The sequence below is a fragment of the Oryctolagus cuniculus genome, chromosome 1 (genome assembly GCF_051225735.1).
Source record: "Oryctolagus cuniculus isolate XC-2025 breed Fujian yellow rabbit chromosome 1, ASM5122573v1, whole genome shotgun sequence".
Classification (NCBI taxonomy): domain Eukaryota; kingdom Metazoa; phylum Chordata; class Mammalia; order Lagomorpha; family Leporidae; genus Oryctolagus; species Oryctolagus cuniculus.
The window spans coordinates 87,067,076-87,139,164 of NC_142867.1; the positions used below are offsets into that span (position 1 = coordinate 87,067,076).

Genomic DNA, 72,089 nt, shown 5'->3' on the forward strand with positions numbered 1-72,089 from the left:
AAGGTCAGCATCATTCTAAACAGTTACCAGGGTCTCATTAAGCCTTGCTGCTAGTGTTTCCAGTTTTCTTCCAGAAACACAGAGAAGTTGGGTTGGAAAATCCCTTTAGGATCAATCTGTCTTGGACACAGACTCCAAGGAAGAGATAATCTGTAGGCGTAAAAGGCTGTTTGTATCAAGAGCAGATTTGGTTGCTTATAATAGAAACTCAAATTAACGGCTTAAAGAAAATAGATTATTTTCAAGGCAGCCATCCAGGGAAAAAAGGGGCACCACACCCAGGCAGGGTCACGATGCTCCTCTCTTTCTGTTCCACCATTCTCGGCATGCACCACTGCATGTCTACGATGATCACGGAAGTTTCAGTACAAAAGCAGAAGAAAGGGAGAAACAGCAAAGTTCAAGTTCCTGCCCACTGCCTGTCCTAGGCAGCCTTCCAAATAATTTTCACTTACATCTTGTTGGCCACCCCAATATGCAAAAAAGGATAAATATATGCTTTTCACTTGAAGTAAAACAAAACTTCTTTCACAAAAGGACAAGGAAGAGAGGACAGACAGGCAAGTCTCTGAGCTGTTGCTAGTAACCAAGCTTCATCAGGCTTCTGAGGTTTTCAGAATACATCGGGGGTCTGAAGCCAGGGAACACAGCGTAGAATAAAGCATACCTCCCTACTGAATTTCTAATCTCTATATTCCTTTTCTAGGTAACTGAATACAACTGTCCTAGAAAATTAAGAAACCAAATATAATAAGCATCAATGAGAATCTAAAAGTCAGCTTTAAATAGGGAATTGCAGAAGATGTAAATCCTGTCTAACCACAGGAGGCATCTAGAAAAATTTCTGAACAGAGAATTAAATGAATGGAGAGAAATGGGCACATGTTCCTCCCTGTCAGGATATTTAATCCACCTGCCTTTGGTTTAACACCTGCTACAGATAGCCAGTACCTTCTGTTCCCAGCTTCAATTGCAGTGCTCTGTTCAATAAACATCCAAATCTCCCCTTTCATTTCCTTCACCTGGTCATTTAGTGGTTTCTATCAAAGAGGTCAATTGTGTACAGAGGCGAGTGCAAAGATGAATGTGCCATAACTGTTTCATATTATTATGAGTCAAATTAAGGATCAATTTTAAAGGACATTTTGCACTGAAATAAAAAAAGAAAATGATCCACATTTTCCCAGCCCCGCGTTGAGTTATATCAGACACAGTAGGAGAACATCTCAAACAACCCTTTCTTTCAGTCACACTAAGAAGATACAACATGTAAAACACAGACTGCTTGAAATAGGTCTCAACAAATCAAATAGGTCAGTGATGCAGTTAAAAGTGGCTGCAAGGAAAGGGGGAGGCTCAGAGAAAGTGTGTGGGGGGGTTAACCATTGCAGGTAGCCCAGTGTGACAAGCAGAGAAGTGTTTCATAAGAACACTCTTTATGCAACCTGGCAGCCAAGCCATCATTAGGCCAAATTGTGCCAGCAGGGAAACCTGAGAGTGAACGTGAATGACTGGGAATTGGTGCCTTGCTAACCAGCCCATGAAAGAGGCTATAAGTAGAACTTTGGTTAACTCAAATACTGGAGTAAAAAAAGTCAAATTAGTCATGAATAATAGAATATGTTTCATATATATATATAAAACATTATTAAACTGATGACAGTTTAATCAATTTTTAAATCATACCTAGGAATCCTATGATTCTGAGGGAGAATTTCAAGACAGTTGGGAGAAAAGATCTTGTTGAAGGACAAGGCACCATGCATCTCCGGGTAGTGTTATGTGGGGTGGAGCCACTCATGGTTAGGGCATCCAGCCAGGCAGCAGAATCGCTGTGGTCTCCACAAATGCCCAACGTGGGTCTCAGGAACTACATCAGCTGCCCCCCAAAAAAGGTTTTCAGGAACTACATGAGAATTCTAGTTGCTCTGGGGAACAGACTGTAAATGTTCTAACTTGATATTGAGGTGACATGGCCAGCCTTGCAAAAGATAGAAATTCCTCCCATTTCAAAGAAAACTGGGTATGCACAGAGTGTTAACATCAGTGATGTGGGAAGTATGCACCCAGCACAGTGTTGGGTGCATTCAGTATAAGGAACTTAAACGTGTCTGAGCACCCCCCTGTGCCCAGCACCATAGTCAATGCCATGACAACAATATGTGTGCTTAGGAGGGCATGCTTGAGCCAGTGCTTTGCATATCTTACCACAATTTCCATATAATACACTACCATTTTACGTTTTACAGATTGAAAAACCTGGGACTTGGCGTGGTTAAATAACATGCCTAAATAACTTATCAATTACGCTTTCATGTGCTTTCTTTCCATGACTCCCGACTGTAAATTTCTAGACAGCTTAAGACAATGGGTTTCATCTCTTTGCACCAAGTATTAGAAAAAAGAGCCCTTTGTATTGCTGCCACAAAAGGTGAACACGCTGAAGAAGTGAAGAAGTGATATAGAATCTTTTCGTTAACAATGAGACTTCACTTTCAAGCTTCCTCAGTTCCAGTTGTTGTGGGCAATGAACAGCCCACTTTTTAAAATACAGGTTCTTGCCTCCTGCAGCTATAGAAACACATACTAAGCAGAGGATGGTATCACGTGAACATAGAAACAAAGGGAGTAAGCGTGCATTCACCCGCGAGTTGGGCTGCCCCACAATGAGAACTAGCCCACGACAGTGCATCAGGAACTGCCCATACGTGAGAGAAAAACCAGAAACGGTTCCTCTAAACTGGAGGTCCGCCCGAGGTCGGAGGGGCTGTGCAAGCTCCGCGGTGGAGGACTGCACACAGAGCAGTACCTCTAAGCGGAGTCCACGGTGGAAAGAGAACTCTCTCCCGCCCTTCACCTCTTTTTATAAGGAAGAGGATGGTATCCGATATGCAGACAGGTCGGGGTCTTCGCAGAGGCCCTGGTCCCGGATGTGACAAGCGCATCCTGGGAAGGTGGGTGGAACAAACCGACAGTTAAAGAGATGGCACCGGGGCTGCCACTGTGGTTTCCAAGGCTAAGCCGCTGCCTGCAGAGTCAGCATCCCACCTGAGCGCTGATTCCAGTCCCGGCTGCTCAACTTCCGATCCGGCTCCCTGCTAATATGCTTGGGAAAGCAGCAGAAGATGGCCCAGGTGCTTGGGCTCCTGAACCCACTTGGGAGACCTGGAGGAAGTTCCTGGCTCCTGGCTTTGGCCTGGCCCAGCCTGGGGCCATGGTGGCTATTTGGGGAATGAACCAGCAGGTGGAAGATCTGTCTCTCTCTCCCTTCCCACTCTTTCTGTATCTCTGCCTTTCAAATAAATAAATACATCTTAAAAAATAAATTTAAAAAAGGAGATACCATCATTACTCAGGGATTGAAGAGTTCCAGCTCGCCTAAACTTGTGGTATAAAGTTTTATACCATATCACAGTCACCTTTTGATTAGAGCATTAGGTTCTAGTTGGGCCCAGAATAACTGATTCCATTTACCTGGCTTTCTCTTATAATAGCCACCTTCATGGATCTGAAAGCACACTGTAACTTAGAGAGCTTGTGGCCTTGAACTTTGAAACTCCATAAGCAAAGAGAGAGGGGCATAGTGGCACAGTGGGTTAATCCTCCGACTGTAGTGCTGGCATCCCATATGGGTGCCAGTTCTAGTCCTGGCTGCTCCTCTTCCGATCCAGCTCTCTGCTGTGGCCTGGGAAAGCAGTAGAAGATGGCCCAAATACTTGGGCCCCTGCACCCACATGGGAGACCTGGAAGAAGCTCCTGGCTCCTGGCTTCAGATCAGTGCAGCTCTGGCCATTGTGGCCATTTGGGGAGCGAACCAGCGAATGGAAGACCTTTCTCTCTGTTTCCCTCTCACTGTCTGTAACTCTACCTCTTAAATAAATAAAATATTTTAAAAAAGTGTGGGGCCAGGAATTGAATCCATCCTGCTCAACCGTTATCACTGTGCAGACTGAAATACATTTTAAGAGTGGCTGGCTGCCCTCTGCGTACAGAATAACCCTACTACCTAGGCTCATGTCAAGAAGCCTGGTGTGCTGACCTGGCCATTAGTTCACTCCACTCCCCATCCCCAACCCTCCCTCCCCTCCAGATTCATAGGCCCTAAAAGAAGCACCAAGCGGGTAGAAGGGCCTTAGTTCAGCCCACCTGCCTCACGGTCAGGCTGTCAGGAGACTGTCTGGAGTTCTGACGGTACAGCCACAAATCAGCAGACTTAGCTGATATGCTGGGGGACCTAAGTCCCAGTCCAGTGCCCCTATAGTCATCTTTATGAGCTGGCCACAGTGGGCAGGCACATCTCTCCTGGGACAATCACACATATTTATTGATGTGAACTGATCTCATTGCTCTTTAACTAACACACTGTTTCAATAACTCACTCAGTCCCAGTCATTTGCAGCTGCTCCCCAGAAATCAGGAGAAGGAAGCTACCCTCTTCTCAAGGCCGCTAGGAAGACATTGACATTGCAGAACAACTTCCTGAAAGGACCTCAAAGCTTTAATGTAATTAAAGCCACCTGCAGTTTACAGGTGGGAAAAAGCAGGCATCAATTAAGCAACTTGCCTGAAGCATGGAGTATGTCTGGGGGAAAGTGGAGAGCCTGCACCGAAGCAGTCTGAAATCCTACTTATGCAGACCCTTTCTTATTTGAGTGACAGAAGGTGTCTGGTCCTTGGATATTCACAGCATGCCAGCAGTAACTATTCCCCTATTCCTACAAAAAAATTCATCTTCAAAATAACCTATTGTATTTTTTTTTAACTAGAAAGGCCCAAGGTAACTTTCTTCACAGACTGTTTGATACTGTGTTGGGGTTGCAGAGTTCAGATGTGGAGTGTCTACTTTCAACAGCATTTGCATCATACACTGGGCCAACATTTTATCCATTGCATTACATTGTTCTACTCAGTGTAAACAATGATCTTCAATTTATATCCAATTTATCAGTCCAGTGTTCAGATTAAAATATGTGGACTCATCCTGACCTCCTGTCTTTCTCTCTCAGCCTTCATCCTACCAGTCATGAAATCCTTTCGGCTCAACTATCAAATTAAGTCCACAATCCTACCTCTCCCTACCACTGCTGTTACAACTGTTGTCTGAGCCAAGACTGACTCTCTCCTGGATTTCTGCACTGGCAACCTCAATGTCGCTCTCCAAGGCTATGCTTAACAAAGCTGTCAGAGTTGTTCTCTTCAAATATTAAACTAGATCGTCCTGCTCCTCTGCTCAAAAACTGCCTGTGCCTTCTTGTCTTCCTCAGAACAAAAGCCGAAGCCCACAAAACAGCCTCAAGGCTCCACAAGATGTGGCCCTCCTCATATCCCACAGCTTGCTTCCCTCTCTGAGTTTCACTTCTACTAACTCTTCTCTTGGTAATTGTTCCAGCCAACCAACAGCCTCTCTGGGAACCTGCCTTTTCCTGCCAAACATGCTTCAACCTCAGGGCCCTTGTATCATCTAGTTCATCTGTCTCCAGTGTTCTTCCTTCATATACAGCTGCATAATTACTGCTCTAATTTCATGCTTTTCTCTGCTCTCAGAGAAACTCTCCTCCCAATATAAAATCCACAAAAATCATGGACGAGTTTTTTTCCAAATAATAAAATTATATGAAGGGACTTCAAATGAAATGAAAAACTAAGTCTATTTTGCAAAAAATTTCAAATCCATACAAATGAGAGGTCTTCAAAACATTCATGGAAAATGTCCATTATGAAAAAACTGCATGGATTTCAAAAGATTTTATGCACCAGAACAAACATCACTTAAATCCATTTTCCATTAGCATTTTGAAGTACCCTCACATATATCTGCTCTCAAAACAGAAGGTGAACTCTCAACACAACAAAAAGTTGGAAAGCAGTGAGTTTAATTAGAGCCAGAAACTGTAGCCTAGGATGCAAGAAGTCCCATAAAGTACATTGCTGTAGAAAGTGGGGTGGCAAGATGAGAGGATTAACAAGGCAGTTACCTAAAGAAAGAACATTCCAAACACAAGAGAAGTTGGTTCAAAGGCCCTGAGTGTGCTCGGAGGGAATAGAAAGTGGCTTCACCCTTACAGGCAGTGGGAGTATCGAAGATTGTTAACATACCTAAACCTGTATCCTGCTTTGGTCTTGCCAGACAGCATGAGGGACCCATATCAGTGGTACCCAGACTCTGACATGACCAATGTCAAGGGGAAGAAGGAATGGGAGAAGTCTAGTCAATACATTTGCTAAGAACAAGTTTATAGGACTGGTTGAAAAGCATGGTTAGAGCAAAAGGACAAAAGTTAAATTTCAGGATTCTCCAGAAGAAACTGGAAGATCAAGATTGGGCGTAGTAGGTTTATTGTTTGACTCCTTACTACTGGCGTGGGGCACTTGGAAGTCCAGGAAAAGTGAGCTGGTGGTCAGGAAGAACGAGACAGTTTCGATGTGAAGGCTGCTGGGGGCTGCCCTCTGGTTCATGTCTGCCCCTGTGAACAAGAAGAGTATCTGCCAAGTGGGAGGACTTCTCAGGAGAAGAAACACAGAGTATGTGCTGTACAGAGGGGACAGGCCCTGGTTCCTAGCAGGGGCGTGAGGAGGTGAGAAGGGAGGTGAGGAGGTGAGAAGACTATGGAGATACAATTTCAGAAGGGTCCCAAAGGGCCCTCCTGGTCCTGCTCCACTGAGACTGGGTCCCATTAGTGTGGTGGAGGCAAAGCAAGCAAGAGAGGGGAGGGAAATTTCCCTTCCTTAAATAAGTGAAAATTCATTAATTACTTGTATTTGTGTTGAAAATTTGTGGCATAAGACACAGTTAAAGCAAATCAAATAATGCCTTTTTTATAGTCTTGTATTTACCACATATTTTTAACATACAATAATTGTACATGTGAGAGAACTTCAAAAAGTTCATGGAGAATAGAATTAAAAGATGTTTATTTTGATGGAAAACAAATAAAACCCATGCACTCTTTTTTCCTAACATGCATTTTTGCATGAACTTTTCTGGAATATTCATTGTGTTTATGAGGTACAGTGTCATAAATCAATACTTGTATTGGAAAGCTTTGAACTCCTCTTTTCTAGTTCTTTATAAAATATATAATTCATTAGGAACTATAGTCACTGTACTGTATTGTAGAACATTCAAATTATAACATTTAACATTTTTACTTATTTTGAGAGGCAGAGAAGCCAAACTGACTTTCTGTCATCTGGTTCACTCCTGTCCACTGAAGCCAGGAGTCCATAACTCATTCCAGGTCTCCCACATGTGTCACAGGAATGCAAGTATTTGAGATATTACCTGCTGCTTCCCAGTGTTCACACTGGCAAGAAGCTGAACCTAGGAATGGAGCTGGACTCAAACCCAGGCACTGAAATATGGCATCCCAGTCAGCAGCTTAACTGCTAGGCCAGATGCCTGAGTCTTTTTTAAAAATATTATGTATTTATTTATTTTATTTGAGAGAAAGAGACACAGAGAGGGAGAGCGAATATAACACCATTTTTAAATAGTTACAAATGATAACATATTACTGGAAGTCAACTAGAGGGGAAATTAAATCTTACCAACATCAACTTACAAACATGTAGTAGATAAATGTTTATAAAATATTTTAACTATAAAAACAAATCCGAAACTGCTATGAAAGTGAAACCTGCTTATATTACTATTTAATAACACTTTTTCACCCACACTGTTTCTGTTAATAAATCCCTGGCCTCTGGCCCTCAGCTGAGTGGTTTTCGTAGACACTCTTCTGGAAAATGTCATAAAGTGACTTTGCCGCCCAATAATTACATGCGGCAGATTATTTGTAGGTCAATGTTAGCATAGAACACCTAATAAAATCACCCCTTTTTCAACTCTTGACCTATGGAATCACCATCTCCTTTTTAAAAAATCGCTGTTAGTTTGACAGCCTGGGGATATCAGGTCCTTGCTTGCCATGTGGCCCTTCGTTCATTCGCTCACTTATTCAATGCCGGTCACTGCGCCTGACTCTGTAGATAAAATAGTAAGACACAGCCCACATCGTCAGGAAACTTGCTGTCTGGTGGAGGAGGGAAGCAATTTGGGCAATTCCTGGACAGAGTGGTAAATATCATGATCGAAACTTGTACTGGTGTTCATTTGAGGCATCCTGACGACCTTGGAAGCATGAAGGCAGGGGGCCCTGTGTACAATGAACCAAACTCAACCTGGATTCAAATAGAGATGGGTAGGGCATTTAAAGAAGAGGGAGTGGGTTGCACAGGGGCTTAGTGACCAACACAACAAGGTCTACATGGAGAACTTCTCTAAATCTTGAGGACGCAGCCTTTCTGAGTCGTCCCCTTAGAAGGAGTCAGGGAGCTTTCCTTGGTGTGAAGACTCCACTTCCTCGTGGATGCACAAAAAACCCATGGTTGACTTCCACAGACCGGCTTCTCTCCCCTTTCTCTCATAAGGAAGACAAATTTCTCTACAGCCCAGGAGTCATATGCAGTATTGATGAATGCTGAGCAAACTCCGAAGATGTGACTAATCTATCTGTGATGAGCATGAGGCAAGACGTCTCTCATCTCCACAGCAGAGAAAGTCAGACACCCATCAGGCACTAGAAAGATGCTGCTGTTAGTGGTTCTAGAATAAGCACAATAGCTATTTAGAATGGTCTCCAAACAAGAAGAGGCACCCATTTGAGACTGCTCAGGTCTTTTTACATAAAATTGTGTTGTATTTGCATACAATCTTTGCACATTTTCCCATATACTTTAAATCATCTCTAAATTACTTTAAATGTTTAACAGAATGTAAATTGCATGTAAATAGTTACACTATATTGTTTAGAGAACAGTGACAACAAAAAGTTTGCACATATTCAGTACAGACACAATTTTTAAGAAATATTTTCGATACGTAATTGGTTAATCTGCAGTTTCAGAACCCAGGGATATGGAGAGCTGACTGTACATGCTCATCAGTTTATTAAGTTCCCTACTGGTTAAAGTTTTGATGACATCTGTTGAAGAGTACAAATATCATTGGGGTGAGATGGTTCATTAAGCAAGATGAGGTTATCTTAGCATGCATTCATTGGTACCAGGCAGGATTTGTTGAAACAGACAAAATTTTATGAAAAGAAGATAATTCAAAAACCTGTGAAGCTTGGGGTAGAGCAGATAAGAGATAGCAACAAGAGGTGATTTATGCCCTTTTAGGGAAGAGTTCTGCATGAGAACAGAAGACTATTAAAAGTAACAGGGAACAACTTTTCCAACTTCACAAATTTGCATAGGGCAACTTTCTATACTGAAAAAACAAAAAGAACACATTTTGTCATCTTTTGGCTAGTACCATACATAAATATTCCTTTTCAAGAAAAATGGGACCGACTCAGAAGTGATAAAGGCTTGGTATTAGATGGGCTATGGGGCAGTGAGCAACAGTAAAGCCTATTTGTAACTTAGCAGTGATGAGATAGATACCAGGCACCAGTATGCTTTGCTACTTCCTGTGTAGGAGAATCTGTTATCTGGCATCATACTTCATTCCCTTTCACCTACTCCTCCTCCAGTATATCAGTTTACTATTACTGCATAACAGCTTACTACAAAGTTAGTGACTTAAAACAACACCCATGTATTATCTCACGGTGTCCATGGGGTCAGTAGTTGGAGCCTGGCCTGACTGTGCTCTCTGTTCAAGATCTGGCAGGGCTGCACAGTTGAGATGTCAATCGGGCCAGCTGTCTTCTGGAGTTCAACTTGAGAAGAGCTCACTTCCAACAACATTCAGGTTGTTGGTAGAACTGATTTCCTTGTGGCTCTGTGACTCAGTGCACCGGCTGTTTGCTGGCTGTATGCTAGCCTGACCTCAGGTCCCAGGGTTTCCCTGCAACTCCTGGAGAGCACTTGTAGTTTCTGCCTGTGCACTTCTTCAGTATGACTACTTATTTCATCAGGTCAGCAAAGAGCACCTCCTGCTCGAGTCTGCTAAGATGGAGTCTCATTTAACATAAGGTAACTCTGAGAGTGACACTTATCACCTTTCCCATAGACTATCACCTAGAAGTGAGTCACAGGAGAAAGTGTCTTCCCTCCACACTCAAGGGGAGAACATTACGCATGCTGTGGATACCTGGGGCCTGGAATTATGGGGCCACTCTAAGGTCTGTCCAGCATACCAATCTCTGGGATTAATCCCAACATGCTGCCCTAAATTGCATTTTTATTCTCTGTCACTAGGGAAAATTGTTCAGATCTGAAAGACATTGTCATCCCTGAGTCTATACATAACATCAAGCATAAATTTTAATTGCTTATCTTCAAATCCGAAGGCATTTAGATCTGAAGTTCTCCCCACTTCAGCAGCTCTCTCCTCAATACCTGGGAGTAATAATTTGAGCAGGAATCTGCATCTCATTCTGAATCTTGGTTTGCTTGTTATTCCTCCTCTTCTTTCTATCCCACAGCATCTATATTTATAGCAGCTCCTTTCTCGGGTAAACAATTTCACCACAATTTTTGGCTTCTTGTTTTCCTTTCTCAACAGAGTGCATGACGCACTGCACTGCACCTTCTTAGGGGTCTGTTTTTACTTGTGGCCTTTGAAGTATTATATTACTGCCAAGTTTCACCTACTCAGGCCCCTTGCATTCTTCATTTGTCCAATAATACTATTTTTTTTCTTAGAGTATTTGCTTTTGTCTTCCTGCAGCTCATCTACCTCTGGGGAAATTATCAGCTGTGAGTTAGACAGCACAGTCTATGACATGGTCTCACTGAGGAATGTTTTTCACATTGTCCATTGAAAAGGTACCAGGCTTAGAAAAGCACCTCCGATGGCAGCTTAAGCCCCAAACAGCTGCTGGTGCATTCTAATGAATACTGTGTGCTACTGGGATTGCATAGCACTTCTGCATTTCTCACATACTGAGCAGGGATCTAACCTTCCTACTCCTGCATTCCCCCTTCTTCCCCTTCAAGCACTCACTTGAACTCTTTTTTTTTTTTTTTTTCATTTTGTCCATAGTGTTTGTTTTTGCCAAATGTCTTGGGTCCCACGGATCAGACTTATTCAAGTCCCTACCAGGAAACAAGTACTCTAATCCATTACCTGGTGGCATCTTTCAAATAAGATCAATCCTGTATGCTGCAAAGGGACCAATTAGAAAACTATTTCCCTTTCCCTAAAGGAATTTGTCATGGCTCAGAGCAAAACCAGCTTCCAGTAGTTTCTGTCCCCCAGCATTTCTGCAGCAGGAAGAGTCAATTGTCCCTCAGAATCTATGGCTCACTCTCCACATACACAGATTTGACAAAATCCAGTTTTTCAGGGAAAAAATGATTTTAGTTAAGCTCAGAAAATCTCAAATGTTTTCAACCTGAAGTTTCTAGTTTTCAACCACTGTTTTTATATCCTGCAGCTCAGCCTAAGCCACAGAGTCTTTGCAAGTTGTGTTGCTTCTGAAAGGCTGATTTCTTTTTTAGGCCACTAGATCTTTTGTGGATGTGACTTTATGGTGTTCTGCCAGAATTCATCAGTAATTATGAGTGTACTAGAAAATACAAAGGCAAGAATATACCTTGTTCAGGTGTCCTGCCGTAAAAGACAGGGCTTGATGGGTTTGTTGTCAATGAGTAGTGTTCACGCATTCGTCATGTGTTACTTTTATAGACACACAGCTAATAAACATACAATGATATATGGTATCTTATATAATATATAGGTTTTATTTTTACTATACAGAATACTTATGCTTTACTCTATTCACTGGATATTTAATTATATATACAAAGTATTATCTATACCAACAAGAAAAACAATTCCATTTTAATTATCTTTCTACCTATTAATATATAGAGAACAGATTTTGCGAATTTCATAGATACAATTCTAAGGATATAACAATACTTTCTTCCCTCCATCTCTCCCTTCTCCTTTTATTTTTAAAAATTTCTTTTAATTTTTATGATAACATACTTTTGATTCACTTTATAATCACAGGTTTAATGCTCCTATAAATAAAGAGTTCGACAGTAAGAAATAGACCATTATACTAAAAAAATAGACCACTGCTACTCTGGAGCACAGACAAGTTTTATGAACAAAAAGCAAATCTCAATATGCTAATTTCACTCATATACATCAACTTTTTTTTGTACTCTGTATATTAGCTTAAAAAGATCAGAGAAAACATATATTTGTCTTTGTGGGTCTGGCTTATTTCATCAATGGCCTCTAGTTGCACCCATTTTGTCACAAAATATAGGATTTCATTATTTTTTATGGCTGAGTAGTAATCTATCATGTATGCATACCACATTTTCTCTATCCAGTCATCAGCTGATGGACATCTGGATTGACTCCATATCTTAGCTATTGCGAATTGAGCTGCTAAAAACATAGAGTACAGATAACTCTTTCATATGCCAACTTCATTTCCTTTGGGTATATTCCCAGGAGTGGGATGGCTGGATCATATGATAGATCTGTTTTCAGATTTCTGAGGCATCTTAATAAATATGATTCCAACCTATCGACCTTCCTTTGTCTCTACCAGTCCTACTCCTCAGAGGTAACTAATTTTTGACTATTTTTATTTTTTAAGTCCTTCAATAGTTATCCAAAATAATACACTCACATTGATTTTTCTGTTGCTGTAGACTGTAGAAATTTAGTTCTTAGTTTTACACTATGAGGATTTAGCTATTGGTTTTCCTTAGTCCTCTCTCTAGAAAGTTTGAAGATATTCTCTTAGTCTTTGGTGTCAAAAAAATTCAGTATAATGTGTTGAGGGGTATCTGTCTGTGTTTATTATACTGGATACTGTGTAGACTCTTCATATTTAAAGATATCCTCCTACCACCCCTGGGAAATTCCTCTTTGGTATTTTGTTTTTGATAATATCTGTTCTCTGTTTGTAGAATTCCTGTTAATGAAATATCAGATCTCCTAGGATTGACTTTGAATGTCATTTACTTGCTTGCTCTAATCTTCTTCCTAATTTCCTTTTGTCCTATTTTTAGGAGTTTTCCTCAACTTGGCCTTACACCTCATATACCGTGAATATTCATTTGTAACATCATATTTTCAATTTTCATAATCTATTTTTGTTCTCCATTCATACGTTTTCTAAAAATACAACACCCTCTTCTTGTTTCATACATGCCACATATTCTTGGGTATTTCCAAGCATACTAAATTAGTTTTGTTCTGTAAGTTCTCTTCTATTCCCCAAGTTCTCTCTTCCTTCTGGGGACAGCTGCTGTGTTCATCTGTCTTGAGGTTTCTCTTTTTTGTTGTCAGCTTTCCTCCAATATCTGGTGAGTTTTAGCTGTCTCTCCAGATATCAGAAACAGCAATAAGCAGGCTTCCAGAGGCTCTATGCCTACCTGGAGGGTGTGTCCATTGACAGCCTTTTTGCAAGCTGAAAGCCTGAAGATTGAAAGACCCCAGTAATTAATGAGGAGGACTTTGCCCTGGGTTGCCAATGCTCCTAGCAACTACCCTTGTCCTCTCCCAGTTTCTTCTATTCCACTGGAGAAGAATGTTCCAGTTATTTTGCTTATGGGTAAGGCCCTGGATTTATATTTCATTTAGAGTTGAGGCAGATGGGTATCTGTGGCCAACTGTCTTTCTCCCCTCTACTGTATCAACTAATATCCTTTCTTCTGAATTCTACAAGTTTGTTGAAATCTCCCTGATCTCTGTTAGTTTTGTTGTATGAGGTTTCTAAAAAATAAGCTTTGTGTGTGTGTGTGTGTGTGTGTTTGGGGGGTATAAACACATATGGCCATTTCATGATCCAGAATGAAAATCATATGCATCTCCATTCGTCTCTTTTGGAGACCCAGGTAAACCTAATGACTACAAGGTTCTTTCACTCAGATGAGATCAACACAGCTTCAAAAGATTGAACTCACACTGGAATAAGTTATTTCTAAGATTATTGTGAACATCTATGTCCCTACAAATGAGGGTCATAGTTTTCCCCTTTACATGGATATTATTAGAATTTAAGGATAACATAAATGTATGAATTTCCCCGGTACAATGCCCAGATCATAGAAGGGTCTAAGTTAATATCTTTTTTTTTTAATTTTCCCTTGTGACATGGTGAATATGAGTGTTAGGTGAAAACAACAAATTGCATTATTTGATATTATTTTGCCCCTGCTCCTAGTTGCAGCTGAGGACCTCATCTGCACCTAGGATAGATTCGGACAAAGCACACTGCTAGTAATCTGAATGTTGGGGTTGCTGATTCCTTTTAGATTACTAAAAGTTGTAGACTACAGAAAATAGTTCACTGGTGGGGGGGGTATTGTCATTTGCTTGCTATTATTTTTTGCCTCTACTACTTGAATTCTGGCTAGTTAATGGAAAGAAAGTCTTTTTCTAAATTTTGTGCAGCTAATGGGTTTTGCAATCACTGGTTTCAGAAATTTCTTTTAATAGACCTGAACTAATTGCTTCATTTGGAAGAAGTCAGTTTCCAGAGAGCCCAAGTGATGAAAGAAGGAGCAATGATCCCGTGGTGCCAGAGGTAACTCCAGCCCGGAGGACACCATACTCAGAAACAGCTCATGAATCAAGAATGAACTTCATACTGTAAATAAGCCCAGAAACATTCTGCCGAGCCAGGTCTTAGTTGACACATGCTCTGGGCATCGTCAGCTAGTTAGGTCTTGCAGAAATATGAGGAGCATGGCCCAGCAGAGGCCTTTCAAATGATTCATTTGTTCCGAAAGCTGTCTTTGACTGAAGTTCTGCAGAGTGAGGAAGCAGAGCATTGGGTCAGGATGAGCTTAGAGGTACACAACCGTACTCAACCCTGAACTTCTCCTTAGCTTGTACTTCCTCAGGCTAATTACATCATCCCCTCTAAGCCTTCGTTTCCTCATCTGTAAGAAGGAGGTAGTAATTCTTACTTCATGGGGTTGTGGCAGGGATCGAGTTGTGAAGGGCATAGCAGTGTGCTTGGCAGACAGTGGCTTCTCAGCATGTATTAGTTGTTCTCCTTTGCTCCATACCTTCCCAGCTTCTCCTGCTAGGAAACAGGACGGTGATTACCACAATAAGCAGGGCAGTCTGTGTAAACACCAAGGAACCCAGGCACTGTTTGGCTGGATCCTGGCCTTTAGAAACTTGTACTCCCCACGACTGGGTGACTCATGAAAATAATGGACCTTGGAAGACAAGGAGCACAAATTTAGAACAACTGGGAGAACTGGAAAGTGGATTAAAGCTATTTACCAAACAGTGGCATTGTGCAATCCATGATATTTTTGTTTTAAATTCTGAACAAATATATCGGACCTAAAATTTTGTTTACAGCGTTAGGAATTCTTAATTACTTTACTTGGACTTCACAGAAATAGCAGCTCTCTCTTTTTCTTTTACTTGAGGTTGAAGATTTTTCTTGAAGCTGAGGAAATGAAGAGAGAGAGAACAGACATTCTCTGCATATTTGATCCATAGGGCATTTACCCTTTCTGTAGCTCATAGCCTAAAACCAAAAAAAATCATTATAAAAACTAGAAGAAAACAAAAGGATAGCAAATTTGTGAGCAAGAATCTTTAAGCCTACTTAGTGAAGGCTAGGGGAGTAGAACAGATGGGAAATAGTATTTCAAAATGGTCCCTTTCATTTGGCTTCTGCATTGGAAAGGAACCTAAACAAATACAAACACTAGAATTCTCAGGGCACAAGAACTGTGAGGGGCTTAACTTAGGCATTTTCCCAACCCTTTCTAGGATGTTGGGGAAGAAATCATCAGAGCAAAGGCCTACCACCCAAGAGGGCATTTTTCCACACTTTCTAATAGGTCCCCAAAGCTGTTTAAGTCAGATAGTGGAGCAGGATGGTACCCAAGTATTTTTGAACCATTCTCTGCCTTCTTGGCAAAGAAAGTGGGCAATTTTAAAAAAGCAGTCCACTGGAAGCTCTGAATGGGTGTACTGATATATTTTAGAGGTTTCCAACTCACAATGCACTCAAGGCTCATAAAAGACTTACCTACTCATTGATCAGAGGAGGTGGTAGTCTCTCCCACTCTCAGTATTCCAAGTGGAAACCATTTCTCTTCTCCTGAAAATTAGAAAATCTGCTGCTATAGATTAATTAATTGGTCTCATGATATTGCTCCATGTGGCAAATCTAAATCTTAACAAGAGTCAGATAACCATTTTCTAATCATAGTTAGCATAGTTTGAATGACTACATTAAGTTTTTACTTGAGATGCAGCTCTGATGTGTGGTAGAACAGAAGAGGGATTTTGCTGAATAGAGAAATGCTGGCTGTTTCCTTATATATTGTAGTACCTCTTTCTATCCTTAGCCTTATTTTCCAGTTGAATTATGAAGCATGATTCAGACAGAGGCAGTTTAGCAATACGGTCAAGTCAGACATTCCTGGATTCAAATTCTAAGCTCATTTATTTGCTATGCCTTGAATAAGTTAATTAAATCTGTTGAGCCTTGGTTTCTTCATCTTTACAATGGAATAATAAGAGCTATGTCATAGGATTATTATGATAATTTAATGAAAACATGTATGTCAAGTCTTTGAGGTACAGTCTTAAATATAGTAAATACTCAAAAAATACTGGTATCATCATCATCATCACTATCATCTTTTGGTTCTAGTAGGAATGGTCTCTGAGCAGAAACTGTTTGTTACTGGTTAGTTGCTGCCTACCCAGATTTAGCTCTCTTGGATCCTGGAGTTTTGTTTGTCCTTCCTTTAGTTACAAGAAATAAACCACATAACCTCTACCACCCTATTTGGCCTTGGGGATAGGAGCAGGCTGGAAGGGAGATGTGCGCATTTCTAGGATTTCTACTGGGTCTTAAACACATCTCTGAAATTCTATCTGTGCCTTATTTCAGATCCTAAAGCCGGTTTAAAACGTTATAAATAGCCACAGGAAATTGTAGATGAATTTGGATGTGCCTAGACATCTGGGGTGCTTTTCAAGAGGTAATAACTATCCTCCTCTGTCTGTTTTAAAACGTTTGATGTGCAGGTTTCAAGGGAGACAAATGACAAGGAACAAAATTTTTGTCCTGCTTTCACATTCTACGGAATCCCTTGGGACTTTTTCTTACTCAGCATGTGAAACTGACCCCAGGATACAATATTTGTGAACAGCTCTGTGCAAACAACAAGCCTTGGTTTCTTTCCCTCCTTCCAATTCCCCATGGAATTTTCAGAGATGAACAGAGTCTTTTCATGCTGAGAGCAAGCAGGAATAAATCAGTACCTACTTGCCTTTTCACTCCCTGCCCTCCCTGCCACTTTCACAATCTTCATTTAAGGATTTGTGGAATGAACAAGACACATCTTGATTTGTTTGTGGTGTGCAGAAGTTGAAAAGAGCCAGAAGGAAAAGAGAACCATTTGCACACCTCAGGAGGTTTGGGAAATAAATTTTAATCAGAGAAATTCATTCAAAGGCACATCTTTCCAGTATACAAGTATGTAAAATAAACGATTTTTTTTTTAAATCACATTGCCCTTCCAGGAGGCTCCTGGAGACTTCTGTGAGACCATTGAGAGTCAGTCTGGCAATGAGAAAGCAAGAGCCAAGGAACTCCGAATGCCTATGTGAGTCACCCTTTGCATGAATGATGTGTAACTCAGCTGATAATTTAAGACCTGACTCAGGTAACTTACATATGACTGACTTGATTCCCCCTTTCTGTGTTCTGTGGAAAGCCCAATGCCTTCCCAAGAGTGCTACAAATTCCCAGGGGACATACAAGTTCAGGACCACTTTGGAGCCAAGCAGCTGACACTGAATTGCAGTTCAGTTCTTAAATGCTATGCTAACCTCATGCAGAACTAGGTGTGGAGGATAACTTCTCTCCCTGATTTTCACACAAATCTACTCATCTGGATCTTTTTGAAAGTTTGCAGCAGAGAGATACATACGAAGCACCACAAACAACTTAAGTGTGCTAAATAGCCTTATCTGCCCTTAAAGATGCCTTTAGAGACCCTTCAACTTAAGCACCAGGTTATCACCATGCTGCTGGACTTGCTCCTGCTCCATCTCCTACCTTGGTCATTTCCAGTGGGCAATTTATTGTGCCCCGCCCCCCGCCTTTCTGCCTCTCCTTTTGATTGTCTCTTGCTTTTGTGTGTCCACAGGGAACCACACTTTCAACTTTTCAACCCCAGTGACTTAGTAAGGTGTTTTCCTATGGTACAGTGGTTCCTCCCCAGGGGAGAATTCTAGGACAGCTGCTAGAATAATAGTTGTTTGGAAGCTTAACAAACATGTTTCAGAGGTGTATAAAAGTTCACTGAAAAGTGACTACAATCTAAAATCAATTTGAGGATAGCTCACCATTTAGAGCACTGATATGGGTAGAAAATACCTGTCAGTTTAAAAGCATGTGTTGTGATTCTGCCATTAGATCTTTTTTAAAAAGATTTTATCTATTTGGAAGTCAGAGTTACAGAGAGAGAGAGAGGGAGAGACAGAGAGAGAAAGAGAGAGAGATGTCTTCCATCCTATGGTTTACTCCCCAATTGGCCAAAACAGCCGGAGCTGTGCTGATCCAAAGCCAGGATCCAGGAGCTTCTTCTGGGTCTTCCATGTGGGTGCAGAGACCCAAGGACTTGGGTTATTTTCTACTGCTTTCCCAGGCCATAGCAGAAAGCTGGGTTGGAAGTGGAGCAGCCGGGACTCGAACTGGTGCCCATATGGGATGTGAGCACTGCAGGCAGTGGCTTTACCCGCTGTGCCACAGCACCGGCCCCTGCCATTAGATCTTGTAATGACTTTTCCATAAATATCCTTCTAGGAAAGGAACCTCACAGAATATTTTTCTTTGATTGTTTTTTTAAAAAATAATTACTTATTTATTTATCTATTTATTTGAATGGCAGAGTGACATAGAGAGAGGGAACAACAGAAAGAGAAAAGGGGAGAGAGAGTTAAAGAGAGACAGGGAGAGTGTGTGTGTTTGACCTCACAGTTTACTCCTCCAATGCTCACAATAGCCCAAGCTGGGGCAGAGTGAAGCCTGAATGCACAGGCACTGTGAACATCTCTTGTTTTGACTTTCCAAACTATTTTAATAAAATAACCCCGATTTGTTCTTCCTTCTGCTTGGCACCAGGCTGGACAGAAAGAGCTCTGTGAGATTTCTTTTCATAGTGAGAAGGGTTATGACCAAGCTATTTATTAGCTTCCAAAGGAAGATATACACCACATGCTTTTAAGTCACATTCTGTTGTCCACTGATGTCTTGTTCCCACATGGAATGCATATGTACACACTCACACCCATCACATTCAGAAGAACCCAGGCTTTCAGAGGGAGAAGGGAGAGGATGGATAGCAGACACAAGAAAATGGAGGAAGAGCTCTTCTATTCCCAAATCGACCTCTTCAATTTCAGTCTGCCTCCTGCCATGCCTTTAACACAAGATAAAAGTCCTCTATTTTGCAATTTAATACAAGACTTAAAGTGTGATCCCAGAGGAGCAGCACAGTTAGTGTATTTTCATAATGATGCAAATTAACATTGGATCTCTTTTTCCTGAGAGCTATTTTTTTATGAGTAAAAGAAACTCCAAGGGCATTGAAGTAAGAGGAGTTGAAAAAGTGAAAAAGAGAGAACGTTGATTGAACCCCTGCCATTTACCCAGCAGTTTCTGGTATTTCTTTCTGGTATACACTACTTACCTCGTATATATTGTATAACCAGCAAACACTCTGAAGGATAAGATTGCCTTTTGCACTGTAGCACATCTGCCCAACCTTAGTCATCCCAACATGTTCTCTAACTAATGCATAATTCAGTAAACCTCTATGGACACACACACACACACACACACACAATGTGCTTAGCATCTGGTGTGGATCAGTGGGAACTGAAAAGCCGCAGCACCCCTCAACACACTCTCACACACATATGCACTGTCTCTATTCTGATGTATGCAGAAAAAGCCAATCTTTTACACCTGAAAAAGCAAAAGGCACTTTGATTGCATGGCTAGGTGGGAGAACAGCAGGGCTGAGTATGAAGGGGATACAGTTGTGCTCACTTTCTTCCTCCATACAAGACAGAATCGTGTGTGTGTGTGTGTGTGTGTGTTCACATGTGTATTTTCAATGTATGAAGAGGCCTTGACATGGGTGGACAATACTGGTCAGTTTAAAAGCCTGTGCTGTGATTCTGCCATTACATCTTGTAATGAGCTTTCCATAAACATCCTTCTAGGAAAGGAATCTCACAGAATATTTTTCTTTGATTGCTTTTTAAAAAATAATTATTTATTTATTTATTTATTTATCTATTTGAAAGGCAGAGTGACACACAGAGAGAGAACAACAGACAGAGAGAGAGAGAGAGAGAGGGAGAGAGAGAGAGAGAGAGAGGAAGAGAGGGAGAGAGGGAGAGTGTTTGATCTCACAGTTTACTCCTCCAATGCTCACAACAGCCCAAGCTGGGCCAGAGTGAAGCCTGGAGCCAGGAACTCCATCCAGATCTCCCATGTGGGTGGCAGGGACCCAGGTACTGTTTTTTCATTTTTTTTTGTTTAAGATTTGTTTTGTTTCTTATGCCATGTATGAAGAACATTATTAAAACAGTGTACAAAAACTAAACCAAGGAGTCGTTATTCACTTTGCCAACTGATTCAATATAAGCGGCCCCACTCCAAAGGCAGCTTTCTTGGGTTCACTGAGGATAGTTTGGGGCCTCCCATGGAGAAGAGTCAGAAGAAGAAACTGGACTTAACTGTTCAAGAGGAATTTCTTCATGCAGCTGAACTCACACACAGAGGTGTCAGGCTCTGAGTGACAAAACTGACACAGAATTTGGAAGTACATTTTTTCATCTCAGCCCATCACTACACTGGTCCCCAGGTACAGTCAACTACAAAAACGCTCCGACCCTCTGAGGACTGGGAGCCTTGAGCAATGACATTCTTGAGGTGAGCCTGGGATGTAGGAAACTTTTCCTGCTGCTTTTGAAGCAGTCTACAGGGAACAGAGAACACCGGAGCTGGAGAGGGAGGGTTGAGTTGACAAGTGGCAATGACAGACGCCTTGAAGGATGTGGCAAAAGCTCCTCCAGGGACTCTCAGACATTTCTCGGGGCTAGGGAAAGAACTCTGTACAGGTTGGCTGGGATTCTGCTGAAGCTCAGACAAGAGCTCTTAGGCTTGCAGAAATTTGGGCTGTGCAGGCTTCCTTACCATGGCAAGGTAAGGTGGTTCCTCCAGGGGAAGAAATATCCACCAGCAGTCCAACTGCAGGGTATAACTGATTTTCCCTAGGTCATAATGGTCATGGAAAAACAGGTTCCTACTGGGCCCACAGTAATTATTACAGGTTTAGCTCCAATCCCAAGGGTTTTGTTACTTCAATTGCAAAACTCTCTTAACCTCAGTGTGTCTGGTGTTAGTTTTTTTCTTGATGATAAGGGCGATTAGGAGAGAGGAGTGACCCTAGACCCACAGGGCTCAGTGTCTCCTGGTGCTGCCACATGGAAAACTCCCATCCTCCACGCCTTGTGACGTGTTTGTGAAACAGCTCTTCCCAATTATACTAACATCTGACATCCCCCTTGGTCCCCACCCCATTGATCTCAGAAAGGAGCCATAGGGGCTGGGCCAGGAGACAAATACTTAGGAGAAAATACTGCCTTGTTCTTAGAATTATCCCTCTTCTCACCCCTAGGGCTTCAGAGTCAGTTTGTCAACTTGCCTTTTCCCTTGGGCTAAATTCTCTCCAAGTTTCTAATGGAAATATTGTTGGCAGTGCCATCCTTCTAACCTGCCAAATATATTTTGACATGTCTTAATCTCATCAGACATAATTAGGTCAAGATTAAGGAGATGAGTTAAGTTAGATACAACCTAACTAATATCAAAGGGTTTGTCTGTCAGTTCCAAAGGCTCACACCATGCTTTCTCTCTAGGGTCCTCAGGACCCTCATTCCGTGTCTGTCTTGTCTGAAAAGTTCTTAAGGTGGGTATGCAGATCGTGTTTGCCTGCATCTGTTCTTTCATACAGGACATTATAATACAAGATAGTGACGTCACCAGTATAAACAAAGGCCAGGGGTAGCAGCAAAGTAGGAGCAAATCATTCCAGCTTGGAGAACCAGAGAAGATTTCATGGAAGCCGTCAATATATCAATTCAGGCCTTTTAAGAATGGGCAGACTTTTAACAGATAAAATAGTAAAGGTGTTCATTCATTGCCCCTTCCATTCACAGATATCTTTATGTGCCTGGCTCTGTTCTAGGCAGCCAAAACACACAGGGATAGGGATCATTCCTGCCTTCAAAGAGCATGCAGATGTAAGCAAGGCACAGAGCCCCAGAAGGTACATGGCAAGCTCAACGGTAAGATCTAGGGCCCACTTTATACTGAGGCAAGACGGAGAGCACAGGAGAGGAGACGGTAGCGGGAGCACAGAGGATGTTAATGCCACACTAAGAGGTGGAAGGTGTATTCTGGAGACTCATAAATCGTTAGGACTCTGGAGTTTTAAAAGGTCATGATTAAGTTATATTTTAGCTTACAGTTTTCCGATAGCTTCCTATCTCCTGAAGCATTTAAACGGCTCCTTGTTACTCATGACCAAGGTCTGGTTCCTACGTAGATTTTCAGCCTTATTCTAAACTACTCTCCTTTTCCCTGCTGCCTGTGGACCTTACTGGTCTCTTATTATCACACCACCACAGGGCCTTTGTACAGGTGGTTTCACCTTCTAGGAAAACCCTTCCTGTTTTGCTTAACGAACTCCTCCTCCTTCAGACCCTGACTGAGTCATTACTTTCTGACCTTCCCTCCCCATCTAACTTGCTTTGAGCTAACCCTCTGGTACACGCACATGCATATCTGTGACCCTTGCTTCCTCCCTGTCTCCCTCACAGCCTATCATCCAGGGCAGGGGTTCTGTTTTATTCATCATTTTCTGTCTGGTGCTTGGTGCAGCACCTGGCACATTGTAGTCATGCAATCAGTATTTACCAAAAGTAAAGAGAAATTGAATGTCTTTTTTTTTTTTTTTTCCTGTAACATTGTCAGGGATGGTTGTGGCTGAAGGCACAACCTGGTGACTTCACAGTTAGCCATTTAGTTGTAAATTAGTAATAATCTCTAATCTCTCCTTGTGGCAGCATTGGGGTCATCAGAGTGATGGGTCTTCCTCTAACAGCTGATTAGGCTGAACTCAGGTGCTGATTAATTCCTCTCTCCAGGAGTCATCACACTCTAGCTTCTGGGTGTGAAAAGGTCCTCTTGTTTTCCATTGGTTAATTAAGTGCAATGGCTAGTCACAGATCAGAAAGATGACAGTATCAAAATGAGTGAGAATGTGCCGAGTGGGAATGCAGTGAATTTTAGCTGTGTGTGAAGAAAGGGCTTAACATTTAAATTACAGAAAATCGACAGCCCCAGGAAAATTGCATTTATCAACTCTGAAATTCTGAATGGTTAGAATAAGTGCGCTGATGAATCTGTGCTTCTCTCTTCTTGCTGATTACATGAGAGGAAATGGGCTTGATCTGTAGAGAGAGAAATTTGAGCAAATTATTTCTCAACAAATTTCCAGAGATGGCTTATAAGGTCTTTTTTCATGGGATGAAGGGTAAAGTTGAAGCAGGGATTTTCACTGCTCTGTTGTTGAGCATCCTCCTGCGTCTGGATAGTGTGGGTGGAGGAAGGGGGCACAGAGTTCCCCTACCCATTAGGATTATGCTGCCACGCAGGGATCCAAAGCTCTAGAATGACCACCCTGCAAGAGGTTTCTTGTTTTAATCTGGTAATGTTTTGCAAACCCCATGAATCATCACGTATGCCATGCTTGAAAGATTTTGACAAGTTTTATGAGTCTACCTAGTGCTATTTATTTTTGTTCTCTTTCATTCCTTCTCTGCAGGGAGGAGCACTTTCAAGGGCATCCTTCACAGAATTGGACAGGAGCCACAGTGGCAAATCTAACTCCATCATCCTGGGGCAAGGAGTAGCATGCGTTGCTCTTGCCAACTCCCTGGTATGGCATTACATGACTGATAGAAGCAGCTATTTGCACAACTAGAAACCAGAGCAGATTCCAGGAACTGGAGGTGAGTAGGCAACATGCTATTTTTGAATCTAAGTAACCCCTGAGGGATGTCCCAGATCCACGTTTGCTGGGGACCTACCTGTTACAGTCTAAGATGCATCCACAGGCTCTGCCCAACATGACTGCAGTACGGCACCGTGCCTGAATTATCCTCCATGAGAACTTCTGCTTTGGGACATTGCACTGTCCATGGAAGTGGTAGCAAAATAGTGCTACAGAGATCATTTTAGTAATTCATTTAATTGACTTCAGTTTCTAAATCCAGCTATCCAGTACAATAGCCACCAGTCACACGTGGCCAAATTAAACTGTGACTCGTGACTACAAATCACCACAGCACACTTAATTTCAATCCTATGAAATTCTGGTTGGTATTAAGTCACTCCCCCTCAAAAAAATTAAGGAAACCATGGTCAGTAAGTTTAAGAAACTGGGCTTAAGCCAATTCATATAGTTTTCTATTGTGCAATTTGTAAGCACTTTTAACGTATCACTGATCACTATGTCCTTCTTAGTATAATGTGGGGGCAATTCCACAATGATACATAGCCACAGCACACATTCTGTTTGTTCCAACAGGGTGACTCAAGGAACACACCACCTGAGAAATGACTCTCTATGTGAAAAGGACCCAGAAAGAATGTGTCAGGCAGAGAGAACTGGGATCTATGTCATTTGTGAGATATGCTTCCCAAAAGCATGGACTGTGACCATCAGGGAGTTAAGCTTAGCTGCCTTGCCATGAATTGTCTCATGCTGTTGGCATCCCTCTGACTTTCTATCACATTTTCCCTACACCAACCTTCATGTCACTTTCTGTTCTGTAAAAAAATGAAGGGGTCCTGGCCGGCGCCGCGGCTCACTAGGCTAATCCTCCACCTTGCAGTGACAGCACACCGGGTTCTAGTCCCGGTAGGGGCGCAGGATTCTGTCCCGGTTGGCCCTCTTCCAGGCCACCTCTCTGCTGTGGCCAGGGAGTGCAGTGGAGGATGGCCCAAATGCTTGGGCCCTGCACCCCATGGGAGACCAGGATAAGTACCTGGCTCCTGCCATCGGATCAGTGTGGTGCGCTGGCCACAGCACGCCGACTGCGGCGGCCATTGGAGGGTGAACCAATGGCAAAGGAAGACCTTTCTCTCTCTGTTTCTCTCTCTCATTGTCCACTCTGCCTGTCCAAAAAAAAAAGAAGGGGTTCTATTGGAGGAGCTACATGATGCATTCCAGGTTTAAAAGTCTATGGGTCATCCATACTAACTTAAATCCTTGAAATTTCCTACTTTTTTAAGTACTTCCAAATCACAGGTGAATGGTGCCTGAAGTTGAAAACTAAGCTGAGTCAATATCCATTGTATCACAGCCTTCAGCTATCTGAGGCCCCTAACTACAGGGAAGGAAAGCACACCCTCCAGAGTATATGAAACTGGGGAATGCACATGGTACCTAACCAAGAAGGGGCGTGAAGAACCCTGAAGAAAAGGCAGTGTCATTGCTTATAAGTAAGTACAATGGACTGCAAGAGCTTTGGATGATGGGAGTTTTTCCTGATGATAACTGCAGGCCTCTGAAGACAGGGAGATGACATAGTCACTGATAAGCCGGGAATAGACCGGCTCACCATGACTGGTAAAAGGTATCTATGTGTAATGGAAAGTAACATGACTAGAATTAGTCAGACCAATGGGGGAGATCATACCAATTATCTGAGCGAGAGATGGTGGCCCAAGACTAGACCCACGTTTTTGGCTTGGACAACAAGGTAGATGGTGGTATTCATTTTAGGGAATAGAAGAATTAAAGGATGACCAGGTTTAGGGCCAAGATAATAACGATGCCTTTCAGTTGGGACACATGAACTGTGAGATAGTTGTGACAATGTCTGAGAGGTGATGTGTAGTAGGAGATTAGAAATACAGACCTGGATCTCAACCAGAAGAACATGACTAGAGATTGTCAGTAGTAAAGGAGGAATGGCTAACATAAGAGGCCGTATGTGGTGACAGCTGAGAGAGGGATCTGGAGCTCCACAACTTCCTTGTGGTGTAACTTTCAGCAAACTACTTTACTTGTCCACATCTCAGCTTCATCACTGGCAAAATGGGGGGAACTAGATTTTACCAATAGAGTCACCATGAGGATTAAATAAGATAATATATAAAAACATATAGATAAAAGAATATGTGGAATTCTTTTTAAAAAATTTATAAAATTTATATAAGGGGAACAAATTTCATAGATACAGATTTAAGACCATAATGATACTTACCACCTTAACTTCTTCCCCTCTCTCACTCCCATCCTTCCTCTTCTCTCCTTCTTACTCTTTTATTTTAATTCTTATAATGGCACACTTTCAGTTTACTTTATAATCATAAGCTTAATCCTCCACTAAATAAAGAATTCAACAAGTAGTAAGTAGAAAAACCACTGTTCCTCAAGTGTACAAAGGCTATAAATAAACAATAATAATAATATCTAAAAAATCTCCAAATGTCAATTTTGCTCAATTTACATTACATTTTGTACTCTATACATTGGTTACCACAAATTAGCAATATTGATGTGACTATTTTCTCCTTTACAAGGTGAGAAAACTAAAATGAATGACCAATGTATAACTGCTGGAATCCAAAGTGGCAGTGTCAAGACTTAAACCTAATTCTTCCAATATCCTTCCCATTTTTCACTGCAGCTGAAAACTTTAACCACTCAATGCATCAAACCCTTATTTGTGAAATGAGAACAGTCCACAGTGATACCATCTGAAACATACCGATCTCATGTGAAATGAGAATAACAATAATATACACTGTTTAAGGTTTTTATACTATTTATAGAACATTTAGAAAAGTGCCTGAGATACTACAAGTGCTACAGAATGCTTGTTATTAGCAATAGAATAATGAATAATGATAATAGCAATCACAAAATTTTGCCTGTAATCTGCTACTTGGTAGAATAAAAATGTCTCCTTTTAGAATCAACCAGCTGGAATGGAGGTAGGTTTTAAGGGTGTGTCAAGCATTCCCTTTGCAATAGGAGGAAGAAGAATCCTAGGAACTTTGTGTACCAGCTGAGTAAAACTGGCAAGGCGAAATTACTAATTATTCTTCGGCCTGGGTACGTGCACTTGGGAAGGGTGGATAGAGGAGAAAGATTTTAAATCTCCTGATCTCTGGAGACAGTTGCCACATCTGGTATCAACTGAAACATGCCCTCATAAGGAATAAATACCTCTACAAAACAAAGCATGGAAGATAGGCAAATGGGAGAAAAATGAGCCCAGGGATACAGAAAAAGCAGAGGTCAAAATAAATCTGATTCCTGGCTCCCTGCTCTCTGATCTATTCATGTAGCTTCAGGATTTGTTTGTGATTGTTTGTGTAGTTGAGAATCTCTGGGGCTTTTCAATTGTTTTGTATTTCAAAGTCCAACCCAGCAGGATGCAAGTTTTATGCCTCTATTCCCATTTTATCAGGAAAGAACAGAGTGAAAACTTTTTAATCTCCCCCCTGCCCCACTCTCAACATGGCTGAGATGATTTAATGCCTCATAAGAGAAGTAATTTTGTGATAATGACACAAAGGCAGCAATTAAAAAATATTGCTTGTTTCAGGGTCTATAAATTGGCTGTTGGTAATTGACAACAGAATGTGTTTTCTAATCCACTGAAATGATATCTTATTGCAAGCTGGCATGGTAATTACTGTATTTGTACAGTACCAGAGGAGTTCCAGCCTGAGTTTGACAGGGAGTTGATTAAATCACCCAGGTGTAATTGAAGGTTTTGATTGCATTGCCTCTAAGCTGATCAGCATCAGTAATAGCCTGGCTGTCTGCTGTCATGTGCTTTCAGAGCGGTTGGTGTATCAGTCCTTTCCATCTCCCTCCTTGTCCCCTGTCTCTGTTGTGCTGGTGTCAACAAAGAGCCAAGAGAGCTTCTCCGTGCAGAAAAAAAAAAAATAGGAGTAGACAGCAGATCCCTCATGCTGGACCTGAGTGACATCATTGGAAACAAAAAGCAACCTGTTTCTCACTGCCTGCTCTATCTCTGTAGGTGACAGGGGCATGCACTACAGCACTCACAAGATGCAACACATGGACATATGTCTGTGTTACGTAAGAAAAGGGCTTTAGCTCATTATTTGTTCATTTGGTGATTTCAAGTGTTTTAAAATATTTACTCTTGTCTTTTGCAACAAAATGGATGCAACTGGAAACTACCGTAGTTAGCGAAATAAGGCAGTTCCAAAAGACAAATATTCTATGTTTTACCAGATCTGTGGTAACTAATAGAGTATAAAAATACAATGTATGTAAGCCAAATTGACATTTTGAGATTTGATTATTGTTTAGAGCCCCTATCTGTTCTGTTGAGGAACAGTGTTTTTTTTTTTTCTTCTTACTATTTGTTAAATTCTCTACTTAATGGAGAATTAAGCTTATGATTATAAAATAAACTAAAAGTATGTCATGGTAAAAATTAAAAGAAAGAATAAGAAAGGAAGGAGGAGGGAGGGTAAGGTGGGAATATTGCTATGCTCCTAAATCTGTATATATGAAATACATGAAATATGTTCACCTTATATAAATAAAAATTTGAAACAATTAAAAATGAATTACTTGGCCGGCGCCGCGGCTCACTAGGCTAATCCTCCGCCTAGCGGCGCTGGCACACCCGGTTCTAGTCCCGGTCGGGGCGCCGGATTCTGTCCCGGTTGGCCCTCTTCCAGGCCAGCCCTCTGCTGTGGCCAGGGAGTGCAGTGGAGGATGGCCCAGGTGCTTGGGCCCTGCACCCCATGGGAGACCAGGATAAGCACCTGGCTCCTGGCTCCTGCCATCGGATCAGCGCAGTGCGCCGGCCGCAGCGCGCTGGCCGCGGCGGCCATTGGAGGGTGAACCAACGGCAAAGGAAGACCTTTCTCTCTGTCTCTCTCTCTCACTGTCCACTCTGCCTGTCAAAAAAAAAAAAATGAATTACTTACCAAGGGGAGAAGTTTTACTGGTAGTTGTGCAGCATTTTGGTCAATTATCAAAAGAGATGTGCTATGATGAACCTTTAAATATGTTAGTATTAGTCCACTTCTTTATGTGGTATTTTCTGAGTGACCTTTTTGCCTAAAGCACATTTCAGAAAAGAAATTAAGATACATAAATTAATTCCAACACAAAGATGAAATTGTATATTATTTATGTATTTTGAAAACTAAATGGTATAGAAGAAAAAGAAATAGGAGAGTACTTGAAGAATTCATGGAAAGTGGAATTAAAGGTAAATTTATTTTGGTGTAGAACATTGGAAACTCAAGCATAGATTTTTCATCATATACATTTCCATGAACTCTCTGAATTACCCTTATCTTCAACATACTACAAACATATACTGGCCTTCATTTACTATCATCTGTGGGTGATAATGAGATGAACAAGGTTTCTTCTAGAAATTCACAGTCTAGTCAAGAAAGCAGTAACAATAATAACAGGATGATTGCTAATCCTTCTATTGTTTACTTTGCCTGCATTATTCTGAACTTCTGAGGTAGACACAATATTTTTTTGTCATTTCACAAATAAAATGGTTTAGGACGTTAAATAACATCTCCTATGAAGAACTGGAAACTGGTTGATTCAGTCTGACTACAGGCCTTTCACAATAACCTGGCAAAGTAATTGTTGCCTCCATTTATAAATAAGAAAGCTGAAGTATAGAGATTAAGCAAGTTGTCCAAGTTCAGCCTTTAAAAAGTAGTCGAGTGTAACTGTCATCCTAAGCGGAAGGAAATAAATGTTTTAGCATGTCTGAGAAGCATTTTGTGAGCACCAAGGTGGAAGTCATTCAGACTGGTTTGTTGAGGGCAGCCTTCATAAAGGATACAACTTTTGAGTTGAGATTTGAGAGCAAGAGGCTGAGGTTGGACTGGCTTCTCACTGGGTGGTGGTGTGTGTGTGGGGGGGTGTTAAAAACCAACTAATGTGCTACCTATCATCTAGCCCACAAAAAACAAAACACACACCCACACAAACTGAACACAAAGGAGATAATTTTAATAAAAGGAAAGAAAATTTATTGACACAATCGGAAATTTTGGAGTATCTGTGGAATTTGTTAATGTATTCTCCAGCCCAATACCCTCCTGTTGGTGTGGAAGAGCGAGAACTGGCTATAAAATCCGGATCTCTTCCTCAAATTAGCTAAGTCTTGTGAAAGGCCTCAGAGCCAGCCCCAGCTTTGTTTCTGGGATGGATGGAATCTTGCAAGAAGAACCTCCCTTCAAAATTCTGTCCATATTTTGGCTTCAAAGAAAAATTGAGCGCAGAGGTGTCCATGCTCAGATGAACATTCAGCTGTGAAGACCAGGAAAGGTTGGAAGAACTTAATGGGGTTGAGCTGGGATTTGGAGGTTTTGAGTAAACATTCCAATATGTCTGAATGGTGCTCTAGAGGAACACTACAGAAAGGAGAAGATGTAGGTGGCATCTTCTTTTCTAGGATGGCATCATAGGATAGATCTGCCTGTAACTGGTCTCTAGAAGCCAACAATGTCCATTTAGTTACCTGAACTTATTTCCTGAAAATCTAAACCAGTGAAGATTTTTAACATTATCTTCTGTAGTCAGTACTTGGCTCCATTTTTAGGGATGAAAGAATGTTCTGGAATTCAACAGGAGAGAAATATAGCTCTCTGAGAGTTAAACACAGATGGCCTTTGATTCCTACGCAAACTCTGTGGCAAGGGCCAGTTCAAGAACATACATTTGGAATCTTGCCATTTTCTGTGCTAATGTAAACCAAGTCATTTTAAAATTCCTTTGCAGATGTGCAGGGTAGGTACTAGAGTGAGGCAAATGACCCAGCTTTGGGCACGAAGTATAAGGGAACAACTTAAATTCAAATCTAGATGAATTATCCCCAGAAATTCCTGATCCAAAGAAATAAATACAGGATCAATAATAGAGATGTTTCTTTTTGGCTCAGGTCCAATACAGCTTGTTAGGGCACTGCAGAGATGTGAAGCAGAGAAGGTGCCTGATGTACAGCTAATGAAGAGAGGAAGCAGAGGCCTCAACAGTGGTTCAGATCCCAACATAGAGCCTAGTTTTCAGGGTGGGTCTTTGGCTAAGCAATTTAGCCACTGCTTGGCATGCCTGCATCCCATATTGGAATGCCTGCATTTAACTACTGGCTCTGCTCCTGATTCAAGATTTCTGCTCTTGCATACAGTGGAAGGCAGCAGGTGCTAGCTCAAGTAGTTGAGTCTCTGTCACTCCTGTGAGAGATGTGGATGGAGTTCTTCACTCTAGATTTGGTTGACCCAGTCCATTGTGGGCATCTGGGGAGTAAACCAGTGAATGGGAACTACCTCTCTCTCTCTCTTTCCCTTTCAAATAAAAGACTATTTAAAAACAATAATCCTAGATTTCTAGAGACCTGATGGACTAAGTCTTCATTAATAACAAGAATATTGTTCTGTTGTCCAAGTAATTGGAAATATTCTAGGATATGTCATGCCCAGGACTCACCCCAACTGTTAGGTGCTCCTATTGTTGTCTGTAATTGTGTGTCAGCAGCCAGTCAGAACAGAAATATGTAGTCATAGAACAGGTGGACAAACAGAAGTATGGACCAATTCAGTGACTAGTTACTTCTTATTGCTGAATAAATAAATGGATGAACGGGGATAAATGGAATAGGACAGAGATGAAGAGCATTCCAGAAAACTCCCACAGCATGACTATTGCTCTATACTAGTGTGCATGCCTGCAATGAGATCACACTCTGTATTTACTGATCTTAAAATAGTGAAGAAGCTATTATAGGATAGCAATTATCACATTTATTCAGTATCTACCATACTTAGCTCTATAGTGGACATTTGAATTTGTTTTGCCATTTTTTTCAAAGATTTTGTTTGTTTATTTGAAAGTCAAAATTAGAGAGAAAGAGAGAGAGAGAGACAGAGAGACAGAGAGAGACACACAGAGAGAGATACCTTCCATCTGCTGGTTCACTCCCCAGATGGCTGAAAAACTAGGAGCCAGGAGTTTCTTCCAGGTCTCCCACGTGGGTGACAGGGGCCCAAACACTTGGGCCATATTCGCTGCTTTTTCTGGGACATTAGCAGTGAGTTGGATCAGAAATGAAGCATCTGGGACATGAACCAGCACCCATAGATAGGCAGTGGCATTACCTGCTACGCCACATTGTCAGTCCTTTGTTTTGCCATTTTTCAAGCTCATTTGCTCATCTGGAAAAGTCGAGACCATTAAATCTACCCTCTGGTTCTGGTGAAAATTTGAAAGTAAATATTGTAATTTTTATTATTTCAAATTATATTGAAACGGGGTATAGAAGAAATGAAAAATACAGTCTTTTCTTAGCACCTTAACCTGAAATTAAATGCGAGATAATCCTATATTTCTGTACATTTTATTTATATAAAACAAATAATTCAATAACATTCACATAGATATTTAATGTGTAAGAAAGTGAAAGAGAAAAAAATGTTATATTCATTTAATTTTTAAAGGAAACACAAATGCTTTTTGGATCTATTTAAGAATAAATATATGGTATTTTTCATGTGCATCTATTAATTATGTGCATTAACTTACTTAAGTTTAACTGTCAGTCAGGGGCCAGTTGAAAACAAGGTAATGTTTATGTCTGTGAGCTCTCCATGGATAATCATGATAGAGTTAAAAAAAAAACTCTATATATTCTTCTATTCTCTAGATACTCTCCACATTGCATTGCAACATTTATCCATGATTCAATCAAAGGTTAAACATAACCACATTAGTTATTTCTGGAAACGCAAGCAAAAGAATTAAAACATCTCAATTCCATGACATTGTTCCTCCTGTGGCACACAATGAGAACTATATCCCAGGAAAATGAGCAGAACTTACTGTTGCCCCGCTTCTCAGAAACAGACTCAGATGGGGAAAGTCATTGACAAAGGCTCGTAGCAAGTCAGCAGTACCAGGTTTTGAAACTGGTTCTTCAAATGTCAAATTCCATGAATTTTCCAGTATCATTTCATGAATGGTCTCTTTCCTCACTTCCAAATAGTTTCTCCATTGCCCATCTCATCCCACTGTTCTGCTCACTTCTATCTCTATCAATGGTATTTTTTTCTTTTTTTTTAACTTTTATTTAATGAATATAAATTTCCAAAGTACAGCTTATGGATTACAATGGCTCCCCCCCCCATAACTTCCCTCCCACCCGCAACCCTCCCGTTTCCCTCTCCCTCACCCATTCCATTCACATAAAGATTCATTTTCAATTCTCTTTATATACAGATGATCAGTTTAGCATATATTAAGGAAAGATTTCAACAGTTTGCACCCACATAGAAACACCAAGTGTATACAAAGGCTGTTGATTTTTGTGCATTCATTTTATACCCTGCTACTTTGCCAAAATCTTCTATGAGTTCCAATAATCTCTTAGTAGAGTTCTTTGGGTCCCCTAAATAAAGAATCATATCATCTGCAAAGAGGGATAGTTTGAGTTCTTCCTTCCCAATTTGTATCCCTTTAATTTCTTTTTCTTGCCTAATAGCTCTGGCTAGAACTTCCAGAACTATATTGAATAGCAGTGGTGAGAGTGGGCATCCCTGTCTGGTACCAGATCTCAGTGGAAATGCTTCCAACTTTTCCCCATTCAATAGGATGTTGGCTGTGGGTTTTTCATAGATTGCTTTGATTGTATTGAGGAATGTTCCTTCCAAACCCAGTTTGCTTAGAGTTTTTATCATGAAAGGGTGTTGTATTTTATCAAATGTTTTATCGGCATCTATTGAGATAATCATATGGTTTTTCTTCTGCAGTCTGTTAATGTGGTGTATCACATTGATTGTTTTGCGCACATTGAACCATCCCTGCATACCAGGGATAAATCCCACTTGGTCTGGGTGGATGATCTTTCTGTTGTGTTGTTGCATTCTATTGGCCAGAATTTTATTGAGGATTTTTGCATCTATGTTCATCAGGGATATTGGTCTGTAATTCTCTTTCAATGCTGCATCTTTTTCCGCTTAGGAATTAAGGTGATGCTGGCTTCATAGAAAGAATTTGGGAGGACTCCCTCTTTTTCGATTGCTCTGAATAGTTTGAAAAGAATTGGAGTCAGTTCTTCTTTAAATGTCTGATAGAATTCAGCAGTGAATCATTCTGGTCCTGGGCTTTTCTTTGTTAGGAGGGCCTTTATTACTGTTTCAATTTCTGTCTCCGTTATGGGTCTGTTTAGGTTTTCTATGTCTTTCTGGTTCAATTTAGGTAGATTGCATGTGTCTAGGAATCTATCCATTTCTAATAGGTTTCCCTGTTTGCTGGCATACAAGTCCTTGTAGTAATTTCTGATGATTCTTTTTATTTCTGTGGTGTCTGTTGTTATGTTTCCTTTTTCATCTCTGATTTTATTGATTTGGGTCTTTTCTCTCTGCTCATCCTTTAATTCTTCTATTCCCTAAAATGAATACCACCATCTACCTTGTTGTCCAAGCCAAAAACGTGGGTCTAATCTTGGGCCACCATCTCTCGCTCAGATAATTGGTATTATCTCCCCCATTGGTCTGACTAATTCTAGTCATGTTACTTTCCATTACACATAGATACCTTTTACCAGTCATGGTGAGCCGGTCTATTCCCGGCTTATCAGTGACTATGTCATCTCCCTGTCTTCAAAGGCCTGCAGTTATCATCAGGAAAAACTCCCATCATCCAAAGCTCTTGCAGTCTATTGTACTTACTTATAAGCAATGACACTGCCTTTTCTTCAGGGTTCTTCACGCCCCTTCTTGGTTAGGTACCATGTGCTTTCCCAGGTTTCATATACTCTGGAGGGTGTGCTTTCCTTCCCTGTAGTTAGGGGCCTCAGAGAGCTGAAGGCTGTGATACAATGGATATTGACTCAGCTTAGTTTTCAACTTCAGGCACCATTCACCTGTGATTTGGAAGTACTTAAAAAAGTAGGAAATTTCAAGGATTTAAGTTAGTATGGATGACCCATAGACTTTTAAACCTGGAATGCATCATGTAGCTCCTCCAATAGAACCCCTTCATTTTTTTACAGAACAGAAAGTGACATGAAGGTTGGTGTAGGGAAAATGTGATAGAAAGTCAGTGGGATGCCAACAGCATGAGACAATTCATGGCAAGGCAGCTAAGCTTAACTCCCTGATGGTCACAGTCCATGCTTTTGGGAAGCATATCTCACAAATGACATAGATCCCAGTTCTCTCTGCCTGACACATTCTTTCTGGGTCCTTTTCACATAGAGAGTCATTTCTCAGGTGGTGTGTTCCTTGAGTCACCCTGTTGGAACAAACAGAATGTGTGCTGTGGCTATGTATCATTGTGGAATTGCCCCCACATTATACTAAGAAGGACATAGTGATCAGTGATACGTTAAAAGTGCTTACGAATTGCACAATAGAAAACAATTTGAATTGGCTTAAGCCCAGTTTCTTAAACTTACTGACCATGGTTTCCTAAAAAATACTGTTTGACTACTAGTTATAGCATTAAATCACAATGTACAGCACATTAAGGACAGAGATCCTACATGAGGAGTAAGTGCACAGTGACTCCTGTTGTTGACTTAACACATTGACACTCTTATTTATGGCATCAGTAATCACCCTAGGCTCTTGTCATGAGTCGCCAAGGCTATGGAAGCCTTTTGGGTTCACCAACTCTGATCATATTTAGACAAGGTCATATTCAAAGTGGAGGTTCTCTCCTCCCTTCAGAGAAAGGTACCTCCTTCTTTGATGACCTGTTCTTTTCACTGGGATCTCACTCGCGGAGATTTTTCATGCAGGGTTTTTTTTTTTTTTTCCCAGAGTGTTTTGGCTTTCCATGCCTGTAATACTCTCATCAAAAACAATAAAATACCTTGGAATAAACTTAACCAAGGACGTTAAAGATCTCTACGATGAAAATTACAAAACCTTAAAGAAAGAAATAGAAGAGGATACCAAAAAATGGAAAAATCTTCCATGCTCATGGATTGGAAGAATCAATATCATCAAAATGTCCATTCTCCCAAAAGCAATTTACAGATTCAATGTGATACCAATCAAGATACCGAAGACCTTCTTCTCAGATCTGGAAAAAATGATGCTGAAATTTGTATGGAGACACAGGAGATCTCGAATAGCTAAAGCAATCTTGTACAACAAAAACAAAGCCGGAGGCATCACAATACCAGTTTTCAGGACATACTAAAGGGCAGTTGTTATCAAAACAGCATGGTACTGGTACAGAAACAAATGGATAGACCAATGGAACAGAATAGAAACACCAGAAATCAATCCAAACATCTACAGCCAACTAATATTTGATCAAGGATCCAAAACCAATCCCTGGAGTAAGGACAGTCTATTCAATAAATGGTGCTGGGAAAACTGGATTTCCACATGCAGAATCATGAAGCAAGACCCCTACCTTTCACCTTACACAAAAATTCACTCAACATGGATTAAAGACTTAAATCTACGACCCGACACCATCAAATTACTAGACAGCACTGGAAAAACCCTGCAAGATATAGGTACAGGCAAAGACTTCTTGGAAAATACCCCAGAAGCACAGGCAGTCAAAACCAAAATTAACATTTGGGATTGCATCAAATTGAGAAGTTTCTGTACTGCAAAAGAAACAGTCAGGAAAGTGAAGAGGCAACTGACAGAATGGGAAAAAATATTTGCAAACTATGCAACAGATAAAGGGTTGATAACCAGAAAGAAATCAAGAAACTCCACAACATCAAAACAAACAACCCACTTAAGAGATGGGCCAAGGACCTCAATAGACATTTTTCAAAAGAGGAAATCCAAATAGCCAACAGACACATGAAAAAATGTTCAAGATCACTAGCAATCAAGGAAATGCAAATCAAAACCACAATGAGGTTTCCCCTCACCCCAGTTAGAATGGCTCACATTCAGAAATCTACCAACAATAGATGCTGGAGAGGATGTGGGGAAAAAAGGACACTAACCCACTGTTGGTGGGAATGCAAACTGGTGAAGCCACTATGGAAGTCAGTCTGGAGATTCCTCAGAAATCTGAATATAACCCTACCATTCAACCCAGCCATTCCACTCCTTGGAATTTACCCAAAGGAAATTAAATTGGCAAACAAAAAAGCTGTCTGCACCTTAATGTTTATTGCAGCTCAATTCACAATGGCTAAGACCTGGAACCAACCCAAATGCCCATCAACAGTAGACTGGATAAAGAAATTATGGGACATGTACTCTATAGAATACTATACAGCAGTCAAAAACAACGAAATCCGGTCATTTGCAACAAGATGGAGTAATTTGGAAAACATCATGCTGAGTGAATTAAGCAAGTCCCAAAGGGACAAATATCGTATGTTCTCCCTGATCAGCGACAACTAACTGAGCACCAAAGGGGAAACTTGTTGAAGTGAAATGGACACTATGAGAAACAGTGACCTGATCAGCTCTTGTCCTGACTGTTGATGTACAATGTAATACTTTATCCATTATAGTATTTTTTTTGTCCTAGTTCTATTGGTTGAACTCTGTAATTAACACACAATTATTCTTAGGTGTTTAAATTTTAACTGAAAAGTGATCCCTGTTAGGAATCTGGAAAACATTATGCTGAGTGAAATAAGCCAGTCCCAAAGGGACAAATACCATATGTTCTCCCTGATCGGTGACAACTAACTGAGCACCAAAAAGGAAACCTGTTAAAATGAAATGAACACTATGAGAAATGGTGACTTGATCAGCCCTTGCCCTGACTATTGATGAACAACTTAACATGTTATCCCTCTTATTATTTTTTTTTGTTTATTTGTTCTACTTAATACTTTTGGTTGAATACTGTAATCAATACACAATTCTTCTTAAGTGCTGAAACTTAACTGAAAAGTGATCCCTGTTAAATATAAGAGTGGGAGTAAGAGAGGGAAGAGATGTGCAATTCAGGACATGCTCAAGCTGACTTACCTCAAATGGTAGAGTTAGAAACATACCAGGGGATTCGAATTCAATCCCATCAAGGTGGCATGTACCAATGCCATCTCACTAGTCCCAATGATCAATGTCTGTTCACAATTGATCATAATGATAGGACTAAGAGCCAAAGGGAGCACATAAACAAGAATAGTGTCTGCAAATACTAGCTGATAGAATCAAAAAGGGAGAGAATGATCCAACATGGGAAGCGAGATACACAGCAGACCCATAGAATGGCGGATGTCCTAAACAGCACTCTGGCCTCAGAATCAGCCCTTAAGGCATGCGAATCTGGCTGAAAAGCCCATGAGAGTATCACAGGTATTTTTTCAAAGGCATTAATTATCTCCTAATTTTCTTTTCTTTTTTTTTTTTTTTTTTTTTTTTTTTTTTTTTTTTTTTTTTTTTTTTTTACAGGCAGAGTGGACAGTGAGAGAGAGAGACAGAGAGAAAGGTCTTCCTTTTGCCATTGGTTCACCCTCCAATGGCCGCCAAGGCCGGAGCACTGCGGCAGGCGCACTGCACTGATCCAATGGCAGGAGCCAGGTGCTTCTCCTGGTCTCCCATGGGGTGCAGGGCCCAAGTACTTGGGCCATCCTCCACTGCACTCCCTGGCCACAGCAGAGAGCTGGCCTGGAAGAGGGGCAACTGGGACAGAATCCGGTGCCCCAACCGGGACTAGAATCCAGTGTGCCGGCACTGCAAGGTGGAGGATTAGCCTATTGAGCCACAGCGCCGGCCCCTAATTTTCAAATGCAATTACCTCCATATATCTTTATTTAACTTGCCAACTATTTAGCATCCTACTGTGCACTGTTATGTTCCTTAAAACTATTTTTCATTGGCCTCAATTGTGAACAAAACTACTCATCCAGTTTTCCAAATCATGAACCTAGGCAGTTTCACTGTCCTTTATGACTCCTTTTTTCTGTCTTTGTCCTTCAAATACTCATACCTACACACCAGTTTCTTGGCTACCAATACTATAAAAAATAACTAAATATCCTTCAAATCACTATTCTTGATCTCAACTGCTTCAGCCTTTGTGCTTCTCATGTTGACTGGAATCTATGCAATAGCTATCAACATGTCCAATTTGTCTTTCTCCATGCTCCCAACCATTCTGTTCTCTAGAACTCAAAACATGACCCCATGTGGGAGTCAAGCAATAGGAGAAGGTTGTATTATTGTATAGCAGCATTTCCAACAAATCTTAAATAGATCAACAACATTTAGATCTACATAACCACAGAAGCTCTTTTAAATTTTCTTTATTTTTTATTTACTTGAAAGGCAGGGAGAGAGAGAGAGAGAGGGCGGGAGGAGGAGGGAGAGAGAGAAAGAGAGAGAGAGAGATTTCATCTGCTGGTTCACTCCTCAGCCAAATCAGGACAGTCAAATCCAGGAGCCAGGAACTTAATGCAGGTCTCCCACATGGGTGGCAGGTACCCAAATACTTGGTTCATCACCTGCTGCTCCCGGGGTGTGTATTAGTAGGAAACTGAATCAGTGGCCAGAGTCAGGACTCCACCCCAGACACTCTGAAATGGGATGTGGATATCGCAAGTAGTGTCTCCCCACTGCACCAAATACCTGACCCATATTACACTCTATCTGCTGAACCCTCTCCCTCCATTTTTCCTCCCTCAATCCCTTTACACTCTACTAAGAGTTCCAAAGGGAGGTAAACTATGAACACAGAGAGTTTAGGTCGGATGTGAAAGACAGTTGAGGGCTACAGACACAGCACAGAGTGGTAGAAACAGCAATGGACTTGGGTCCCATCTGGACCACTTCCTAACCATGTGACTTTGGGCCTGTCCCTGAATCTCTCTGAACTTCAGTTTTGAAGTAGGGTGATAATTAATGATACCTGTCTATGATGTCATGAGGTTTTAAATAAAGATTAAGTATGATAAATATAAAAGGACTTTGTCAACTACATATTACATATACCAGGTATTTTATTATAAGGTTATGAATGGAAAGAAATTTGGAAAATTTACTTCCAGGGAAAGTGAAGAGAAAAAATAACAGCAATGAAATAAAGAAGATGGAAAAAGACACAGAGTAAGATGCAGAATTTCTTAATACAAATGATTTCACTAAAAATAAGAGAAATACAGCCTAGAGTTTACAAGCATGTTTCAATTTTCTTGAGTTATAATTTAGTTCTGCAGTTATGAGTTGGGTCCTTCAGACATGTTAATAATGCCAAAAATAATTCATAATAGCAATATTCCCCATTCTTTATCATGTGCTAGACACTGCTCTAAGTGTTTACATAAATTACTTCTGAGTTTCAATTTCTTCATGCTTAAAATGGAGCCAGCAATTACTGTGTCTTCCTTATAAGATTACTGTGAAAATTAAGTGAATTAGCATGACATTTGTCATGTAGATAGAACTAAAAACATTGTTATTGTTAGCTATGGAAGTACTAAAGGTGAAATCATGTATGTGTGTATATGTACTTTCCCTTATTCCTCCTAGTAAGTATAGTTTAAAACTCTGGAAAACATATACAAAACAAACATAAGAAGACCCAAACGTGGATCAAAGAGGGATGGCTAGCTAGGGACTTTGGATTGGTTTTATGTGATGATGGGTTCTTGGATTTTCTTTTTGCTTTATATATCTCTGGCATAAAACTCAGAGGCCAGTAACATGGAAATACCAATGGGAGGCAGCAACAAAACTGCAAGTAGAAAACTCTGTTGTCTCCAGCCAAAAGACCAGGAAAAGGGCAGTAATAGGAGAACTTCTAGACAAAAAATCATCTGCCCTCAGCCAAACATCATGGAAAAAACCCATGGCCTTATGTCATCAGCAAAAACTGAGTAGGAGACCAAGATTTCCACTCTTGCTTATCTGTAACTAGGTCCTCCTACTACACCTTCCACTGTGTGGTGTCAGAAGTCAGAGTGGGGAGCTCAGACTCTGACACTGATTCAGCAATAATGAACGCACTGCACTTACAGTATTATATTAGTGGAGGTCACAAGGGGACCCACCAGTCACAACAGTCACAAGTCATTACTACCTCTCCCTGCTGGGATAGTTTAAGAGCAAGCCTAGTGAGGAACTTAGATTTTCACTCTCACAGGTTAGTAATGAATGAGGCGTACTCCCAACATTGTCCCCAGGAGCTCTGTCTGTGTTAGTGTTTTTGCTAAAGAAAAAATATTTTTTAACTTTTATTTAATAAATATAAATTTCCAAAGTACAGTTTATGGATTACAATGGCTTTTCCCCCCCATAACTTCCCTCCCACCTGCAACCCTCCCATCTCCCACTCCCTCTCCCATTCCATTCGCATCAAGATTCATTTTCAATTATCTTTATATACAGAAGATCAATTTAGTATATCAAAGATTTCAACAGTTTAAAGCAAAAGATTTTAGAAAAAGAATTTCATGACAAAATACTCAAGCTAGGTTCAATGAAAAGTCACATAGTATACCAAAACCCAGGAAAATCTTAAATTGAATGAAAAAAAAAAACCTCCCAAAATCACTAACAAAAATCACTGAGGTGACACAGCTGTTGGAATTCTCTGAAAGGAATTTTAAATTAGCCATCATAAAAATTCTTAAGTGAGCAATTACAAATATATTTGAAACAAATAAAAAATAGAAACTCTCAGCAAAGAAATAAAAGATAAAAAGTAGAATGAAGTGGAAATTTTGAACCTGAAAAATACAATAACAAAAATAAAAATTGAATGGATGGCTTTAACAGAATAGAGGAGATAGAGGACAGAACCAAAAAACATGAATTCAGGAAAATAAAATTTGAGCAGAAGGAAAACAAGGGGAAAGGATGGAAACGAACAGGATCACAGGGACTTATGGGACTAAAAAAAATCTGGCATTTGTGTCTGCTGACATGAGAAAGGGAAGAAGAAGATAGGGATGAAAAAGTACTTGAAGAATTAATGACCAGAAATTTTCCAAATTTTGGAAAAGATAAAAACTTACAGATTCAACAAGCTGAGCAAATTCCAAATAGCATAAATTCAAATAAATTCTTATCAAAACATATTATATTCAAACATCTGAAAACTAAAGACAAGAAATGAGTATAAAAAGCACTCAGAGGAAATGAGAACCAATTTCAATGACAATAAATTTCTCATCAGAAATCCGGGGCTCACTTGGCTAATCCTCTGCCTGAGGCACTGGCACACCGGGTTCTAGTCCCGGTCGGGGCGCCGGATTCTGTCCCGTTTGCTCCTCTTCCAGCCCAGCTCTCTGCTGTGGCCCAGGAAGGCAGTGGAAGATGGCTCAAGTGTTTGGGCCCTGCACCCGCATGGGAGACCAGGAGAAGCACCTGGCTCCTGGCTTTGGAACAGCGTGGTGCACCGGCCGCAGCAGCCATTGGAGGATGAACCAACGGAAAAGGATGACCTTTCTGTCTGTCTCTCTCACTGTCTAACTCTGCCTGTCAAAAAATAAATAAATAAATAAATAAATAAATAAATAAAAAGAAATCATGGGTGATAAAGGGAATTAGCACAAAATAAATTTCAAATGCTGAGATAACAGAATTATCAGCCCCAATATTTATATCTGGTAAAAATATACTTCAGCAATAAAGGGGAAACATAGCTCTATCAGAAAGGGAAAACAAAGAGAATTTGTTCTCACAGACCTACCCTGATGAATGGTTCAAGGAAGTTCTTGAAACAGAGAATGTTCAAAAAGAATCTTAGAACATCTGGAAGAAAGAAGAAAAAATATCTAAAATATGAGTAAATTCAACAGCCTTTCTTCTCTTTGGTTCTCTAAACTGTGTTTGATGATTGAAGCAAAAATTATAACATTGTTTGATGTGGTTCTCACTGTATGTGGAGGAAATATTTAAGACAATTTACATTGTAAATAGGAGAGGGTAAAGACACCTACTGGGAAATAAAATGTCTGCACTTTATTCAACCTGATATAATGTTGACATAAGTAGACTTTGATAAGTTAAATGTGTACAATGCTTATAACAGCCACTAAAATCTATACAATGAGATTTATCACAAAATGCTAAAGATAAATCAAAATAGAATCCTCAAATTTGTTCAAATAAACCATAGGAAGTCAGGAAAAAGAGAAATGAAAAACAGAACAAACAAAACAAAAAATGAAATGGCAGACTCTAAGCTCTAATATATCAATAATTACATTAAATTTAAATGGACCATGACTCCACTTATGCAGTATTCTTAAGATGACAATATTAAAGAGCTAGAAAATAGATTAGTGGTTGTCACAGTTTAGGGAAGGTTGGAGGAAATTAGGGGATGTAACTTTAAAAGGATAGTCCTGGCCCCTGGCCGGCGCCGTGGCTCAACTGGCTAATCCTCCACCTTGCGGTGCCGGCACACCAGGTTCTAGTCCTGGTTGGGGCGCCGGATTCTGTCCTGGTTGCCCCTCTTCCAGGCCAGCTCTCTGCTGTGGCCTGTGAGTGCAGTGGAGGATGGCCCAAGTGCTTGGGCCCTGCACCCCATGGGAGACCAGGATAAGTACCTGGCTCCTGCCTTCGGATCAGCACGGTGCGCCAGCTGCGGCGGCCATTGGAGGATGAACCAACGGCAAAAGGAAGACCTTTCTCTCTGTCTCTCCCTCTCTCACTGTCCACTCTGCCTGTCAAAAATAAAATAAAAATAAAATAAAAGGATAGTCCCAAGAGGCTTTTGGGGTGTTATCCATAACTTCATCTCAGATATGTTTTCATGAACCTACACCTGTGATTAAATGACACAGAACCACCATATTGTACCAGTGCCAACTTCTGACTGTGATGTCATAATATAATTAAGTAACATGTAACCAGTTGTGGGAAGGAATGAATGAAGGATAGTCTACAGTTATTTTTGCAACTAATCGTGAATCTATAATTATTTCAAAATTGACAAGTGCTTATTTCTAAAGTAAGCACAGAAAACAGCAGCAGGTGAGGGGGGGTTTGTTTTAGTACCCTGGCTCAAAATTCAAAGAAACATAGAGCTAGGAAGTGAAACTTTTAACACTTTTTATTCCCCCTAGACTTAATTTGTTTGTTTTTAAGAACTTGAATTGAGAAAGGAGAATGCCTTCACTGCTGAGCATTTGAGGCCGCTTATACTAAAAAATAAAACTTTCAGAAGTCAGCGGGTGCCTGCAGATTCAGCTGGGTTAAATCTGAGGACATCATCATGCACAAGGATGGAACCACCCACCCATAACCACTCACCCATGCAACATCGTGACTGTCCAACGCTGGGGTGAAGGGGAGAGTGAAAAGGGGGACTGAGCAGGTGATCAATTTTTCATGCAAAAAATGCTCCATTTTCTTGTGACTGAGCACATCCTTCTGCTTTGCCAACAGCAATACGCAGTTCTGAGATTCACTTCGGGATGTTAAAACCGTCGGCATTTTACAAAGCTGCTTTTTCCTTCACAAGAACATGGAAATTTCATTACCTTCAGAGAAGGAAACAAGAACAAGCTCAACTCCGTGGCTAAAATGATGAGAACATCCATGTGTAATCATCTAATCTTGTATGGTAATGAGGCATGCCTGGAGTGCAATCGTATCTAATCAATTATACTGTCTTTTGCCTGAAGAAAGAGTGCTAATGAAAGGCTCAAATAAAAAAAAATCCAAGCAGCACAAATTGGCCAATGTTTTCCCAGAATTTTGCAAGAGATAGAGACACTGGGTCTTGTGGGACCCAACCCTACCTCAATCCTGTGCCTTTGGATCTGTAATCTATTACTTGTCTTGTTTTTTCAGCTGTAACAGATGGCTCCCTCTTCTGTCCCCATGTCTCTCTCTCCTAATAAACTATCAGTACCTCCAGGACAGACCTCAAGCTGCTTCCTTTCATTCTCACCCAAGTACAGGTGAAGTGGGCTCTTGTTTCTGTTTTAGAGTAGAAACTAGATTTTCTATACAAAATAGGGTCAAAGATTACAACCGCTTAAATAAAGAGAAAATAGCCATCCAGGAGGGAGTGGTATAGGAGATGCTCTACTCCAAAGACCTAGGTTCCTTCATCTTGTTGCTCTGCTAGGAAACAGAAGGTGCTGTTCTCTTCAAAGAGCTGGCATTACAGCCTGTGTGAAACAGAAATGATGATGAAGGCCCCATGCCCAATGGTACAAATCCCTATCAAAGCCCCTGAATGATACAATTTCTGCCCACATTCTAAACATGGGGATTTACCTAGCTGTAAGGGAATCTACGCAATGCAATCTCTAGCTCTCTGGCTAGGCTATCATGTGGGCAGCTTACACTGAGGGCAGAAATGTGTGTTTTGTGTGTGGGTATGGGTGTCTCTCCCTAGAAAAAAAAAAAGAAAATAAGTACTTGCGAGAAACAAGCATCACCATGGTTTCTGTATCACCACCATTCTTCTAAATATCAAAAGTCCCAGCTTCCAAGTCAGTAATTTATCTGTATCCTCGGATGCGGAAAAAAGTAGTCAGATGCGAAAGTCAATAAGAGTAGGGCTGAGCCTTGGAACGCAGGTGGTATCAGTCAGTCAGACAGCAAGGCGCTGGATATTACTGTAATCGTCATAAGACATTATTGGAAGAACAGCCAATTAGGCAGGTGAAGAAGGATGGATGAAGCTCTCACCAGTCAATGCTGATCTGTTATTTATCCCAAGTTCTCCCATTTCCCCGAGGCCTCATTTTCTAAAATTCAAAGGCTGTTTCCTGTCCATTTTTCAGCTGTGGCATTCCTTCCATGAGTAATGAAGGCAGACTCAGAAATTGAATATAGGATGGGAAATCCAGAGGAGAAGAATAAAATTAGAAGAACAAAATTCATAGTAAACTTAGGAGCATACTCTTCAGTCATCATTAGACTCTCAGAACCTAGAACAGTGCCTGACATGAGTAGTAAATCTTAACTAATATTTCTTGAACTAAATTACATTTCTTGAGAGTAAGGATGATCAATTCTGCATCAACCCCCTTGGTAAGAAACAGATCTTACTCCACCTTTTGATCACTGGCTACTATAATGGGATTCTGCTAGATATTTAGTAACAAAGCATTTGTTCCAGCAACCTCAAGTACAAATCAACCAGACACTGAAATAACACAGATCAGGACTCGGCTTGCTTCTCTGCTCCAAACAAAAGATAAGCTGTTCCTTCGTAGACAAATAAACCTCATTAAATTTACTCCATTATTGTAACAGCAACAAATACCATGCTGCTGTCAACGAGAAACGTGTTAACTCTTAAAATCTATCCACTTTGCATAGATTTCTGATAAAGTTAAATGAGCTCCTTTATCTCCAATACTTATTTCTTATAGAATTCTGAACCTGTATGCTCTATACTTTAAGAGCATTTGGTGATTTTTTTTTTCATTTTAACATCTTTTAAAAGCCTTCTTTCTGTTAGTTAATTGCAGACACCCTCCCAGGGTATACCTGGCATTAATTAGTTTGGGATTTGTCGCTCCCCCTCTTCGTGGAGGAGCGACACAGGACCCTGCGCTGTTCTTTCGTCTGCTCGGCCCTCCCCGGGTTTGCTGCTGGTTCTTCCCGGGTTGGCTACTATCCCTTCCACCTCCGTGGAAGGGCAGTTCCCCCTGGCCACATTCCCCACTTCCGCAGGGGAGCGGCACACCGCTGGCCGGCTCTTCTCGGGGGCTGCACAGGTGTTCCCTCAGATGTTCCCCTTAGATGTTCCTGGTGCATGCCGTCTCTCTCCTCCTTTATAGTCCTCCTCCGCCAATCCCAACTCGGCTGCCCACACGCCGAGTACGCTGCTCTCCTCCAATCAGGAGCAAGTCCTACTGTTTATTGGTTGAACTGGAGGCAGCTGGGTAGAAGCTGTTTTCTCCTCTCCCAGCGCCATATTGTGGGAGAGCAGGTGCATAGAATAAGTCTTAATTCGAGTAACTTAGTCTAGTCCGGGTTGCTCCCCACAGATCCCCCTTTCTTTTTATTTTTTGGCGTTGATACGCGCCTGTCTTCGGTGCCCCGTGGCACACACTCTGCTCTGCTTGCTAGAGTTGCCACAGGCTCTTACAAGTCCTATCAGGCAAACCGAATCCGGGTCCTCTCTTCGCCATGTTGTGAGGAGGTTTTTAGGCGCTGATGCGTGCCTGTGTTCGGTGCCCTGCAGCGCATGCTCTGCTCTGCCTGCAGGGGACTTACAAGACCTATCAGGCAAACCGAATCCAAGCCTTCTCATTGCCTTATTGTGGGGGAGACTTATTAGTGTTGGTTCGTGCCTATCTTCGGTGACCTGCAGCTCATACTCTGGTCGAGCTGCTTGCTGGCGCTTACCGCCTTAATCAGGCAGACCGAATCCAAGCCTTCTAATTGCGGTATTGTGGGGAAGCCTTACTGATGTTAATTCGTGCCTGTCTTCGGTGACCTGCGGCGCATAAGCTGCTAGCCGCCGCAGGTGCTCATCGTGCTCATCGCCTCACTTAATCAGGCAGACCGAATCCAAACTTTCTCGTTGCCATGTTGAGGGGAGGCCTTTCTATTTCTCTATTTCTCTATCTCCGGGCATTCCTATTTCTCCCATTTTACTTCTATCTCCCAGCATTCTTATTTCTCTCATTTTATTTCTAAGCTTCTATTTCTCTTAGCCCTGCAGCTTCCCGGCTGCGCCCGCCCCGAGGCTGCTTCTCGGCAGCTTTCCGGCTCTGAGCCGCTTCAGCCCGCATCTCTCTCATCTGCGCGGCTCGGCTTTGCGCGGCTTGGCTTCGCGCGCTCCGCGGTCTCCACGCCCTTCGCGTCTGCACCACGGCCTCACGCCAGCCCCGTTCCCTATCTACTTGTGCCCCGCACGCTCTCTCTGCGCACGGCGGCTTCCGCGAGTAACACAGCGTAGCTTACGTGTCCGCCACTAGCATTCAATCTAAGTTCCCCGGGCTAGCCTGGTGAATTCAACCCAGCATACGTCTCCGCCCCACGGTTTGGCTTCCCGTCCTTTGCTCCCCGGGCTAATCAGACGGATCCCAATCTGGCTTACGTTTCAGCTTCTGGTTTCAACTTTTCGCCCCCTATTCCCGGGCTAACTTGAGAACCCCAAAGTGGCTTTCGTGTCCGCCTTGGCCTGCCCCCCACGGCTTCAATTTCCCTAACATTTTTCTCTACCCGGTATGTTTCCCCAAGCTTTCCTCCAACAATACTCCTCCCTCATTTCTCCTGGCCTCTCCCCACAGTCCACATCCGAGTCTGTTTGTTCTAGCTTTCACTTTCACTTTTGACCTTAGAGATTTCTCCCAGCTTCCCCCTGTAGTCCGTATCTGAGTCTATGCCTAGGCTTTCAATAGCTTCTTCCGGCACCCTTTTCGTCCGGCTTTTCCCTAGGCTGTTTGCTAGTCTCTCTCTCCGGTAATTTCCCAGTTCTTCCCGTTTCTTCCCTCTTAAGTTTGCTATCCGACCTAGGTTTCCTAATCCGAGTCATTTCTTCCCTCCTAAGTTTCCTATCCGTCCTGGGTTTCCTATCCGAGTCACGGCACCATTATGTCGCTCCCCCTCTTCGTGGAGGAACGACACTAAGCCTTGCCTAGGCTTCATATCCGAGTCACGGCACCATTATGTCGCTCCCCCTCTTCGTGGAGGAACGACACTGAACCCTGCGCTGTTCTTTCGTCTGCTCGGCCCTCCCCGGGTTTGCTGCTGGTTCTTCCCGGGTTGGCTACTATCCCTTCCACCTCCGTGGAAGGGCAGTTCCCCCTGGCCACATTCCCCACTTCCGCAGGGGAGCGGCACACCGCTGGCCGGCTCTTCTCGGGGGCTGCACAGGTGTTCCCTCAGATGTTCCCCTTAGATGTTCCTGGTGCATGCCGTCTCTCTCCTCCTTTATAGTCCTCCTCCGCCAATCCCAACTCGGCTGCCCACACGCCGAGTACGCTGCTCTCCTCCAATCAGGAGCAAGTCCTACTGTTTATTGGTTGAACTGGAGGCAGCTGGGTAGAAGCTGTTTTCTCCTCTCCCAGCGCCATATTGTGGGAGAGCAGGTGCATAGAATAAGTCTTAATTCGAGTAACTTAGTCTAGTCCGGGTTGCTCCCCACAGGGATTCATCAGATTTCTTTCATTTCACAAAATGATTAAATTTTACAAATAACAGAAACCTTAAAAGAAATCATTACATTGCTTTTCTGGACAAATAACATACAGCACAAAATATTACCATCATAAATCAGATTTAACTTTTTTATGTTACATTTTACAAATCACTTTTGACCTTCATTATTGACAGTTTTTTGCAATCTTATGAGATGTATTTATTATCAAAATTTTATAGAGGAAATTAGAACCCAGAAACTTGCCTAAGGTGAAACAGCCAAGATCCAGATTAAGATCATCTGACTCCAACTAGTTTTGCTCTTCCCTAAGAGCTCTCACTTCTGTGTATGGTTTACAAAACTTAAATATTGGCCGGCGCCGCGCCTCAATAGGCTAATCCTCCGCCTGCGGTGCCGGCACACTGGGTTCTAGTTCTGGTCGGGGCACTGGATTCTATCCCGGGTTGCCCCTCTTCCAGGCCAGCTCTCTGCTGTGGCCCAGGAGTGCAGTGGAGGATGGCCCACATGGGAGACCAGAAGAAGCACCTGGCTCCCGGCTTTGGATCAGCGTGGTGCGCCGGCCGCAGCGTGCCGGCTGTGGCAGCCATTGGAGGGTGAACCAATGGTAAAGGAAGACTTTTCTCTCTGTCTCTCTCTCTCTCACTGTCCACTCTGCCTGTCAAAAACAAAACAAAACAAAACAAAAACTTGCAAAGGATGGGAGGCAGGTATTATGTACAGGAGTTAAAGTGCCATTCTAGGTCTAGGATGAATGTATCCCATACTGGAGTGCCTGGTTCAAGTCCTGGCTCCCACTTGCTATCCAGCTTTCTGCTAATGCACACCCCAGGAAGCAGCAGGTGATGGCTCAAGTACTTAGGTCCCTGCCAACCACCCTGAAGACTCATACTGAGTTTGGGGCTTCTGGCTTCAGACAAGCCCAGTCCCAGATTTTTCAGGTTTTGGAGGAGTGAACCAGAGGGTGGACAATTTTGGTCTATTTCTCTTTCTCTCTCAGTCCCTCCCTCCCTCTGTATGTCTTTCTGCCTTTCAAATAGAATAAGTCAAGATTGGGGAGGGCATTTGGCCTAGTGGTTAAGACACCAGTTAAGATGTTTGTATCCTATACTGGAGTGCATGAATTAAAAAATCCTGGCTTTGTTTCCAATTACACTTTCCTGCTAATGTAGACCCTAGGAGGTAGGAAGTGATAGCTCAAGTAGTTGGGTTCCTGCCTCCCACATGAACTGTGTTGAGTTGCTGGTTCCTGGCTTCAGCCTGGTCCAGCTCTGACCATTACAGCATTTAGTGAGTAGATCCCTGGATGGGAACATTCTCTCCACTCAAATACATTTTTAAAAAATAATTTTAAAAAATTGAATGGAGTATTCTAGAAAATTAGGGCAATGTTCCCAAAGGACTGTCTCCTCCAAGGGTCTGTGCTGGCCTAGTGCATCCTCCACTGGCCACAGAAATGTCTACACCCAGGCACTATATTCCACCTCTACCCACATAGCCTGAAGTGTAGCCATTAGCTTTGCAATGTACCTGCTTTGGCAGATCCAAACTCCAGCAAGCCACTTTTATCTCTGCACTTATTGTTTTTCTCTTTTAGCATTATTACTTTTAATTCAGATGCGATACTTTGGTTCAAAGTAGGAAAAAAATAGATAATCAGGATATAACCCATGCTTTTTATTCCCAACACTAGAATTTGTTTCTCCCTAAAATCAATAGAGGCAGACAGGAAGAGGTTACCTCATTAAATTTTGTAGATTTAAAAGACTTTTCAGCTAGGAGTCTTGCTTTATGTACTGGTAACTGGAAAGGAATACTTTAACCATGGTCAGAGATAGTTACAAGAGGAGGTAAGGAAGGGGAAATAGAGGAGTATCTGTATTCTAGGCAGATGTTTTTTGTTGGGTGTTTTTCTGCAGTAGTGAGTTCTTCCCGAAAAATCACTGGAATATAGGACTTTTCTCCCTGCCACTGTCCCGCTTGTTTATTATTAATTTATTAGATTTTTTTAGCATCTCCTGTTTGCTAGACTGTGTGCTAAATGATGTGGATAATATAATGAATAAAATATGGACCCTGCCCTCAAGGTCTTTTGGTCCCTGTGGGAGTTCAGAGGGAGTGAAGTTTAAGTGTGATAATGGTCCCTCGGTGAGTGGGAGAGGCAGGTCAAGACATAAACTTGGGAGATGGGAGGGGTGCGAGTGAGAGGGAAGTTATGGGGGGGAAAGCCATTGTAATCCATAAACTTTGGAAATTTATATTTACTAAAAAAAAGTTAAAAAAAGACATAAACTTGTAAAACTAAGGCAATTTTTGTACCTTGAGACAACAGACAGGATCCTGCTCAAAGTCCATGTGACAGCTAATCCATCCAGACTTTGAGGAATAACTCTCAACACGGATCCTGACTCAGGAATCAGGAAGCCCAGTTCACACACTGGATATAGCAACTACCTTTCCAGGGAGCTTTGGGTGTACAGGAAGATGAGGAAACTCAAAGCCAGGGTCCTTCCCTTGCCCAGGTTCCTTCCAAGGTCCTGGGAGGGGTCCTAGAAAAGTGTTTCCATGATCACGTTTTTCAATAATTTGAAAAAGTAGGAAACATGGCTCCAACAAGTTAAGATATGACCCTGCTGGGCTGGCACAGTGTCATAGCAGGCTAAGCCTCTACCTGTGGTGCCAGCATCCCATATGGGTGCCAATTTGCATCCCGGCTGCCCCTCTTCTGATCCAGCCCTCTGCTATTGCCTGGGAAAGCAGTGGAGAATGGCCCAAGTCCTTAGGCCCCTGGGCCCACGTGGGAGACTGGTTGAAGCTCCTGGCTCCTGGTTTCAGATCGGCCTAGCTCTAGCTGTTGGGGGAGTGAACCAGCCAATGGAAGACCTTTCTCTGTGGGTCTCTTTCTCTGTTTGTAACTCTACCTCTCAAATAAATAAATAAAATCTTTTAAAAAAAAAAAAAAGAAATAGAAAAATCTGTACAAATGTATTCCCCTCATCACCTATCCCTCCAGTCAAATGGTGGTAGACTATGAGTATTTCAGAGGTCCAGTTTAGAAGTTGAGTTAGGAATACCACTAGTTTGCTTTGGGCAGAGTAAATGTGTATGCCTTACAAATCAGACAGAACCTTATATCTGTTCTACTCCCCTACAAACTTCTCGCTAAGGGGCATGTTTCCTCCTGATAGGATCTTGGGCCCAAGCATGTGTATATTCCCCTCCCATAACCCCTTCTAAATAAGCTGTGCTACAGAAACAGGTGAAAAACCTTTATATTGTTCCTATAGAAAATAATATTATGCAACTGTTGCCTTCTGAAGGGGCAACTGAATATGATATGGTCAAAAATGTAGAAAAAATTATGGTGGTGGATATGTGAGGTATGTAATTAATACAAATTGTATGCTTCTGAAATTGTGTGCTGCTTATATTTGTTAGTACTTTATACACTTGTACTTTGTTGTGATATTTTTCTCATTCTAAACAAATATTCACAACTGTGCCTAATTTTGTTTTGTTTTTCTTTTTAAACTTTTTAATTTTATTTAGTTTTTAACAGATTCAATGTGCTCTATAGGTTATAGATACAATTCTAAGAACATAGAGATATTCCCTTCCCTCTCTTCCCCCTCCCTTTCTTTAGTTTTTGAGATAACATATTTAAAATTTACATTACAGTAAAAAGGCTTAATAATTCACTGAATAAGAAGTTTAACAAGTAAAAAGCAAGAAAATCTTAGTTTAGTATGTGTAGAGACAATGGCTATCAACAATAATTGAATGGAAAAATGACTATTTTACCCATATGCAGTAAATTTTAAAGTAATCACAAATCATTAAAACTATAACAATATAAATAATAATTGATAGAATTAAAAAGGAGGGAATGATCCAATATAGGAAGCAGGATATACAGCAGACTCATAGAATGGCAGATGTCCTAAACAGCACTCTGGCCTCAAAATCAGCCCTTAAGGCATTTGAATCTGGCTAAAAAGCCCATGAGAGTATTTTAGGCATGGAAAGCCAAGACACTGTGGAAAAAAAATGACCTAAATGAAAGAACTCTGTGAGTGAGATCCTGGTGGAAAGAACAGGCCATCAAAGAAGGAGGTACCTTTCTCTGAAGGGAGGAGAGAACTTCCACTTTGATTATAGTCTTGTCTAAATAAGGTCAGAGTTTGTGAACTCAAGAGGCTTCCATAGCCCTGGCAGTTCATGGTAACAGCCTCGGGTAATTATTGACGTCATAAATAAGAGTGTCAATTGTTAAATCAACAACGGGAGTCACTGTGCACTTGCTCCCTGTGTAGGACCTCTTTCCTTAATGTGTTGTACTATGAGAATTAAAAGGAAAACCAATCTTCAAACAGTACTTTATACTTTGTGTGTCTGGGTGGGTACAAACTGTTGAAACCTTTACTCAGTATAGAGTTGATCTTCTGTATATAAAGATAATTAAAAATGAATCTTAATGAAAAATGAGATGGGAGAGGGAATTTGAGATGGTATGGTTTGAGGGTGGTTATGGGGGGAAGAACCTCTATAATCCTAAAGTTGTACTTTCAAAATTTATATTTATTAAATAAAAGTTAAAAAAAACTATAGCAGGATAACATTATTGACCATTGGTTCCAGAAAGCCGTGAAACAAAATTTTACAAAACTGTATTTGCAGCAATACTAACATACACATAGACATTTTTTGTTTGTTTTTTGAATTTTAGCTCCCACATATAAGGGAAAATAGGTAGTACTTGTCTTTCTGTGTCCAGCTGATTTCACTCAACATGATGTCCTCCAGTTGTGTCCATTTTGCTGCAAAGGGTAGAATTTCATTCTTTTTTATAGCTGAATAATAGTCCATTGTATATATATGTATACACACATATACATATAGACACACATCATGTTTTCTTTATACATTCACCCGATGATGGACACCTTGGTAGATTCCAAATTTTGGCTTTTGTGAACAGCGCTGCTATGAGCTCAAGTCTTTTGGTTATATACCCAGTACTGGGATTGCTGGATCATATGGCAAGTCTATTTCTAGTTTTTTGTTTGTTTGTTTTTGTTTTTTTGTTTTTTTGTTTTTTTTTTTACTGTTTGAGATAAAATAATTTTTTTTCTTTCAAACTTTTATTTAATGAATATAAATTTCCAAAGTACAGCTTATGGATTACAATGGCTTCCCCCCCATAATGTCCCTCCCACCCACAACCCTCCCCTTTCCTACTCCCTCTCCCCTTCCATTCACATCAAGATTCATTTTCAATTCTCTTTATATACAGAAGATCAGTTTAGCATACATTAAGTAAAGATTTCAACAGTTTGCTCCCACACAGAAACATAAAGTGAAAAATACTGTTTGAGTACTAGTTATAGCATTAAATCTCAATGTACAGCACACTAAGGACAAAGATCCTACATGAGGAGTAAGTGCACAGTGACTCCTGTTGTTGACTTAACAAATTGACACTCTTGTTTATGGCATCAGTAATCACCCTAGGCTCTTGTCATGAGCTGCCAAGGCTATGGAAGCCCCCTGAGTTCACTGACTCTGATCATATTTAGACAAGGCCATGGTCAAAGTGGAAGTTCTCTCCTCCCTTCAGAGAAAGGTGCCTCCTTCTTTGATGACCCGTTCTTTCCACTGGGATCTCACTTGCAGAGATCTTTCATTTAGGTTTTTTTTTTTTCCCCAGAGTGTCTTGGCTTTCCATGCCTGAAATACTCTCATGGGCTTTTCACCCGGATCCGCATGCCTTTAGGGCTGATTCTGAGGCCAGAGTGCTGTTTAGGACATCTGCCATTCTATGGGTCTGCTGTGTATCTCACTTCCCATGTTGGATCATTCTCTCCCTTTTTTATTCTATCAGCTGGTATTTACAGACACTATTCTTGTTTATGTGATCCCTTTGGTTCTTAGTCCTATCATTATGATCAATTGTGAACAGAAATTGATCACTGGGACTAGTGAGATGGCATTGGTACATGCCACCTTGATGGGATTGAATTCGAATCCCCTGGTATGTTTCTAACTCTACCATTTGAGGTAAGTCAGCTTGAGCATGTCCTGAATTGCACATCTCTTCCCTCTCTTATTCCCACTCTTATATTTAACAGGGATCACTTTTCAGTTAAGTTTCAGCACTTAAGAAGAATTGTGTATTGATTACAGTATTCAACCAAAAGTATTAAGTAGAACAAACAAAAAAAAATACTAAGAGGGATAACATATTAAGTTGCTCATCAACAGTCAGGGTGAGGGCTGATCAAGTCACCGTTTCTCATAGTGTTCATTTCACAGCTGCTGCACTAATTTACATTCCCACCAACAGTATATAAGTGTTCTCCTTTGCCCCCATCCTCTCCAGCATTTGTTACTCTCTGTTTTGGATTTTCGCCATTCTGACAGTGGTGAGGTGACACTTCAGGGTAGTTTTGATTTGCATTTCCTTGATGAATAGTGATGTTGAGCATTTCTTTTTTTTTTTTTTAATAGGCAGAGTAGACAGAGAGAGAGACAGAGAGAAAGGTCTTCCTTTGCCGTTGGTTCACCCTCCAATGGCTGCCATGGCCGGCGCGCTGCGGCCGGCACACCGCACCGATCCGAAGGCAGGAGCCAGGAGCCAGGTGCTTCTCCTGGTCTCCCATGGGGTGCAGGGCCCAAGCACTTGGGCCATCCTCCACTGCATTCCCGGGCCACAGCAGAGAGCTGGCCTGGAAGAGGGGCAACCCGGACAGAATCCGTTGCCTCGACCGGGACTAGAACCCCGGTGTGCCGGCGCCGCAAGGCAGATGATTAGCCTAGTGAGCCGCGGCGCCGGCCCGATGTTGAGCATTTTTAAAAATAGGTGTTTGTCATTTGTATTTCTTCTTTTGAGAACTGTCTGCTGGATTTTTTGTTGTTGTTGTTATTGAGTTTTTTAAGTTGCTGATATATTTGGGCTATTAAACTTTTGTCCGATAGGTGGTTTGAAAATATCTTTTCCATTCTGTTGGATGTCTCTTCACTCTATTGTTTTGTTTGCTGTGCAAAAACTTCTGAGTTTGATATAGTCCCATTTATTTCATTGTACTTTGCTGCCTGTATTTTGGTGGGTCTTATCCAAGAAGTCATCCACCCCCTACACCAATGTCTTGGGGTGTTTCCCCTACATTTTCTTCCAGCAACTTCATAGTCTCAGGTGTTAAATTGAGGTCTTTATTCCATCTTGAGTTGATTTTTGTATATAGTGAGAGGTATGGATCTAATTTCATTCTTTTACATATATAAATGCCGGTAACATTTGTTGAAGAGACTGTCCTTACTCCACTGTATGATCTGAACACTTCTGTCAAAATCAGCGGGTTGTATGTGTGTGGATTAATTTCTGAGCTCTCTATTCTGTTCCACTGATCTCTGTATCAGCTTTTATGCCAGGATCATGCTGTTTTAATTACTATAGATTTGTAGTATGCTTTGAAATCAGGTATTATGATGCCTCTACCCTGATTTTTTTCTTGTTCAGGATGCTTTGGCTATTTTGGGTCTTTTGTGATTCCATATGAATTTTAGGATTGCCTTTTCTAGTTCTGTAAAGAATGTTGTTGGTAATCTTGATAGGAATTGCATTGAATCTGTAGGTTGTTTTAGGCAGTATGGAATTTTAATGATATTGATTCTTCTGATCTATGTGCAAGAAATATCTTTTCATTTTTGGTGTCCTTGATGATTTCTTTCATCAATGTTGATAATATTCATTGTAGAGATCTTTTACTTCTTTAATTAAATTTCTTCCTAAATATTTGACTTTGTTGGTGGCTGTTGTGAGTGGGATTTCTTTCTTAATCTCTCTTTCTGTGAGTTGATCATAAGCATACAAAAGACCTACTGGTTTTTACAAGTCTGTACTTTAATACATGTACTTACATGTCATATAGAGGCCTCTGCAAATTGTATAAACTTCAGGAATGATAAAAGCTGCATCTGTCCCTGCTAGGGACAATTTGTCTGCATATTATCTATCATGCTTGCTAGAACAGGGCAACATGTGACCAGGAATTACCACGGCAGTCAGCATGAGAGGAGTCATTGATCCTATTGCAAGGTGGCCTTGGTTTGTGCCCTTGGTATATCATTTTCTCTTTCTCTCTGATTCAAAGGGGAAACCAGCTAAGTATCTTCAGAGATTCTAAGACTCTAGCTCAAAGCAGCTAGTACCTAGTTTTGAATTCCTTTGTAGTCAATATCTTTTATGAAAGGACTTTTGGGAAGACTTTGAGACTCTCCAACATTCTGGAGTAATGATCTCTCTCTCTCTCTCTCTCTCTCTCTCTCTCTCATAAGAAAAACTGAGTTTAACAGACTGCAACTATGATTCAGGAGTAGTTACAATGTTATGTTAAAAATTTCATTCTTGTGTTTGCTTTCATCCAACAACTCCAGTCTACATGGGGGAAGGTTAGGGTTGGCTGCAGTAGGAATTCAAAAGATAAACATTGAATTAAATGTAGTTTCTCACATAAAACATAGGATTACGCAGAAAGACTGGAAACACAAGTAGGCTGTTGAGAAAAACTTCCACAGTTCCCTTAGTGTGCCTAGGAGCCTATCAACCCAAGCCTGGAGGCATCAGTGCCTGTAGTTTGCCCAGCCTGATTTCTACCTACAGTTTGTCAGGCAGTTTGAAGGAAGAAGAAGGAAAATACAACTTTGAGAAAAACTCACTCTTTTCCTAGAGGGATGACAGAGAGAGAGAGAGAGGGTATAAGTCCAATAGCACCTATATACCTCCTGTGGGTGGAAGATAAAGAAGCAGCAGTGGGGCCCACACTGTGGCACAGGGGGTTAACCCCCTGGCCTGAAGTGCCAGCATCCCATATGGGCACCGGTTGCAGACCTGGCTGCTCCATTTCCGATCTAGCTCTCTGCTATGGTCTGGGAAAGCAGTAGAAGATGGCCCAAGTCCGTGGGCCCCTGCACCCACGTGGGAGACCCATAAGAAGCTCTTGGCTCCCGGCTTCGGATCGGTGCAGCTCCGGCTGTTGTGGCAAACTGGGGAGTGAGCCATTGGATGGAAGACCTCTCTCTCTCTCTCTCTCTCTCTCTCTCTCTGTAACTCTGACTTTCAAATAAATAAATAAATCTTAAAAAAAAAAAGCAACAGCAGTGCCATGATCAATGAGATCCACACCTAGTACGCAGCTTCCTGTCATCCTACTAGGTTGCTCCCCCTTCATGTATACTGAGTGGTACAAGCTTAGTGAGGCAGAGAAAGGCCTTGAGACTCATTTTTTTCTGAGCCATAAGTGGCTTTCTTTGGGGGAGCTTTGGTAAGCACTCAGAACTTTTCTTGAAGGGTTTTCTGTGGGGAGACAGAATAACAGTCACAGGGAATCCTTGTATATATCTCTGCACCTGTGGGGGCCTTTGAGAGGCAAAGGTAGCATTGGAGGATGACCTAGGTTCTGGTCAGAATGGCATCATATCAGAAGTTACTCCAGCCTCAGGGTGCTCTTATTAAGCCATTTTTAGTTGCTACAACAAAATATCTGAGGCAGGATAATTTGTAAAGAAAAAAGGTAATTTTTAGCTCAAAGTTCAAGGGCATAGTACCAGCATAAGCTCAGCTCTCCCGAGGAATATGGAAGATGGCATCATAGTGGCAGAAGTACAAACAAGAGGAGAGATCATGTGTTGAGAGAGGAAGCCAGACTGCTATAGGGATCAGACTCACTTTCTAGAACAATCCTCACCTGAGAACTACATTCATTGTTCCCCAGGGTGCTGCCCTCAATGACCTAATTAACTTGAACTAATTAACTTTAGGTTCCACTTCCTCAAGGTCCTCTCATATCACTGGAGACCAGTCCTCCAACACATGACCCCTTGAAGGACAAACCACACCCAAAGCACAACAGGCTCCAGCCTCAAATGTCAGCAGGACAAGAAGTGAGCAGGTAGACAAAGGGCATCACTTTAGGTGCCAGAGGGGAGGCATCCAGTGTTTCCCACTATTGCAAGGATGCTGGAGTTGGTGAGAGAGAAGCTACTTTTGGCACGGAAAGACTGCATATTGCCAAAAGGAACTGTTTAAAATTAGTGAATAAGACTTTAAATCAGATTATATATATGACTAATATTTCCCATTCACCAATGAGTAGTTGAAAGACATGGTTTTTTTCTGCATAGCTAACTTGGCATATGGTTGAATTTACCACTTTGGAACTCCAACAATTCCAAGATGTTGTGACCATGTGGAAAATACTGTTGCTGTCCTGTTCATCTCTCTCAACCTCACCTCAAGGCCATAGGCAGACAGTTTTCAGGCAAATGCATATCTTTCTGGCTCTCTTTGAATGATGTCATGCAAACAGCCGTGGGCACCCAAAAGCAGGGTAGGCCAGGGATGTTGCCCCAGGAACAACCCTGAGCCAATAAGGAAATTTCTCTTTCCTCAGTGGGAAAAATGAGTTTCATTCTTGTGGCCGTCATGAAATCAAAACTTCAGGTCTCCAAGCTGATCTCTCCTTTGCTGTGATAGCACCCTGGATGGCTGCTCTGCTGTGTGGGAATCCACGCTTGTGAACCAGGCATTTCACAAGTCCTGGTTAGTGGTGCTACCTGCAGTCCTGATGGCTAGAAAGGTAAACCTCTATCCAGAATACATGTATATCCCTGTCAGGTCAAATCCCTGGCCATTTTAGAATTAAAGGGTCCAGTGTAGTTGTCCCGACAGTAAGATGGTCTCCTGGAGCCATAAGCCTTTCTCAGGAGCGCAGCATTGCTCACTGTTACGGCAGGTCAGCAATTCAGAAGCAGCAGGACCTAGTAGTTTTGGTAAGCAGATCTTTACATGGGGGACCCACAAGTAGCTTTGTTTGTGAGATACGTGCACAAAGTATTGATTCTAGGGTGACTGATAAGGAAAGTTGGCTAACAATGGGCTGAGTCATCTGTCTCCTTTGTAGTTTTATGACTTTTCTATTGTGAATGCTTCCTGATGGAAGTTAACACGTAAAACAAAAGTCACACTCCATGCCTACAGCTTACATACATCCACTTGCCTCTAGCATAGACCTCCCTGTCTCCAATCTTCAGGCCTTTACATTCCAGACTCCTGATCAATCAGCCTGTATGTTGACCACGAAGAATATGTACTTGTTCTCACCTCAGGTAATTTCTTCCCTGAAAAGGTGAATGGTAGGAAAATGGCTCATGGCTCCACCCGATGAGAAGACTGCCTCCCTCTCCACCATCTTTGAAAGTGACTATAACGCATTCACTTTCACCTTGTATTCATGTACGAAGCTTATCCTGCCATGAACTAAGCTTCAGTTTTTTACTCCTCTATTATCTGGTTTATAGGAAACCTCCACCTCAATATGGCCTTGAATGTCAGTCAGTACAATTGAGTGGATGACACAGGAATCTGGGCTACCTGCTAATTCAGCTACTCCAGCCCACTAATCTTGTTTAGTCTATCTTGAATATACTACTTCCATCTTCTAATGGACCCTGCTGTGCCCATCTGACTTTTTGACTTGGAAGGTCCAACAGAATTTAATTCATAATGCATAGTTCCCGTAGCATGGTCACTTGGTACCCCACAGTCAAGTGCTTTTTCTATACAAGGTCAATATTTCCGATACTATTGCTCAAAAGCCATGTCATTCTCTGCTGCAAATGGCATGGCCTTGTTTCAGTATCCCAGGGGCCTGGGTTGTGATTATTGTCCTGAAGCTGCCATTAGCTCCACACTAGGATTTTCCTACCACAGGCACTTCCAAGCACAGGATCTGCTCAGTCATGTGACTGAAATAGCAGGGCTTCCTGCACTGCACTTTGGGCCTCCTGCAAGGCCACTTCCTGCCTCAGATCCCACTCAAAGCTGGTGGCCTCAGTAAGAGGACCAGAGCAGTATTCCTAGGTGTGGAATGTGATACCTCCAGATCCTACACCATAGTAGGTGATGTGTTACTTTCTTTGTGGTAGAGAACAGAAGTTGCACTGACTGGCCTTTTACTTTGGATGTCATACTCCTTTCCCACGAACATCTAAAAGCATGCACAGAAGTGGCAGTTTTCCTGAATCTTCACAAGGCTTCTCTCCATTCTCTCTAGCTCGTGTGTCTTACAAGTTCTCAAGCAAATTAACCACTTTTTTTTCTTTATATGAAGAAAATAAGGTCACCAAAATATCAGAGGTAATCAATAGAATGTTCTGGATGTACAGATATCATGAATATGATTAAAACATGACAGAAAAATATATATCATTATATAACCCTGAGGCAATACTCCACAACCTCAGCCATATGCTCCAACAAACCTTAGGAATCTTGTTACTGTCTCTGCTATACAAATGCAAAGTCTACCTAATCCTCTTTTCTGATTGAATGGGAAAGAACACATCTGTCAAATCAATGGCTATATACCATGAATTTAAAGGAGTATTACTCTACTTTAGCTAGAACATTTGCAATTGCAGTTGGGGCTATTATGTTGGTTATATCTTCAGTGAATTGGTTATATAAATGAAGTCATTTATTCTCCAGCATCTGTCTGGCTTCTGTGGTATCCAGACTACCATATTAATAGGAGATATAATGATCACCACTATCTTTGATTCTGTACATCGTTACCAAGGGCTCTAACCTCTAGAGGCACTAACCTCTACTATACTCCAAAGGTATCACAGGATGGGATACTACTTTTGACTTACTGACTTGAGAAGAGTTCAGAATGGTTTCAAAGGTGTCTACTAGTACTTTTCATTTTCTTCTATTCTTCTTTTTTGTCTAGCAGTACTTTTCCATTGTAACAACTCTTACTCTATGATCCAAGGACCAATGTAGAAGATTTTCCACTGCCAAGGATATGAATTTCAATTGAACACTCTAAGGAGTGGGGACACATCCACTGGATGGAAACCTGAACCCAGTGAGTCCACTGGGTTTATGCCAAAACTCCATATTGCCTTGTTCCTGGAAGCCCCCTGTATAATAAGGGCTATGATATGGTTTGGGTCTTCAGTTACTAATATCAATTCTGACTCTGTCTCCAGTAGTTCTCAAAATGTCTGGGCATGTTCATTTTCCCAATGTGAAAACCTAAATAACAGCTGTAAGTCCCTTTGAGGAACACTTAAAGAACCATCATAACTTGTATTTTGTCTCCCCTGGGGATCTGACCTCCTCTTCAGTGAGTCATTGATCTAAAAATCAGCTCAGGTCTGGGTCATGACAATTTATTGGTTGAGCACTCTAAGTCAGTCTCCTGATTCTCTATTTAATTCCTCTTTCTATTTTTTCTTTTTGGATATAGACATTTAACCACATCTTTGTTGGCTAGCCATTTAATGATCTCCAAAACTCCTTTTATATCAAATCTCCTTGCCCATCATTATGGTAATTGTGGCCTCCTTACTTCCGGTGGTTAAGTGTTTTAACCTGACCCTTATTATTTGAGGACTCTGTCTTCCCCATAGCTGGGAAGGCTCTGTGACTACCTCCCTTGCCGTCATCCCTGCCCTGCAGAAAATGACCACATCATACTTCTCATGGGCCCTATCATTTGAGCATACCTGATGTCCTGATGGTGAAAGGTATACTTCCAGATTCTCCTATGAAGCTTTATGATTGTACTCCTCTGGCGAGTCTTCTGCCCTCACAAAATAGATCCATGCCAAAACTCTCACTTCTTTGACCACCTTGTTCCTTCTTCCACTCTCTACAAGACCGGTTTGGACACTTCTACATCACTGAATACTGGTTGCTGCTTTTTCTAAGCTTCTAAGAGCTACCCTGGAAGCAAGTTTGTTCCATTCTCTGGCATCCTTAATAAGGTGTTAAATTCCATGTCCAAGAAAGTGTCCCTGGACACTTGAATTCTTGTTTATCCTGTCTTACATTCCACTCCTCTTGAATACTCTCAAAATTCAACCCAGAAGTACTACATTGGTGTTGTTGGCGAATGCTAATTGACTTATGAAAATACTTGAATATGGAGTTTCTGTCTTTATTAGGTGCAGCCTGTTCCCAATTGAGTTATGCTAAGATTTAACCTAGTTATTAACCTGACAGCCAGGACAGGATTTAAGGGCAGCTCCTGAGAAAGATACTTGTTGACTTGCAAGGAAGAGGCCTCTCTGCAGCATGTTCTGCTACAGTGGGACTTCTTGCCAGGGAAGAATGAACAGCCTCCATGAGCTCTTAGTGTGTACAAGGGTCTGGAGAACCAATGTCCTCAGGAACATTGAGTGTTCCAAGGTCCCAAAGTTCTCCCAATCAGGGTTCTAACTTTAACATTATAGGCCTGCTTTGACTTAGCATTCAGATGTCCTTTGAGTCCTATAACTTTATCAGACCTTCATTCTGCTACTCAGCTAAGTGTGCTTTTCTAATCCAGGAGATGATTACATTTTAGTAAGGTACCAGAGAGGCCCTTTGATTGTTGCATTTGGCATTTAACTATCTGTCAATAGCCTGCAGTTTCTCATTATCCCTCTTCAGAGCATCACTTCAGTTTGGTAGTAACTAGCCAACTCAGCTGTCTTGGTTGGCATTTTCCCCTGGACCTTTCAAATACTTGAACCATTGTACCTACAATGCTGATCACTTCTACAAGAACATATGCCTATGGCACAACTGGTGAAATCAATAGCAAACAGCTGCCACTTTGTGCCAAGAACTATACATGCCCCACCTATCACTGAGGATGGTGTCTTCTTTACCTGTTAAGTAATGAGTATGTCCATGTCCAATCCCCATTTTAATGAATGTTTTCTTGGACAATTTTCAGTGTTTCTTTTGTTCACTTAGGTCCTTCATGAGGTGGATGTCAAGATGGGCTTATATTTGTAAGAGTTTTCTTTGGGGGAAATGCCTGTGCTGTAAAGGCTGCACTCTTGTTGAAGTTTTAATTCACACACATGCCAATGTATGGAGAGCATTACCAAGACCTATTTCTAAGAGATGCTGATCTCCTCTGGTATATGGCTTTGGCTTCAGACTCCTAATAGCTGAGCTAAAGTTTTCTTAGAACTGTACTATAGTCTGAAAGTCATCCTATCTATCCCTCCTTCCTTCCCACCATCCTTTATAGGGGTGAGACTCCAATTGTGGTCCATCTGCTCAACCCACCTCCATCAGCTCCCTTCTTGTTTTCCCTCATATGTATATTGTCCCCTAAATCTCTTGAATATCTAATAATTTTTTGGACTACACTTCTTGCAGAATCAAACTAACACCTAGTCTCAATGAAAATGCCAACAGATTTGGGTCCCAGTTGTCCTAATGGTAACTCAATAACATACCCTTTATTGGCTTTTCCTTCTTCACTGCCTAATTCACCAACAATTTTGCATGTTTTCTAGAAACTCCTTTTAGATAAACTACTAGCATTCAAATGCTTTTCTCAGAGACAACTTCTGGAGGAACCCAAACTCAGACAATCCCTATCTTTAAAAAGATAGTTACATAAAGAGAACAAGTAATTCCTTTTAAGATCTTTCTTATTTTAGAGATAATCTTTGTTTTCTACTTTGTGTTTCTTTTAGTTACATTGCTATTATTGTATGTTATTTAAAGTGGCCTCTTCGCCTTCTAGAAAGTTCAACCATGAATCAGAATCCCTCTGATCTTTAAAATTTGAAAAACGCTAGAGTAGATCTTAAATGTTCTCACTACAAAAGAAAAAGATTACTATGTGATGTTATGCATATTTACTTATCATGATTAATCATTTCATAATGTATACATATACAAAAACTCACATGGCATGCTATAAATATATACAATTTTTGCTTGTCAATAATACCTCAATAAAGCTTGGAAGACTTCTTTTTTAATTCTTAAGAAAATATTGCGGCTGGCACCGCGGCTCACTAGGCTAATCCTCTGCCTTGCGGCGCCGGCACACCGGGTTCTAGTCCCGGTCGGCGCACTGGATTCTGTCCCGGTTGCCCCTCTTCCAGGCCAGCTCTCTGCTGTGGCCAGGGAGTGCAGTGGAGGATGGCCCAAGTACTTGGGCCCTGCACCCCATGGGAGACCAGGAGAAGCACCTGGCTCCTGCCATCGGATCAGCGCGGTGCACTGGCCGCAGCGCGCTGGCCGCGGCGGCCATTGGAGGGTGAACCAACGGCAAAGGAAGACCTTTCTCTCTGTCTCTCTCTCTCACTATCCACTCTGCCTGTCAAAAAAACAAAAAAAAAAAACAAACAAACAAAAAAGAAAATATTGCCTATCTCTATCTCTTGAGATAACATAACTTCTTCTTTATCATGAATACAAGAATTTAAGTAAGAGGAAGTTTGGAGGTGTGGGGATGAATGGCCTTTGTTTCTCACAAACCATAGTAAGCGTCATAGTTAGTCCTTTAAATTCTGGAAAATTTTTCACTTTAATGTATTATTTCTTTTCTATTGTAAAATAGTATCTCAAAATCACCAATTAAATTGACAAGGCAGAAAATGCCTTATTCTTCTAAGACTTCAGGTATGTCTCCTTGAACACTGTTGCATATCCTAACTTGAGAATTGTAGTTTCATATTGGAAAGGTTCCTCTGCCCTGAGACCTTTTCTTTTGTATTCAAAGAAATAGTGAACTCTTGACAGCATTAACATGAATGAACATGTGAGTACAAATATATGAGAATACAAACTACCTATTGATTAAGATAGCTTCAAAATATGTATGTATGGCAGAAAATAATGAGAAAAATTGCAAAACAAAAAAGTAGCAAAGTACAATAAAACCAGGAAAAAGTGAGTCCATGAAATGGATGTCTTCAAGTCTTTGTACTGGTTTGACAGCAATGGAAAGGAGAAAAGTTAAGCCGAGGGCAACACAAACCATGAAAGGATGATAGGAAATAGAGCAGACTCCCAATAACTACAGCAGAGATAAAAAGCACTTCCATGAACAAAAAGCATCACAGAAACTTCTAAAAACTTTCCAGTTAAGTAGCAAACCCCACTTGATAAAATGCCTTGACATGAAATGAAAAATAAAGGACTCTGAAAGTCCCCATTAGTCAATCATCAGTCATTAGTCTCTCTAAGGAAGTCCCATTTAAAGTACTACTCTGCTACTGTTCTTAGAAGAAACACTTGAACCTGGACAAAGCAATTAAGCCTCTGCTTCTTTATTGGCACCTGATGAAAGATGGGTCCTTGAATGTAATGTCTTACTAAATGTGGGATCTTGAACACATCATAGTTGGTTGATCTGCCCACCTGCTCCTATCCCATTGGGGTGAGTGGTGGAAGATAGTCTGTCTTGGCAGTAGAATACCAATGCCACCACAGTGATTTAAAGTATTATGTAGAACTGGCACCTGTACTGGGATGCTGAGCTCAAAGTGGTGCCAACTTTGCATGCCGCCCTACCCTTGTCCCTAATTACACTTTGCCTTTAGCTCCTCATTTATAATAAAGTGTTCTGAAACACTGAAGCCTAACAAATTTCAGGAGAGATTCTGGCAAGGATGCATATTGGCTCTCTGTGGTATATACAATATCCCAGGGGTGGCAGGTGAGGATGTTAGAAAGATGAAAAACCAGCTGTGTCTCTGTCAGTCCTGTCAGGAAAAGCTTGAGGCTGCTCAAGGCCAAACGCATTAATCATTTATAGGAGTACCCAAACATAGCCTTAACATCTCAGAAAGAGGCACCACAATGCACCAATGGATTAGGCTAGAAACTTAGGAGTCATGATTCTTGTTACTACATACAAACACATCCAAGCCACCAGCACACCCTGTCTTCAATACCACTGACCTCATCTCGAAACTGCTTCTGTCTCTACCAATCTTACATAGTCTTGGTATCACTGTTTCTTAGCAGGCTATTGAAACTACCTCCTGTTTGGTAACTCTGTTTCTTTCTTGCTCCCTTACAATAAATCTTCCTAAATGGAGCTGGTTATCTTTCTGAAATGTTAATTGAAATCAAATCACTCCTTTCTTTTAGATTCTGACAGTTTCCTAGCCGGCGCCGTGGCTCAATAGGCTAATCCTCCACCTTGCGGCGCCGGCACACCGGGTTCTAGTCCCGGTCAGGGCGCCGGATTCTGTCCCGGTTGCCCCTCTTCCAGGCCAGCTCTCTGCTATGGCCAGGGAGTGCAGTGGAGGATGGCCCAGGTGCTTGGGCCCTGCACCCCATGGGAGACCAGGAAAAAGCACCTGGATCCTGGCTCCTGCCATCGGATCAGCGCGGTGCGCCGGCTGCAGCGGCGGCCATTGGAGGGTGAACCAACGGCAAAAGGAAGACCTTTCTCTCTGTCTCTCTCTCTCACTGTCCACTCTGCCTGTCAAAAAAAAAAAAAAAAAAAAAAAGATTCTGACAGTTTCCTAATGCTCTTCAACACTACTCACAGGTCCCTCCATAATCTCACCTCTGTCTCTCTGCTGATCTCATTCTTGCTATAATCTAGGAACATGTTTTTTCCCCCTCTAAATTTGTTACCATTTCAGGGTCTTTGCTATTGACTATTGCCTCTGCCCAGATCTTTCCATTTAGGATTTTTCTCAAATATTGCCCCCTCATTCCAGGATTTATTGATGCTCTCAATAAAAATAAAGTACTCCTCCACACTTCCTACCATTGCCCAAAGTAGTTTTCTATCCTTTCACTGTCCTGTGTTATCTTCATATTACTTACCACTAACTGAAATTATCTTATATTTGCATTTATTTTTTCTTGCCACGTCTAGAATGTAGACTCAAAAAATCAAGTTTTTGGTCTCCAGATCCTGGATCAGTGCTTTTTGCAAAGTAGGCACCCAAAACTAATTTGTTGAATGGATGTATGAATGAATAAGTCAACCAAAACTGTGATTTGTATCCTCTGATTAAGAGAAAGCCTGCCATCTTTAATTTGGTACACCTAAAGATATCTGTGGCCATATTTCTGGGAAATATGCATTGTGATTGCAGTCACAGGCTTGGGTTTCTGGGACAACACTTCTTGGGGAAAACTTTCCAGTGATAGATGGAATCATTCACATAATGTGAAGAAAAGGGTGACATTTTTGTCAGATGCCTGTAATAAGATCGAGCCTTTCATGGAGTAAAAGGAACATGCTGACATATGATTAGGTTCAAGGCCTGCGATGCAACAAAGAATATAAATAAGGTTCCAGCTCCCTCTTATCCTTGCCCTAACTTGTCCCCGACTACATAGAAGAAGAGACATGAGCAAATTCCCCAGGAAACGGATTCTAAGATGTAGTGATTCCTGTGGAAGAATAAGAGTGATTCATCTCCATGTCCACCACAGAACCAGAGCCCAAGAAGGACTGAACTTAACCCTGCCTCAGCAAACACAGGGGCTAATGAAGAATGCCTACTCTTTTCTCAGAATCAAGATCACAGAGACACATGGAAGTCCAGGGTCATCCTTAAGTATGCCTGTTAGCAGCTACTTTTATTATTATGATTTTAATCATTATTTTTAAAGAATGTGGATGGATTTTTATTACCCATTTTTAGTAATGTTTCTCCCCAGCTTTACTGAAATATAATTGATAAAAATTGCATATATTTAAGATACACAAGATGATGTTTTCACAACCATCTATATATACTGTGAAATGTTTACCATAAATTAACATATCCATCACCTCACAGTTGTCATTTGTATGTGTTGGGGGTAGGGTGGGGAGAGCGCCTAAGATCTACTCTCAGAAAAGTTCCAGTCTATACTGCATTACTAACATTCCCCATGCTGCACATCAAGTCTCTAGAACATTTTCATCTTGCAACTGAAAGGCTAGGGCATGGGGAAATTGGGGGATTCCAGTCAAAGGGGACGTACCTTCAGCAGCTGCTTTTAAGAGATGCTTTGTTCTTGTTCTTGTGTCTTGGTTTTTGTTTTGATTTGTTTTCCATTAGGAGATGGAAAGCCTTCTCTCTTTTCTCTGTGTCAGACTGGGGCTAAACTCTTTCCAACCTTAAATTCCTGCCTTTAATTGGAGCCTCCTCATTTAGTGACTCCCTTCAATCCATACTAGAATAGACTCCATCAGGTTCTAGGGTACAGATGGACATATCTAAAAGGAATACGTTCTTTAAAACAGATTATAAACACACTCTAGTTAAAGGATTGACCTGAGAACATCTATGATGAATAAACTTCTAAAGTCTAGAAGCAAGGAAACAATTATGCCAAGCTGTCTTACTCCTGTACTTTCTTCTGCTGAGTTTTTTTTCCAATTCACTCTAATATCTGACAATTTCTATTGTTTTGGATCTCAAACTTTAATGTGTCTTTTAAAAAGCTAGTTAGTATGCTTATGAAAAATAGATTGCCAGACCCCAACTCCACTGTCAGAGTTCTGAGTGGAACCCAGAAATCTGCATTTTACAAAACATTCCAACTCTGGGTCTCCCACGTGGGTGTAGGGGCCCAATCACATGGGCCATCTTGCACTGTTTTCCCAGGCAACAAGCAGAGAGCTGGATCAGAAGAGAAGAAGCCGGGACCCAAACCAGTGCTCATGCCGGATGCCAGCGCTACAGGCAGAAGCTTAACCTACTATGCTACAGAGCCGGCCACAAGAAAATTTCTTATCCACACCCTAATCACAGCAGGTTACCCAGAACACAAATTCCTAATTTCTCTCCAAAGCCACCTTGAAACCCTGTTTCTACCTCTTAAGCCTGCCCCTTAATGGAGGTGTGTAGTAGTAGTCCCTGATGTCTTCTTTCTGTTGAATCACTCACTCAAAATTTGTCTCAGTTGGTAACTTGCAGTTGGTAACCTAACTTCTTTGATGGGTCAGGCCCTCTTCTTCTGAATATTTTTAAACCACCAAAGAAAACAAAACATGTTATGAGTCAGTTTATACAGATATACCACAATTACAACGTGCCCAACTTAACAAAGTTGTTTCCTGCCCAGAGTTAGGCCAAAAAGGAAACATATTCACATTTGCTATCAAATGCACATTTTAGAAATTAATCCCTCTTTAGGTCAAACAGATGTTTACATTTGCATAAACAGATTTTGGAAGATATGATTATTTACATGAAGTCTACCAGTTACTGTACTAAATGTTTTACTTATAATAACTCATTTAACCCTCATTAAACACTCACGCAGGAAGGTTTAGTCCACCCATTTTATAGATGAGGCAGTTAAGGAGAAGTTAGCTGAAATCATAACCTATCTTATTTTGTTCTGTTTCCTAAGTTTTACTATATTTTTAGCTTATTTATTCCACATATCTCTGTCTAGACATTAAATTCCATGAGAGGTAAGCTTGTCAATCTTGCTTTCTCCTGTATTACTAGCATGTAAGTTGCTCCTTGAAATTTAGTAGATGCTCAATAGATATTTGTTAGATTTCTATTGAAGGGGTCAGCATATCACATTATTAGGTGTTCACTGTCTCCCAGGTCTGTTCCATGCAATGTACATCCATGAACTCCTTCATACTTATTCTATTCTATGAGGTAGAGGCAATTATTATCTTCATTCTACCAACAGGGAAAGTGAGGTATAAAGAGGTTAGGAAACCTGAATGTCACCTGTCTAGGAAGGGATAGAGCCACAGCGGAATCCAGGCTGCCTGACTCCAGGGTTCTCTTAAACACCACGCACTAATATTAGAAGAGATACCAGCAGTAAAAAAGCTGGCAAGCAAAATTTTATTTTATTTGAAAAATAAAGTTCATGGTGAAAAACAAAAACTGGTGTAACCAACGCATTTTCTAACAGGGCTGCAAGGAAGGAAGGTTCCCAGAGGACTAAAACGGTTAAGGAGGGGCTCACAATGAACCTGAGATTCCGACTGGCTCTTGACAGATGGTTTGACTAGTGCTGGAGCCCTCTTATCACTGAAGCCTCGGTGCCTACAGTTTACAAAGCCACGTTTCAGTGGAGATATAAAGGGCCAGTGATCATGTGACATACATCTTTTTGAAGCTTGTTTGCCTTGGCTTCAAGATGTTTTCTGATGTTTACAAGGAAGCAGAGAAAGGAGGGAGTAAAGGGTCAGGCACTGGTGATGTCAGTGTTCTGAGATGATTGTGGAGGAGGCAGCTCGGCTTCGGGGACACTGGTAGTCCAGGATTCAGGAATTTCTCCTGGAGAAAGTAAGAGATACTCAAGAACTGTTCCCCCTCGCCCCAGCACTCTGTTTTCTGCAATGCCAGCTGAGCTATTAATATCAGAGAGTGCGTAGAAAATCAGAGCTTTGTTAGCACTCAATTTCACTGGTTGGGAAATTCCCAAGTGAAGTCAAAATTTCAGTGCATGATTCAAAACCGATTGCAGCGATGATTATTGGGAAGTTAAAAAAAAAAAGGCATCACTGTCAGTGAGAACTGGGGGTTGTTGTACACTCTGTTCTCCATTAAGGACTGAGAAGGTGTCTTCAGAACTACAATGTGTAAGAAGCGGGGGAATTTGTTAAAAAAAAAAACTTCAAGTACATGACATGGCCCCTGCTTTTGACTAGCTCACCCAGCCCAGACCACAGGCCTGCAGTGCTAGAGCTTTCAGTTCCTTCTGTCCATCAGGGCAGCAGGGTTCATGATTCAGGGAGTTAGGAATTAGAATCCTTTCTCAAGAAAATTGGTTTTTGAAAGTGCCTGGTGGGTATGACTAAGAGGTTTTGTGCACTGGTGTTTCAGTTGATGTTTATATACTTTTTTTATTATGACTTGAAGGAAAAAAACCAAAGTCTAAAATTAGCCCTTGTTTTTTCAACTTGGAACTTTGTAAACACACCGGCAGTGGTATATATGTGTGTGTGTGTGTGTGTGTGTTTTGCAATAAGCAATATTATAATTTCTTGACATTTTCATTGCTGTTTCTTGATATATTTAGTGAGGTTTTAAAGGTTTCTTTAGAGAGAAAAAAAGGAAAAAAGGAAAAAAATGGCTTCCTTCCAAAACACCATATGTTTCCAATTGCAAATTCAAAAGCAGAAGACAGGCTTTAATTCAAGCTGTACAGCCTTTTGTGGGGGGTTATGGAG

The 72,089-nt window shown here is 41.3% G+C and overlaps 1 long non-coding RNA gene across 1 annotated transcript; it reads left to right on the forward strand.

Moving 5' to 3' along the window:
* The first annotated feature begins 11,189 nt into the window (after nucleotides 1-11,189).
* On the forward strand, nucleotides 11,190-36,614 carry LOC149128511 (uncharacterized). The gene is made up of 3 exons (XR_016233918.1): nucleotides 11,190-17,577; nucleotides 23,881-24,067; nucleotides 35,916-36,614. It is a non-coding gene; the product is annotated as an uncharacterized LOC149128511 (long non-coding RNA).
* Nucleotides 36,615-72,089: the final 35,475 nt, after the last annotated feature.